Raw genomic sequence first — 71,625 nt, forward strand, 5'->3', positions numbered from 1 at the left:
TGTTAAGTTCCGCAGGCGATCCAAGTTTAATTTAAAAGAACACATGGTAGCTAGGAAAAGGTTCAAACCTTTGTACAAAATTTTTGTACAGTGGAACCATTAGGTTTTCCGAGTAGCAACCAACAATTGGTATCAGAGCTAGGGTTTTGCCTCTGTGTATTTGGTATTTTTTTAATTATGCACATGTCATACATAATTTAGGCAGGTTAATAGTAGGATGTGCTAACTTTGTAGATGCAGGATCCAACTATTATGGCTTATAGATATTGTGTGTGTGATTGGACCCTTGGACATGTCAAGGGCATTTTATTGTGTGTGCATGATTGTATTATAAAATACAGCAGGAGTTGTATTTAGTTTTATTAGGATTTTATTTTTTTATCTAGTTACATGTACATTCCTTTTATGGAATATACGATCGATGGATGTAAATTTTATTTTATGTTCGATCTAGTTTACATGTACATCCCTTCGAGAAATATAGGATCGAAAAATGTAAAATTTTATTTATGTCGCAGACGAATCTTGCAAGGCGTGGAACCTTTGAGGATCAGAGGCGCAGCGGAATAAGGAGCAAGATGGATGCGACAACTAGACCCGGTGGTGGTGGCCAAAGATGGAAGTAGCTAGGGTTGGCGACACACGGAGGACAGCAATAGATAAAAGCCATAATAGTTGAAAATTAGTTTTTCTATTTATTGCTTTTTATGTTGTGCTGTGTGTGCTTGTTAGTATGCATGTTAAGTAGGATAGCATAGTCAAAATTCCTCACTTTAAATAACTAAGTGGGAGAGGGATTTATTTTAAATAAATTCCACGGTCTCCATTACTGGTTTGTAAGTGATGCAACAAGCTTGCGCGTTGGCTCTGAGTGCCTTCCTCCATATCGGATGAGCTTGTTTACGGATCACTAGATTAAACTTCCATTTTGGATGACTATAGGAAGTTAATTAAGAGCGTGTGATCTTCCCCATCGGAAGGGGCACAATCTTATTAAGGGACTTAGTGTCAAGTAATGGTATACACTTAGGCACGTCTAATAGTATCCTCCCCATCGGAGTCACTGCTATTATTTGTGTGACTGAAGAAAACCAACTATTAATTTGTCAAATAAATAGGTTGACAAGATAATAAAATTAAAAACTCCTCTTACAAATGTTTGATTTTGTATACGTCCACACTATCGTGGTATACAAAACTCACGGTGTTTGAGGTAATTTTATTTTGTCATAAAGATTTATTGATAAGATAATTAATGGGTAAAACCCTCCTCTTACAAATGTTTAAATTTTGTATACGTCCACACTATCGTGGCATGCAAAATTCACGGTGTTTGAGGTGTTGGTGAATTTAAATAATATTGTTTGAGGAATCAATGTTATTTTTAAATTCAAAAGTTTTGACCAAATATTTGATCAAAGACAGATCAACTATTAATTTTATTCATCATAAAGTAAAGTTGATAAGATAATAAAATTAATGGATAAAATCTCCTCTTTGATTTTGTATACGTCCACACTATCGTGGCATACAAAATTCATGGGAATTTTAAGGAGTTGATCTTGACCAAATACTTTTGTGACTCTTAGGATTTAAAATGTTTGTCAATCCCCTAGTTGTTATACTATAGAAAAGACTTAGTAGTCCCAATTGTAATGATTGGAAATAGGACTTGGACATTAAGGTAGACTGTCTTCTTAGAATTAAGAACAAGATAGGTGTATTTTATTCATACATGTTTAGTGGTATTATCTACCGGTACCTGGTGTGTAGATACAGGAGCCACTAAGCATGTCTGCAATTCATTGCAAGGATTCCAGGAAACCCGATAACTATATGAAAGGTAAATCACCATCTACATGGGCACTACTGCAAAAAGTGGTAGCTATTGCAGTGGGAGATGCTTATCCTGTGATAGGAATAAAATATGGATTTTAGAAATTATCTTTACGTACTAAGTTTAGAAAGAACTTATTTTTTAGTTTCTAAACTTTTAAAGAATAGATATTGTGTCTATTTTGATAACAAAGTTGTTGTCAAGAAAAATAGGGAAGTCATATGTTCTGGTACGTTGGTTGGCAATTTATAAATCCAATAACTCCCACGATGCAACAAATGGAAATTAGTAACACATCTTCTAAAGAGAAAGCAACCTTCGGAAATGAACCAATTATATATTTGACATCTAAGGGTAAGTTATATTAACTTGAGTAGGATTCATTGGTAGCTGATGAACTTTTGAGTTCATTAGTAGTGGAAATCTTTCCAACCTGCGAGTCTTACTTGGAAGGAAAAATAACCGAGAAAGCTTTTAAGTATAAGGGGTATGGAGCCAAAGATACATTGGAATAGGTTCATTCTGATTTGTGTGATCCTATGACAAGAGTTAGTATCGAATATTTCGTCTATTTTATAGACAACTATTCAAGATACAAATACATTTACTTGATGTGCCGCAAGACTAAGTGTTTTGATTAGTTCAAAGAGTACAAGGCTGATGCGGAGAAATGTTAAAGTAAAAGTATTAAGTCACTATGGTAAGATCGTAGTGGCAAGTACCTCTTGGGATAATTTAGGAGTCACTTATCAGAAGTCGGGACTCAATCCCAACTAGCTGCACCTAGTACACCCCAACAGAATGGTGTAGTAGAAAGAAGGTATAGGACTCTTATGGAAATAAGTAGATTGATGATGAATTAATTACCAAATTCGTTTTAAGGATATACACTAGAAACAGAAGTGAACATAATACCTTCTAAAGTCAGAACTCTCTACTTCCATAGAATTGCATAATGGGCGTAAGCCTAGTCTGAAGCAAATTCGGATTTGGGTGGTCTAGCACATGAGAGACACTGATAAGTTGGGTAGGAGTTCACTTGTTTGTGAGTTATCCTAAAGAAACGAAAGTAGGTTTATAGTCTTAAAAATCAGAATGTCATTGTTAGAATCAATGACCAATTTTTAGAAAAGGACTATGTAATAAACCACAAGCCCATAAGTAAATTTGTTCTTAAAGAAATTATAAAGGACATGTCTAATCTAGTACCAACTATACAAGATGAAATATCACAAGAAACTACAACACGTATCATAAATGATACACAATTATAGACAGTGCCTAATCGTAGTGGAGGGTTGTAAAACAACCTAAAAGATTCATGTTTTGGGAGAGTTTTTTGAACTTGATCCCAAATGAACATGAGCCTGATCCCGGACATATGATAAAGCACTCCAAGATAAAGATGCAGCATCTTGGCAAAGAGCAATGAATATAGAATTAGAATTCTAATAAAATCTGGAAGCTTGTAGAACCACCAGATGGTGTAAAAACCATTGGGTAGAAATAGGTCTACAATAGGAAAAGATGGATAGACAGGAAACTTTCAAAGCAAGGCTTGATGAAAAAGGAAACTTTTTCACTGGTAGCCATGCTTAAGTCTATCCGGATTCTTTTATCTATTTGGCAAGTGGATGTCAAGACAGCATTCCTTAATGGAAGTCTTGAAGAAAGCATCCATATAAAGCAACCATAAGGGTTCATTGCAAAGGGCAAAGAGCATCTTGTGTGCAAGCTCAATCAGTCTATGGACTGAGGCAAAGCTTCAAGGTCTTGGAATATCTGATTTATCAAAGTAATCCATACCTATGGATTTATTTAGTAACCGGATAAAGTCTTGTGTATACAAAAGGTGTGATGAAAACGTGGTGGTATTTCTTGTACTATACGTAGATAACATTTTTGGTAGTTGGAAACAATATCAAAATGTTGTCAGAAGTAAGGGTATGGTTGTCCAAACAATTCGATATGAAGGACTTGGGAGAATGTATATATTCTTGGGATCAAAGTAATAAGGGATCGCAAGAAAAGAATATTTTACTTATCCCAAGCTTCATATATCGGAAAAATCCTTGCTCGTATTAAGCATGCAAAACTCCAAGAAAGGTTTCTTACCTTTTTTAGCATGGAGTAACTTTATCTAAAGAGATATCTCCGTAGACATCAAAGAAGATAGAGGAAATGAAGGCAGTTCTTTATGCTTCGGCTATCGGAAGCCTAATGTATGCTATGCACGAGATCAGAAATCTGTTTTGCCAAGTGCATAGTTAGCAAATATCAAAGTAACCCTGGACAACGACAGTGGACTGTAGTAAAGCATATATTGAAGTACCTTAGAGGCACTAGAGATTATATGCTAGCTTACAAGGCAGTTAATTTGGTCCCTGTGGGTTGCACGGATTTTGACTTCCAATCGGATAGGGACAATAGTAAGTCAACCTCAGGGTTTTGTGTTTACTTTAGGAGGTAAAGTCATAACTATGGAAGAGTGATAAGCATAGGTGCTTTTCGGACTCTACCATAGAAGCTGAGTATATGACAGCCTCTGAGGTAGCCATAGAAGCTGTATGGATCAGATACTTCAAGATAGACTTAGACATGATTTCTGGTTTGTCCAAAAATTATTATAATAATAGTGGTGCAGTAGCAAACTCGAAGAAACTATGAGTCTATAAGGCAAGTAAACACAATAGAGCGCAAGTACCACCCAATACGAGAAATCGTATAAACGAGGAGAAGTTGTTGCTGCCTAGATTGCATCAGATGATGACCTATAGATCTTTTCACTAAGGCCCTTAAGGCAAGAGCTTTTGATGGGAATGTTGAAAGGTTGGGAATCAAATGTATGGCAGCAGATATAGCAGCTTAGTCTTTTAGTATAAGTGGGAGATTGTTAGGATGTATACTAAAAGCTTAGCTTTTGGTATAAATATTTATCTAGAAATAAGAATCACATTGGTCAAATGTCTACATTTATGATAAATGTAGTTGTTCAATTAATTTATATTGTAGATAACATGGTGTGTGGTGTCACACACAAAGGATCATGTTATCAATACCTTATAAATTATAAACAGTAACTCACGACCAAGATGGAAAGAAACAAACCATTGGAAGGTCGTAGTGTAATTAGGTATTAGTTTATCTTAACTATATAATTACACTAGTACACTTAGAGTGTATTGAGTAGGACCATTAGAGGTCGTTCCTTTTATACTGACTTTATAAAGGAACAAAGATCTCAGTTATTATGGAAGTGTGTGCTCTTAATCCTAATATAATAATAAGCACATATGTTTGATATTTATTTCTTTAATTTATGAATGGGTGAGATTTAGTTCGATAAATCAATAAGCCCGATAAGTTGGGAAATGATATCACTTATAGTGTGTGTTGTTGATTATACAAGGAAACTGTGTCCTAGTGATCTAGGTTGATAATGTCCCCAAGAGGAGCTCATAAGGATTGTCATGTTAAACCCTGCAGGTGGACTTAGTCCGACATGACGATAAGGTTGAGTGGTACTACTCTTGGACTAAGATATTAATTAAATGAGTTGTCAGTAACTCACTTAATTAGTGGGCATTCGACATCTTAAACACAGGGAGACTAACACACTCATAATAAGGAGCCCAAAATGTAATTTGGGATTGGTGCGGTAGTTCAATAATAGTTCTTTAGTGGAATGAATTATTATTAATGAAATTAAGTTGTGTGTTCGGGGCGAACACGAGATGCTTAATTTCATCGGGAGACCAAAACCAATTCCTCCTCTCGGTCCCTATCGTAGCCTCTTATGTATAGAGATTTATACCCACCACATACCCACCTTCTTACCCATCCAATGGGGCCGGCCAAGCTAGCTTGGAACCCAAGCTAGGGTTGGCCAAGACCAAGTGGATGAGCCAAGTTGGTGGCCGGCCAAAGCTTGGGTCCCAAGCTTAGGTGGCCGGCCACTAGAATATTAAAAAGGATTTTTTATTAAAATTATTTCTTATGTGGATATCATGTTTTAAAAGAGAGTTTAAAAATTAAAAATTTCCTTTTATAGCTTTCTACAAAAGATTAAGAGAAGAGATTAATCTCTTTCCTTATTTGTAGATTAAAAGGATGGTTTTAATTTTTGGTAAAAACTTTCCTTATTTATAAATCATCTACATGTTTAAAAGAGAGTTTAAAATTTGAAATCTTTCCTTATTTGTTGATTAAAAGATGGATTTAAATTTTTAGAAAACTTTCCTTTTTAACCATGTTCATGATTTAAAAGAGAGTTTAAAAATTAAATATTCTCTTTTATAAGTTTCTACAAGAGATTAAGAAAAGATTTGATATCTTTCCTTATTTGTAGATTAAAAGAGATTTTAATTTTTAGAGATAACTTTCTTTTTATCCACATGTTTAAAAGAAAGATTTTAATTTATTAAATTTCCTTTTTATAAACCAATCATGAAGGGATAAAAATTATTGGAGAAAGTTTTATAAATTTTCGGAAACAAATTAGGAAGTTTTAATTCTTGTTTAATTAAAACTCTCCTTGATTTGGGGAAATAAGTGGTCGGCCATGTTATAATGAAAAGAAAATTTATTTTTAATTAAATAAATTTTTCCTTTTCATGGCAAAAGAATTAAGGAAGTTTTTATTTAAATTTCCTTATTTGTCAAGATCAAATATTATAAAAGAGGGGGTAGATGAGGCTTTATGGCGAACGACTCTATTATTCTTTTCCTCCCTCTCTTCCTTGGTAACCGGCCTCTTCCTCTTCTCTCTTCTCCTTCTTGTGGCCGAACCATCTTGTTCTCTTGGAGTCCTTGTGGTGGCCGGATCTAGCTTGGAGAAAAGGAGAGAAAGGAGCCTTCGCTCTTGCATCCCTTGGAGCTTGGTGGTGGTGGTTGAACCTCATCCTTCCTTGGAGTCATGTGGTGGCCGAACCTTGCAAAGAAGAAGAAGGTGCCTTGGTGGTTCTCGTCTCGGAAGATTGTTACCCACACAACGTCCGGGATTAGAAGAGGAATAAGGTAGAAGATCAAGAGGTCATTATCTACTAAGTAAGGTATAACTAATATAGTTTTCCGCATCATGTTAGTTTTATCTTCATGTAAAATACCAAATACAAGAGGCATGCGATTCTAGTATTTCGAATTAGTTTTCGATGTTGTGTTCTTTTATTTTTCTTTTCCTTGTGATTTGATTGTTGCTTTTGGTTGACCTAAAGTTATTTAAGGAAATTAAATATTAGCTTTCCTTAAAAAGCTTTGTCTAGGCGGTGGTGCTTGTTCCCATATCCAAGAAAGTCATGTGCCTCGCCATGCAGTCCTGGAAGCTCATTTTGGAAATTAATATTTAATGGAATTAATAACCTAGGTGATTTGGATCAAACGTGTTAAGTTCCGCAGGAGATCCAAGTCTAAACCTAAAAGAACAAATAAATTAAACTTAGGATCAAATGTGTTAAGTTCCGCAGGCGATCTGAGTTTAATTTAAAAGAACACATGGTAGCTAGGAAAAGGTTCAGACCTTTGTACAAAATTTTTGTACAGTGGAACCATTAGGTTTTCCGAGTAGCAACCAACACTTCCAAGGAAGTTGAAGCTCACTATCAAAGTCTCCTTCAGGCGGAGAAGTCTCTTACAGCGTTGATGGCTCACAAATAAGTAGTAGATCGGAGCTTTGCTATTTGTCACGAAGTCGGCTTGCTCCTTCTTCATCCATTGGTATTCTTCTTTGCCCTCTGATGCTACAAAACCAAATTTCATGATTAATAGTAAATCAAAATATATCTTAAAGAATACCTCCATCTTTTTTTTTCCAACTCATGAATTTTCCCTCGAATTTCAATGGGTATATGCCCGATCCGGGCATCTCTTGTGCTTCATTCGGCGGTTAGTTCTCCTAAAGTTGTTGGGCTTTGATACCAATTGTTGGTCCCTTGGTGACCGGCCTGCACAATAAAAATAAACAAAATCTCCTTTCTGATCTTATAGCTTGATTAGAATAGACACTTGCATAAAATGAATAAGAGACTGATTAAAAAGAAGAGGCACAAAAGGATTATTTGATTTGCAATCAGGGGATTGTTAATCTATGGAAGTTAAAGCTCACTATCAAAGTTTCCTTCAAGCGGAGAAGACTCTTACAGCGTTGACGGCTCACAAACAAGTAGTAGAACAAAAGAGAAGCGTTTACAAGTATTATTCTGACATACTGGGATTATGGCTATATTTATAGCCCTAGTCAAGGCACCTGGAAGGGTTCCAAGCACCTGGAGGGAGATAAAACTTTATCCCCATAGCAACGGAACACGCCACATTGTGTTTGGTTGAGATTTTAGGTTCGGACGCTGTGAGGAGTTTCGAGCGGCCGGAGTCTGGGTGCCCCGAACTAGGTCTGGGCACTCAGACCAAAAAGTCAACATTTTGTTGACTTTTGGCCTCGGTCTTTCGCTCTGGTTTCACTCGCATTGGTCCAGGTCTTCCGATCCGATTCTACTTGCTTAGGTGATTTCGGTCATCCGGAATAAAGCTCACCCGAACCCATTTTTCAACCTTCAAGCAGTCTTCCGCTCTGGCTTCTTGTCCCTCAGAAACATCACGTGCCTCCTTCTCATCCGCTAGCGTACTCTTCCACAGCGCCTCATCCCTCAGACGCACCGAGCCCATCGGCTCTCTCTCATGCCATCCTTCTCGCTAGCTACGTCTTTCGCTCGACTTCTTGTGCTCCTAAGTTTCTGCACACTTAGACACAAAGCATTAAAATAACAATAGAATCTAACTTGACTTAGTTGATCATATCAAAATTATCACGGGGTACTTACAGTATCAAATACAACTGCATCACTAAATACACTTTTGTCATCCTTGATATATAATCCTCTCAAAAACATCTATTAAATTTGTTATCTGAATCAATCCTGTAATCAAAGAAAAATCTGGTTTATCATTACACTAAATCTGGTTGATCGTGCATATTGGTAATAGAACGAAAATGTATCCTCTAGTGATGAGAATTTCATCCCAATTTTTGACTTTCTATCATATACAACTTAGAGAATGTATAACTAATTATCACTGTCATTTTCTTCCATTGCTGGAAAATATCAAATTCAAATGAAGTGAAGCTCTGCATATCATTATATAGCCACAAAAATATTCTAAATTAAATAGACATAAAAGAGTTAAATCAATCTTGTATAAACCATAAGTGATGTATATGCATCTAAGAAAATAAGCATTAAATTCTCAAGTAAAAGACCCTCAAATCCAAGTTTCACAAACCTAGGCTCAAGAAAACTAAAAGTGAACTAAAATTATATTTGAACTTTCAATTTTCATAATTATCAAGACATCGAAAAGAAAGACTATTAAATCACAACCTGTAAACAAGATCTCTTTCATCCAACACTTGAACTTTAATTAATTATAGTTCTACAACCACATTGACTAAGAGAAAGCAAAGCATGAGGTATGGAATACAGTTCAATCAGACGGACAAAAAAAATTGATCTAAAGAAGAAGATGCGCAAACATCTACTAAAAAGATGTAAACCAAAAAACATTCAGAAGAAAGCTCACCAAATCGATCTTAGACCACAATTCAATCACTAGATGGAGTTTTGTGGCAGTGCCCACAGGCTGGCAGTGAGGGACGACGTCTCGCACAAGCTAGCGGTGAGGGAAGGGTCTCATGGAAGGGACGACATCTCTCGATGAAGGATGGTGTCGAAGTGAGAAATGATGTCTGGTTGTGGTTCCTATAGGTTGACGATAAGAGACGGAGGCTAGCGGCAGTGCCCATAGGCTGGTGGTGGTATCCATATGCTAGCGGCGAGGGCTCGCCATCTCGTGGCAAGGGAGGCAGCTCCCTGGGAAGAACGGCATCGTGATGAGGAGCGACATCGACACCCGACTCCTTAGCTTCTCTGCCTTTGGGGCTTCTCGGGCCTCCCAGCTCCTTAGCCTCTCAGCCTCAACTCCTTAGTCTTTCATCTCCTTAGTCTCCCAACCTCTCAAGCCTCTCAACTCCTTAGACTCCCGGCTCCTTAGCCTCCCGGCCTCTCTAGCCTTCCGACTTGTTAGCCTCCAGCCTCTCGGATCTCCCGGCTCCTTAAGCCTCTCAACCTCTTGGGCCTTCAGGCTCCTTAGCTTCTTGGGCCTCTCGATTCCTTAATCTCCTAGCCTCTTGGGCCTCCCGACTACTTGGCAATGCAGGATGAAGGATCATTTTAAGAATAGAATAGTCATCATACAAATCTCAAATTATTTTGATAAAAAGGCAATGATGTGAATAAAATCTTATATTGTTTAAGAAACTAAATAATAACAGCACGAAGATTGGAATAGAAGCAAAATGTCTACTATCTCTTTATAAAAGGTAGTCATTTTTGGCATCCAAGGTACGCACACATTGGCACCTCTACATACATCAAAACCCTAATAATCATCTTCTTTATCATCTAACTTGAGCATCAGAGTGGTCACGCTAGGGAACCCCTGGTCATCATTCTAACCCTCGTCTTTTTTTGTTTACTGTGATTTAGGCTCCCCGCCACCTCATTATGCTCATTGTTACTTATCAATTGATAATTAAGTTGGTAACAGAGTCAACTCACTAGTGAATTACACGTCGACGTTCACGGGTAGAATCAATAATAAATGAAAAAAAATAATCAATAAAGATGTGTGATTTGATAATGTAGGTCCTAAAATTAATTATTGTGAGATTTTTTTTTATAGTGAAGAGAGTACATAGGTTTTTATACTTTTTGATGTCACTTTGATATGACATTGATATGGCATATGGGGATAAAAAAAAACTCATTTAGACCTATTGAAGATACCCTCCAATGGGAGATTTTTAAAGAGATTTGAGAAATGAAAAAATTGAAGAAAAAAGCTCTAACCATTAGAGCATCTCCAATGCAAGGTCTTTGGAGGGGGTTGTCAAACTAAAAAACTGAGCAAAAAAGCTTGAACTATTGTGAGCATGAGGTTTGAGGTTTGAAGTTTTTAGTTAAGAGTAATAGTAAAATTTTAAAGCTATTTTTTCTCTTAAAATTAGCAATATGAGTGGTAGGGAGGTTTTTTTATTATGGAGAGAGTAGCAGATTTTCATGCTTATGATGTGATATATTAAAAATTACAAAAAAAAAAACTCATTCAGAATTACAACTATTGGAGATGCCCTTATAGATACAAGGTTTGAGGCTAGTAGTTTAAAAATAGTAGTAAAATTTTAAACCTGCTCTTCCATCTCAAAATTAATAATATAGGTGGGGCAGTAATTAATTATGCACAAAAAAGTTGATAATATAAGATCAATTAAAAAGTTTTAGGGAGGTTTTTAGTTGTGGAGAGAGTGATAAGTTTTATGTTTTTTATATGACATTAAGGTGACATATTGAAGACTACAAAAAAAAAAAAAAAAAAAAAAAAAAAAAAAAAAAAAACTCATATAGAACTTTAGCCATTGAAGGTGCCCATAGCTCTAAATGAACTTTTTTTAAGTAAAAAACTCTCATCAATGTAACATCAAAAGTATAAAACCCTACTACTCTCTCCGCTACAAAAACATCTCTCAAGAATTTTTTTTGGACCCTATACTATAAAACCTATCATAAAAGAGCTCCTTCGTAGCTCTAACGACTAAAAATATCCTAAATAGTCCCACCTATTAGGGTTCAATTAAAATCTCATATTGAAAAGATTTAGTAAAAATCATGGGATTAAAAGGATGCATAATATCTCCATTGACATGAGGCCTTTTGGGGAGAGCCCAAGAGCAAAGTCATGAGGGTCTAGGCCCAAAGTGGATAATATCATGTCATTGTGGAGATATGTGGACATCCTTTGGGCATAACAAATGTTATCAGAGTTATGGTCCAGACCAGATGTCATATGGGGTGGCTTTGAACGAAGTTAAGGGTGGACCTGGAGCAGGTCAGGGTGACCGGATGTTCATGGAGAGCCCAGAGTAGGTCAAGGTGACCAGATGCTTGCGAGGAGACATGGAGCAGGTCGGGATGACCAGATGCTCGCGGGGAGACGAGTAGGTCAAGGTAACTGGATGCTCGCAGGGAGGCCCGAAGTAGGTCAAGGTGACCGAATACTCGCGGGGAGGCCCGGAGTAGGTCAAGGTGACCGGGTGTGAATGCTTACGGGGAGGCCCAGAGTAGGTCAGGATGACCAGATACTTTCAGAAAGACTCGGACCATGAGAGTAATTTTGGTTCTTCGTTTGAGAGGAGGATTGTTGGGGTTCAATCAAAATCTCACATTGGAAAGATTTAGTAAAAATCATGGGGTTAAAAGGATGCATGATATCTCCATTGACATGAGGCCTTTTAGGAAAAGCTCAAGAATAAAATTATGAGGACCTAAACTTAAACTGAATAATATCATACTATTATAAAAATATATGAATATCATGAAGCACGACAACACCACCTACATTTCCAATTTTAAAGGAAAAATAACTTTAAAATTTTGCTACTGTTTTACTTTTTGCTTTTTTGCTTTTTTGATGTTTCCTTTTTGCTCTTGAAATGAAAATTTCAAACCTCACGCCGACAATATTTCAAATTTTTTTATTCAACTTTTAAATTTTACAAACCTCTTAAAAAAAACTTACATTTGAATTGCTTTAAAGTTGGTTCATTCTTCTAATTGATAGGATTGGTTCACTTAATTTACCTTATAGTCCATTATTTTTGCCCACTTGTTTGTTTTCACATCGCTCTACACGCTTTGCTGTTTTTTTTTTAAAAAAAAATCAAAAATGAAATGCTAAGCAATGTTATATTTAATTTCATCTAAAATGGATAAGACAACCACCAAACTTTTTCATAATTTAGGCTATTAAACATCTAAAATAGAACGTGCGAGACTGGAGCCAACCCCGAAACTTTACCCAAGTTGTTGTTTGACGGTGAGAAACCAGTGGAGATCTTTTAGGGTTCTAGTCAATGAAATGGAGTTCCTCTGTCATTCTCTAGCGTTTTTAAAATCAAACTTCAACCCCTGATTGGCTTCTATGACTCCTCGTTTTTAGTAGGAGGCGTACAAAGCGTGAAAGAAAGAAAGAAATGAAGTTCCCCTGTCATTCTCTACCGTTTTTAAAATCATCCCAAACCAATAATGCGTGGTGGTACAAAACCAAAATTATTAATAGATTTGGAAAATAATCAATGCGTGGCGAGAAAATCATTACTATTTTTATATAATAGACGAATCTAATTTTCTAAAGTCGTTTAAAAAAAAAAGAAAAAAAAAGAAAGGCATGATCATCTTCTACATCCAACTCAATCCATTTCGTCGAATTGGACATCAATCAATTATTGGCTCGATGAAAATGGAAAGTTAATTTGGTGAAGTCCCGACTCGGCTCCATCCATCCGCACCAACCGAATAAACCAGAAAAGTTATCCGGTTCATGTGTTCGAGCCGCAATCATGGACGGGTTGAACCGGACATGGTCCAAAATAATAAAATCCGCCGTCGTTCGCCCAGTTCCTCCCTAATTCCAACTACCCTCTCCCCCCTCGCTGTCCAAGTTACGATGAGCTTCTCCGCCGCAACCCAAACCACCGACTCGCCGCCGATGCCATGCTGCCGACTCCGAACCGGACCTGCCTCTTCCTTCTAACCTTCCTCCTCCTCTGCTCCTCCTCCATCCTCGCCTCTCCCTTCTCCACTTTCGCCGTCTCCCAACGGGGCCCTAATTATACGCTCGTCTGCGCCCTCGTCCCCTCCGCCCTACCCCACCGCTACGATCTCAACTGCAACAGCGCTTCCACGCGTGACGTGCTCTGCTACCCCGCCGGCGAGATCCCTTATGCGGCTGTCGCCGCTGGCAATGACTTTCTCTGCGGCCTCACCATCCCGTCCGACAACTCCAACGCCACCATGCGCTGGTGGACCTTTCCCGAGCATGGCTACGAGACCTACGAGAAGCGGATCTACTGGGGTCCGCCCCTCGCGGCCCTCGCATCCGGCGATACCCACGTCTGTGGCCTGACGGACGGAGGGCCGGAATGCTGGCGGTGGGAGGAGATGGTATTCCCTCGCGGGATTAACTTCTCTGACATCGCTGTGGGGCGGAACTTCGTCTGTGGGCGGCTGAGATCCGGCACCATCCGGTGCTTCGGGAGCGACCGGGAGGTCGTCGAGAAGACGCCGGTTGGTAACTTCAGTTTGCTTGCTGCCGGGACCCGGCACGCCTGTGCGGAGTCAGTTGCTGGACAGCTGACTTGCTGGGGCGCCGGGGCGCCGGCGGTGGAGCCGGATCTATCCGGCATCGTGTCCATGGCATTGGGTGAGAACAAGACCTGCGCGCTGTGTTCCAATGGAACGGTTCTGTGCTGGGGGGAGGGCTCACGGCCGCCAGATAGCCTCGCTAGGGAGCGGTTTGTTGGGATCCAGGCGAGGGGCGACGCCATCTGCGGCATTTTGTTGCTCAATTTCTCCGTGGTTTGTTGGGGGAACGAGCTGTTCCTGCAGAACCACACGATCTATACAAGTGTCTTGCCGGGGACGTGTTCTCCGATCTCGAGCTGCGGCAGCTGCGGGGTGCTGCCAGGCTCCGGTAACATGTGTTCATCGGACGAGGGCATCTGCCAATCGTGCCGGCTCCAGCTCAGTTCCAATTCTACGCCGCCATCTCAGCAAAGCGGTGGTGGTCGCACAAGGAAGACACTTTTTGCGGTTCTTGGATCCGGATTCAGTTTGGGATTGTTAGCCTTGATGTGCTTTCTGGCCTCTCGTGCTCTCAGGCTGCGGAACAATGGCGGAGTACTGGGTTCGGTGTGGTTGTACCGGCGGAGCCAGCCATTGGGGTTGCCGGATTTGTCTCTTGACGGTCGGCTTGGTGGCGGGACTGTCGAGGAGTTCTCTCTAGAGTTCCTGTTCATGATCACTGACAATTTTTCGGAGACGCACGAGATCGGCTCTGGAAGCTTCGGCGCGGTCTACCGTGCGACGCTGCCGGACGGACGTGAAGTCGCGATTAAGCGGGCAGACGTTCCGCCGTCCGCGCCGCCGTCCACATCCCGACGACACGAGCAACTCCGAAAATTCGACCGGGAGCAACGGGAGCAAGCATTCTGCTCTGAGCTGGCTGTGCTCTCGCGCATCAACCACAAGAATCTGGTCCGCCTTCTGGGCTTCTGCCGGGAGCGCGGTGAGCGTGTGCTAGTGTACGAGTACATGACCCACGGCACCCTGCACGACAACCTTCACAGGTGTCCCATGGTCCCGTCGTCGCCGCTGAGTTCGTGGACTACGCGGCTTCGCCTGGCGCTCGACGCGGCCCGAGGAATCGAATATCTGCATGCCTACGCGGTGCCGCCCATCATCCACCGGGACATCAAGTCCTCCAACATTCTGCTCGACGAGGAGTGGACGGCCAAGGTCGCGGACTTCGGGTTGTCTCTGACAAGCCCCGAGGACGAAGGAAGCATCGCCGCCGGCACGGTTGGTTACATGGATCCCGAATATTATCGTCTGCGGCGACTGACGGAAAAAAGCGACATTTACAGCTTCGGGGTGGTGCTACTTGAACTGGTCACAGGGTGCAAGGCCATCCACCGGAGCATGGAGGTGGAGGGGGAGGACCAGGAGACGGAGGGCAGCTCCACTCCGCGGAACGTGGTAGAGATGGCCGTGCCGTACATTGAGGCAGACGAAGTGGCGCGAGTTATGGATCGCAGGGTCGCGCCGGCATCACCGGAGGAAGTAGAGGCGGTGGCGTACGTGGGGTACGTGGCATCGGAGTGCGTGCGGCCAGAGGGGCAGGACCGGCCAACCATGGGGGAGGTGGTCGGGGCGCTGGAGAGAGCCTATGCGGCCTGCGCAGGCGCCGCCGCCGCTCGTACGGAAACCACCGCCGGACGCAGGGTCTTGTCGCGCGCGCCAAGTTTCATGTGAGTGATCTGAAGCCCAATTCATATCCATCCAATTCTTTTCTTCATCGTATTTTCTCTCCGTTTCTTAGTTCATATTCTTTTTTCCATGCTTTTTTTTTTGTTTAATTTTTTTTTTTTCCAATGTCTCCTCATTCCACAACTATTTATTTTTGTGTAATGCCCCGAAGGTATTCATTAAAGTTTGCTAATTTCAAAGAACATGAATATCTTCTCTCAAATTGCAATAGCTGTAGGATTGCTATGGTAGCAGTAGGCTCTGAAATAGTTTATGGTCTGGTGTAGTTGTCAATGTGCTGAACGATTAGGTGAGTGACGATGACAGGGTTGGCAAAATGGCTCAATCCTAAATTAGAAGAATTCAACAAATTGTGATAGGAAATTAGGTATGTGAAGACTCAAAATCATCTTTAAATCATAGTTGGTGTATAGTTAATAATGCAAAAGAAGAGGTTGCACACGCCACAACTGACTTGAATTGTTCATCAAGGCATTAGGGAGATTTGCATGTGTGGATGTTTCAAAAGCAACCCTAATAGAGGAAGTCAAACAAGGACACCCAAAGGATCATGGCTGCTTGATCTTGCAGTTTGAATGTCAATGTTATGCTCCTATTAGGTCAACTGAATCATCCTTGTTGATACTCCTCCTCTCATTGTCCCATTCACCATCAATGTGATGTGTCTTCTGCTCTCTACCTGCCTCGACATCTATAATTTAGACCGAGTTGTGTGCCACTGCAACTTCTGTTTTCGGTGGACTGGCCATGATTTGTGGAAATTTTGTTCTCAAGCACTTTTTCTGGAGCAGTTAGTTTTGAGGACTGAGTTTCTGAAATCTCATTCATTTTGGGACGATCAAATTAGTCTATTTTGGAAAAAGCTGATAGAGACACATTTGACTTCCACCATTCAAACACTCATAGAGTCACCAAACTGAAAGAGGATTTGAAAACAAACAGATCTAGTACTAGTGCCCAAACTTCATTAATTGAATCAATAGGAAGGTAACTTGAGTGATGTCAATGTTACTAAGATGGCGGTAAAGATGGTTTGAAGAACAAGCTTAGAGCCGCTTGACTTCATGGAAAGGCATCAGAAATGTGTGCACACAGCGGAACTAAGCTGATTCAGGCCATTTCTTAGCTAGACAGCTTTTAATGCTCGACATAGATGGGGTGCCTGAAATTTTAAGGCAAGGGGTTGATTGCTCTACTTATACCTAATATTGCATCGACACGGTTTCCTTATGTTCAGAGTGATCATAAAACAAGGTTAGCTATGTCGATGAGCCTGAAGGGTTCTTCCACAAATTCAATACAAGGTAGCTCTGTCCGTTGTCTGTTTCTCAGGAAGTGGAGATTTCCAATATTGAAATTTGGGACCGATATGGTCTTGTAATATAGTATCACATATTGCATAACACCCAAAAGAAGAGCACCTCTATGTCCCCAACATATATTTGAGGAGTTGTTTCTTAAAGCGATGTTTTTTTTTAGAGAATTTAACCATTTAGCAAGATTGAGAAGGCAAAATTCTATATGACGAGTCACTTTTCTTTACATATTCCCAAGCCATTTAATAGTTCATCTCATCTGAATTCTTCTCCAACACTTCCATGTGGGAAATAATTCTAAAGGGATTTGATTGCTCTGTTTTTTATTTCCAGTGTCTTTTTATTCTACGTTTTTGTTGTTGTTTAGATAAAAAGACAGAATTTCCGTTGGCTTTTTATTTCACGTTTTTTTTATTGGTGTTGTTTTTATTAAAAAAAAAGACAGAATTTCCACTTTGGCACTGTCTTTTTATTCGACATTTTTTTATTGTTTGCTTAAAAAAATAGAAAAAAAAAATATATGATACCGTACGTGAACGATGCCTCAGGCCGTCCACTGTCATCGGAAGAAAGCTACGTTGGAGAAATTCTTGGCTGAGTATTGATCCCGAGGATTACAATCTTATCTCATCCCGAGGGCAACTTAAAACAAAAAAACAACGAACGAGGAAAGGAGTTGAGATCCTCACAAACCTTTGTCCTTATGTTCTTCCGTGGATTAGACAAGTTAAATTATATTTCAAGAATATAGTGTATATCATGAAGATGTCATAACCGACGAGGAATTATAGGAACACGTTATTTTTAGGACAAAGGATCTCTATTACGAGGAAAGGGGATTAGAAAGAAAATTATCGGGCATAGGTTGATGGAATGAAAGGGATAATACTATAGTAATTATAGTTATTGGTAGGGAACATAATAAATGGAGATTCGATCTCTTGATCCATAAATCAAAAAATAAATTATTTATAATTATGGTTGGATTGTGGTCGTAATTTGATCATAATTAGTTGTGATCTCTTTTTGTATTCATCGTCCCCTAAGTTATAGTTTGGATCTGAATGGGTAGCTGGAGGTCGTCGACAGTGGATAAGTGATTAGGTTGTCAAGTGTCGGTCACATGTTCCGATCCAAATTATAATTTGAGAGGATGATTAATCTAAAGAGAATCATAATTAATTACGATTAAATTATAATTACGATCGTAATTATAAATAATTTATCCATCCGTTTATTTTTTTTTACTAGTGGTTCTGGTCCCTAATAAAGGGGGACTAAATAAAGAATAGCTATTCTTATATTTTACTAATAAATTTTATAATAAATATATGTGAAATAATTTTCATAATTTATTTAAACTAATTTTACTTTTTACTTGCATGTTCCATTTCAATTTGGTCTGTTAATCTGTTTGGCACAATGAATTTAACTAGATTGGCTTATTCGGCTCGACCAACTTAATCAATCCATCCAACTCGAACAGTGTGATTGACTCATTTGGGTCGACCAACCCATTTAGCCAGATTAGCTCACTTAATCCGATCAATTTGTCTAGCTCAATCATGCAATTGATTTATTTAATTGACTAATTCAACAATTAGCATGTCCAACCTTTCTAGACCCACTAGACTACTTTACTCATTTGACCTATCAAAACAAACTGGCCTATTGATTAGTTGATTGATTGACCGATAGGGAATGATCAACTTGTTTAACCTATCTTGCTCAATTGATTGTGGCTCAATGTTCATCGGTTAGATGACTAGCAAAATAGACTTAGGTCATCCAAGCTTGAGAGACCTTACCTTCATATTACATAATCGAGTATGCCTCATTGCGAGGATACACGATATTTTATTCTCACTTGATGATATTTCCTCATTAAATTCTATAAATCTATCACATGGTCACCGACTTGACTACACTATAGGAATATTTTGTAAAAGGTGATTACGTCCTCACAATTCATTCCCAAATTATATAAATGGAGATATATTATAAGATCAATTTATAACTAATTATCAAATTGACTAGTGATGAGAAATATTTCCTGGATAAAAACTTGGTAGAAGGTGATTTTCTGCCCAAATTCATCTCAAAGAAAGATTGAAATGATCTCGTCGTCACTATCCAAACTCATCTGTCTCGAAATGCTCACCTCTCACAGATGACCACCATGACCCTGTGCGCTAAACAAAATGATGAAATAAACTACTAGCCAATAACTTTAAAAAGGTCGATCCAATGATTAGGCTCATTTTCCGCTCATTCTCTGCTAGATAGGACTTGAATTCCCATCAATAAAGTTTGGGAAACAACGGTGGATTCTATATTACCAGCAATCTACCAACATAAAATCTTGAGGGAAAGAAAAAAAACGAAATTGATATCTTCATTTTTCAAAACGTTGATGTGTTAGGTAGATACATTTGCTTGGGTACAGGGATCTAACTCTTTGAGAAAAAAACAAAGAGAGGAGATAAGTTCCTAAACCCTGGGAGTTAATCCGAACTCAACAAACTAAAAGACAACATGCATTTCTAAGGCATGGCTGTGAATTGGCTTCCTCTAACAAGCTCTGACCTCATATTGAGAGTTAATTATGCAGCTCCAGCCAGGTGGAACCAGAAAGAATCTATATAGTTTGTGAAATAGAAAAGTTCGCTATCCTTCCATGTCATCTACCTAATTTTTTCCGCCCTGCACAACAAAGAAAAAAAAGGATAATTAACACAAAAATTTAGTTAGGATGGGTGAAATGTGATTGATTATTTTATGTTGTCTAATGGAATTTCAAGTACCAGGGATTCATTCAAGAGATTACTTGATAGATGATAATGACACACAAGATATACTGAAATCAAACTGGATAATCTGCTTCCATCACAAGGTTTTGGTGAAAACTTACTATTTGCTAGCAGATGAAAGAAGACAAGTTCATTCCAAGCATCAGGGACTCCAGGAAGGCACCAGTGGCTGCAATCAAGAATAGAAGAAGGGTGGCTCCAAGTGCCGATATGTGCATCACTCCTGAAGGCACCCATCAATGTTACGTTGAGGACAGTAACAGGAACTGTCATGTTTCCAACTACCTTAGCTATTATATCAGCAAACTCACTCCTGTCGTCAGATTTAGCCACGGAAAGAGGCTGCTGCGTCACCTCACAGGCCTTTTGGTTTAAACCACTGAAAAAGAAAACCATATCAGTAAATTCGCAAGGGCAATCTACAAGAAGCTTATCATAACCTGACTGAACTAGTCAAAGTACAAGGAAGAAGGCACTTAAAACTCCAGTTTCCTTTAGGCTCAAAATCAGTAGCTAAACCTTAGCATTAATTCGTCATACCAAAAAGGTGGCTATATTTCTAGCTGTGAAAAAATATTACATAACACTTTTAAATTATTTCTAAATAAATGAAATTTATAAAAATTAACTACATGTGCAGATCGGGCGATAGATAGGTAATAAATGCGTGGTGAAACACATTTAACTTAATTGTTTGGCAATTATCCCATTCAAATGACAAGTAAAACCTATATATTAAGGACTTTTTGATTTGTTCATTTGGCATACCCTTGCCAATATGCACAAAGCCAATAGGGTAGGCACGATGAAGACTACTCATTGAATGATTTTCATTGAAACAAGAAAGAAATAAGAAGTTTTTACCCATGTTTTGTTATTCGGGTGTAGAAATAGTTGAAATACAATTGAGAAACTGATCGCCACAGGTAAAAGCACATAATAAAAACTCATCGCAGACAACTCGGCTTTTAGCTTACTTGGGTGTGAAAATTTCCAGCTCAAATCAGTGTGCTAAGATATGGAAGATTGTTGGATAGAAATAAGATGGATGGCTAAACAAAACTACGATGTCCAATACATAATATGAAAGACATCCAGAAAGTATTTTGGTAGCCAAGTTTTAACTAGATCATGGATAAATTTATCCATGAGTTTAGTGAGGAAAAGGAAGACTAATTAAAAAATAGAAGAAAATGGTCACATAAGCAGGGGCAGTATGTGAGATAGGATAGCCTTATTTTCTGCCAACAAGAAGTTCAGTCTGAATCAACTCTCTTAGAAGGGAAACGGCTATCAACACAAATGGATAATGAAGAAATTCATAATAATAATAAAAAAATAAGATTTAACCGACAACCATGACCCTATGTGACTTATGTTCCTTTTTATTTTATTCTTAATGGTGATTATGATAAAAACCAACGAATAAGAAATAGAAATGGGATAGACGGAGACGAAATTTTCCTGTCCATCCCCACTCCAAACAAGATATGGGGGCAACGAGAACAGGTTTTCAGGTCAAATCTCTTCCCATCCTTGCCCCGCCTTGAACCAGAACTGAGTCAGAGTTAAAAAAAGGGAACATAAAATCAAAATATTAACTTTCACATCATTATATGTGGTGCAAGTGGGGCAGAAATGAAGTGAGTTATAAAAAAGCATTACCCCTTCTCTGCTTCATCCACATTTATAGGGCAGTGCAGGTCAATTGTCATTTCTATTATAAAAAGCACTGTAGCAAATACGTCTTAGCCAATGATTTAAAATCATACCGATGTTTTTCTTATCTTTAGCAGGCCCTATAACTCCTTACAACTTTACTCTTCCTTTCTCCTCTCAAGATTGAACTATGATAACAATCAGGAATCATTAATTCCTTTCTTGAAATCACCAAATAAGATGTAATTGGTCAAAATCGCACAACACAAATCCAGTTTAATTTCTTCTATTATTTCTGATAATAGCTTAATCAGCCAACGGGGCTGACAAAAATTGACTGGAATCGAACTAGGTGTGACCCAGAATACTATAGTCAATAAACCTAGGGTGGACCAAGTCATTAACAGAAACTAATAATGTTGGCATTAAGATGTGAGGGCTAAGACGGATTAAGTAGTAATTTTTCAAATGAACATAAACAGAAACCAGATTGAGCAAGTAATTTACATGGTATAAATAACCAAGACACTTGAATTTCATGCCTAATTAGCTTGATTTGGAAATGCATTTGAGAATTGTAATGTACAGCTACCTAGAAATTCAGAATTATTCATGAGGGCATCCCTCCGGTTTGAAATGTATTGAGTTGGAATGAGTACCTCCAATGGGACGGCTCAAAAGTTCGGAAGAAGACATGAGTTCTGTTTGTGTTAACCATTGTCTCAATCCATGTTGCCCAAGTATCTAAGGCTGTTCTGAAAGCAGAATTGATAGACATGCCAAGCTTCAATACTCCTCCATTCTGGAAATAGCAACCCCTGAAAAGTAGACTGTTAGACTTTGTTTGAAGTACAATTTCTAACATAAACTAGGATCCTTTGATGGTGTGCTGCAAATCAGAGCTAACACATGAAATTTTGATCTTTAAATCACTTTAGATAACCAATATTTCAGCATCATGTTTGTTTTGGTGGGAAATACAGGTAGCTTACATTCATGAAACCACATCTAACCACAGCTTCTGGACCAATTACTGAACAATTATAGTTTACAGTTGAAGCATGAAGTGCACAGATCCATCGTATAGTATCCAAAGCCATAAAGTAACGGACTCAAGCAATTTGGACGTGCTGAAGTTAACCAAAAGGTAGATTTTGGAAAGTACAAGTTTATCGTATTACTTTTAGGGAAATTCCTAATTTCCAAGTTCCTGCATTCAGGCCGAATTCATTTAACCATGGAATATACTAATAATGCTATTGAAGTAAAAAGTTCAGGAAATCCATAATACTATGGAAAAAAACAGATGCATAGATGTGCTTTATGGACCAAGAGAAGTAGTTTACAATAAATGAAATTTGTGATTATATTATCTTCATTTTACATCTTTCCATAAACACTATTCAGGTTAAATTTGATGATAAGAGGACCCAACATAATTTAAAGGAGTTATCCGTACAAATGCATTCATCTAAAGTCCACAGCAGTATGTAAAAAAGTAGATACATATGAACATAAAGCTTGTCTTTTGAACATCTATTCTGCAATAAGTCAACATCATAAAAATCTCTAATATAAGATAATGATCAGCGAAATAAAGTAAGGACAAGGAAACAAGTGAAAGATAAGAAGTCAGGACTAGAATTAGAAAGTAGTGCATATTATTCTCTATATAATACTTCCTCTTTCTACAGAGATTCCAGAAAATGGTCACAATAACTAGAGTAGACAGCAAAAAGACTCAAGGACATAATAAAGGTGAATATGGGCAAAATCTGAGAGCCAAATTTATTAATAACTTACACATCAAAGAGTTTAGTTGGTGTCCACCAATGGCCAGAATTGAAGATCAAAACATCTGAATCAATCCACCTATGATTAATATCATCCATCTTGTCTAGCTTGAGTGTCAAGCGAACCCTCCTTGGTCCATGCTTTGGTGCCAAACCCTGCTGTACTAGAAACACCGATCGATAGAATTCCACAGTTAAGTTAAATGTTTGGAACTTAACCCCCAAGAATCGAATTGTTTTTGAGATCTTATTTCCATTTACTTCATAAACAGTGTTGGGATCCTGCACCCCAGTCATAAGTATGCAGACGAGAGACTCCCACTGAGTACGACTCATTGAGTCTCCTACAAAGACGACTCGCTTCCCTCTGAGTCTTTCCAAGATTTCACGTGCATCAAATTTAGGGATGTCGCAATGTCGAGGTTGCCATCTCCATTTAAGATAGTTCATATCCTTTCTCCCATTTGCAAAGCAATTAAACCCCCTTTCAGCAAATGGACATTCTGTGCTATTATAAAGCGGATAATAAGAACCATCAGGAACCCAGCTACCATCAAATACATTACAGACATCAGATTCATCAAAGAAGCCCGAGATCAATCTTCCACGACCGAAGTATCGAAAAGCATAGAGATACAACATACATCCAGCAACCAGTATCACCGAGACCAAACAGAAGATCACAGCCAGATTGCCAAAGGATGGTCCTTGCGCTGCCCACCATTTCCGTTGAGCCAAAACCCTAGGGCTGCTGACACTCCTAGGCGTCAGCCGAGCCGAAACGCTCCTGCTAAAACTCTTGCTCATCGTCGCACTACAGCGGCAACAAAATAAAAAGTACACACCTACCAAAGAATCAACTAGTATTCCAAGAGGATCAAATCGACTTCAAAATAAAGAGATCGACCAGTTGCATCCAGGATCGACCAATCTAATCCCGCCAAGAACACGAAACAATTTTTCACCGTCGCCAAGCTTCCAACCCGATGCCACAAGAACAAAGATTCGATTTTGAGCACAGAAGGACCGATGTCTTCAATATTCCACAAGATTTACGGAGGGAAAAAAAGGATTGAGGCGTGAGAGGAACAGAAATCAGACCCGGTAATCCTCCGGGAGCGCCGCCTCTAGCACTCCATCGCAGTCCTTAGTTCTCGTAAAACGCCCTCTCTAGCGCGAGATCTCTCTTCGGATACGCCGAAAGGGGAGGAATACGGCGAAACGGAGAGGCCGCGCCCTGTGGGAGGTGCTGAAGCCTGAAGGTGGCTGGGGGTGGATTTTAAATAGCTGCCGATCAAGGGTGTTTTAGTTAATTTAAAAACTCTAAAGGGTAAATTGATATATGAGAGCTTTTTTCCTTATTTTTTTGTGTTCATATTTTTCTCTCTCATATTTGATAACGATGATTTAAAAATAATAATAAAAATATCCATATTCGAAATTTTTTCCCCTTTTGTTTTATATATTTATTTTTTTATTTATTTATCTATCCATCTTTCCTTTTCTTATATTCACCGGAGTCTAAATTATACCTAAATAAGAAGAGTGTATTAATTTTTTATATCTTTCTATAATTGTGTACTTTCCACAAGTGCCTTGTCTATGGTTAGATAAATATAATTTATTTTATTTTATTTTATTTCTTTCCCCTATAATTCTTCTTTTCCTTAATTATACGATTCTAATTGTTTATAATTAATATATTTCCCCTAAATATTATTATTCATCGCCATAATTCTATATTCAATATAGGAAGATAGTAGATGGTAAGATATCTTTCATAAATAGATGTTAAGATATTTTTTTTAAAAAAAATCATGTCGAGAGTTTTAATTTAGAATTTTATTAAAATTTGATTCTCCATCAATTTACTGACAAAAATAAATAAATCAGTAGTTTTTTTTAAACAGAGTCGTGACAAAATATAATTCATCCAAAAATAATAATTAATTTAGTCAGATTATATTTAGCATGCTTGATTGAGCCCGATCTTATTTTAGGAGTAGAGTTTTTAATTAAAATATTTTATTTATTTATTTTTTGTCTTTTCCGAATTCAAATATCAGAGTAAATGATGATATATATTTGAATATCTTGATTATTATGATTTAGTTTGATTTAACAAAATGATGGAACTCGATTCCTAACTTCAGAATGTTTCGTTAGTGACTGGATGGATATTCCTTCACAGTGAAATTCATAAAGAATAAAGTTAAAAAATTATTCTATAATATAAATTATTTAAATAATTATTTGGGTAAACTTACTCCGGTACTCAAATTGAGCTGTTTAATAGTATTTGATTCGATCAATTATCCTAAATTACACGACTCAGTGAATATATTATTATATTTAATAATTTAATTTACTTAGAATTTTTTTATATGTATATTTTACCAATTAAATTGAATTTATGGCCCATGTATAAATAACTAGCTATATATTTGAACTCCTATATCGAGTCTCCTAGTCCATCTCATCTATTTAATTCATGCGTCTATATATATCTATACATAGGGTTTTATTATCTTATGAACTTTATATCGTATACTGTGTATACCTGAATATTTTTTAGATTTTAAATTTTTTTTTATACTTAATATTCTAATCCAACTCTTAAATTCTAAAAATAAAATCTTATCAATATAATTGAAAACTTTTAAAAAATAAAAAAAATAAAATAAAATACTGGGTGGCATGGTAGAGTCCGTAGGAACTCATCCATAGGATAATTTTCCTATATATGAATGTTAACCTACATCCATTGATGCATAGCTTATGAGCATTATTCTAATCCAATTTCTAAATTTTAAATCCTAAATATTAAACCCTAAATTCTAAACTCTAAGCTTTAAAAAAAAATTTCACATGGTACTCATCATGGATATATAGTGTCCAACTCCTCTTAGTGACTCTCACATAAATTCACGTGCTTGTACACTCAATCGGGCATAAAATTCAAGTACAATATCAAAATCATATATATATATATATATATATATAAAATGTTTGACTCCTCTCAATGACTCTCACATAGATCAAGATACCAATGCACTCAATTAGGTATAAAAAATTGAGTATCATATCAAAATCATGCCTATATATATACTCATAATTTTTGAGTTAGTGTAAATTATATTTTAGGTTTACTCACACAAAAATATATTAGAAAAACAAATTACTTTTATATATATATATATAAGGGGTGTGATTTAAAGTTATCTCTACTGACTGACTATAATTAATACAACAAATTAATTAATTTAAAAATAAAATAAATAAGTATATGAATTTAAAATATAGAATAAAATTATTTAATATTCAATACATTCTATTCAATGGCAGAGTAAAAATATTATTAAAATTGTATTTTTTTTTTTATTCCTCTTAAAATCAAACTCATTAATCATTATATTATTAATAATTTTTTCAACCAACTCTCATTCAATATAGAGAACTATATAATATACTAAAAGCTCTTCTTCCATAAAGAATTATTATAACAAATTTCATAGTTGGAAATACTTGTTCCATTGTTACTTTAGAAACGGAAAAGTTAAAATATCTAGAGATTTCTCTTATAATGTTTGATAAAGTAGATTTATTATCCTCATTATCTTTTGCATCAAATGTAATATGCATATGAAATCAAAAAACTTTATTGTAATAAAAAAAACACTAACTCCACCATGTATTGAGTTATAAGACTCTTCATCTACTATGTTTTCTAACACAATAATCACATAGTTACATATCAATCATGTAACATATTAAGTCAAAATTAGAACTTCAATTAGTCTTTCTAAGCCATAGTAAATTTCTAATTTGATTATCTTTTCTACCCGTATCACGTTCACCAATAGTTTGTCATATGAACAATTTAAATTCTTTAAACAATATAATGTTGGAGCAATCTAGGTGCCCTAGGTTTTGATGTTTGAGCAAAAGTTTAAGTTAGGTTTATTATTATATTTGATATGCATTGTGAGTGTGCAGGATACAGGTACAATAAAGAAAGTCCAAGTGTAATCTTGGCAGAGGTGAAAAGTCCAAGGATGAGTCTTGGCGATATAAGTCCAAGTATGTAGTCTTGGCAACGTAAGTCCAAGTGTGACTTGGCAATGAATGAAGTCCCGGAGGTGAGGAGCCTCTTGGCAAAGGAAGACCCGACAATAAGGACAAGGCCGAAGGAAGCTCCAGAAAGCAAGACATGAAGGATGGGGAGATATCCGAGGGATGCGAGGCTGATGGAAGAGGCTAGAAGGCTAGGTCTAGGTTGGTCGGGCGAGGACGAGTGCTGAGTGATTGTACTTGGGGTGAAATCTTATACCGTTGGGTAATGGTCAGCTTCACTTAAAGGACCAGTCGACTGGTGCATACGCCAGTTGACTGGTAGCGGAAAAATAGCTTAGTGTTTTCCTCTCGAGCTCTATTTAATAGAGCTCGAGGTGCTTGGGCATGGTTGACAAAATTAGACTTGATTAAAACTTAATTAGTAGTCACCAAAGTGCTCAAGGATCTCTTGTGTCCAAGTGTTCTTGGTTGAAGTTGTGGTGAGGTTTCTCCACCCACAAGGAGCGACTTGAGATAGCCGGAGTTTACTGGGGACTAATGCACCGACGGATTGAGGGATCGTCCAACTTAGGGACAGCCGTGGAGTAGGAGCAAGTTATCTCCGAACCACGTTACATCGACATATATTGGTTTGCATTTCCTTTCTTTGTCTTTAGCTTTCGTATTCGTACGTATTTAGTTTCGTATTATTCCACTGTGCAACTAAAGAATACGTAGGAAGTCATCGATTTGGGTGAGACGCTATTCACCCCCCCCCCCCTTCCCCCTCTAGCGGGCACATCGGTCCCAACATGTAACTTAATATGGGATTTAGGAAATGCGTTAATGAGGTTACAAATGGAATTCAATTTTAAAAAGAATAATCAAATGAATACTTTTTTTTCAAGATTCAAATCGAAATTAATTTATATTTAATTTGATCAAATTATAGTTGAATCAAGTAATAAATTACTCGATCCATTTAAAATAAGAAAAATGATATGCTCAAAGAAAAAATTTCAATAAAAAGTTCAAGGATAGACACATAAATTCATGGGGTCCACAAAAAATGAAATGATGGATCATGAAATTATATATATATTCTTAATCTTTTCTTTGAAATTTTTTCCTTGAGTATATCATTGCTCTTAAAATAAATTAAAATATTTTTTTAAAAATATATATTTTCTTTTCTATTCATCTCTTTCACATAAGTGCAACATGCCACTGTCAATCCTCTTTCACATGTCAGCAACTCAATAGGACACGCCTCTCTCAATTTTTTTTTTTCATTTTTATTTTTTCACTATTTTTTCACCGCATACAAAGGTGCAGCCCTTTCTTTCCCCTCTCCTTCCTAACTCTTATGCTCTGTTTGCTCGGAGGCGTGGATTGAGGGAGGAAAAAATCCTTATGGGGAAGGAAGAGAAAAGAAAAAGAACGGAAGAGAAGAGAAAAGCATCTTTCGGAAGAAAGAGAGAAAGAGAAGGAAACGGTAGGAAGGAGGGCACAATGAACAAATGCTGCAGCTCGCTGCCTCCCAAATGCAGCAAACCTCGAACTCAAAAAATAAAAAAAAAATAGAACAAAGAGATAAGGAAGACCTTGATGGAGTAGAATCGGGTGCACACCATGAGAGTCTCGTCTGGTGGAGCGCGGAGGCTTCGGAGTCTCGTCTGGTGGAGCACGACGACTCCACAAATATCGGCATAATAAAGCATAGTGAGTCGAGAATCCACAAAAAGAGCACTCGCTTTCTGTGTGCAATTTTTGATCTGTGATCTTATTCTTTTAGCAAGATTTGGAGTGAATCAGTCTAACCTTTCTTGTCTCCAAAAAACACAAAGCGGTGGAAGAAGTTGAAGAAATCTCCTAGAGCCACCTCGCAATCTGCCAAGCTCGTGCTACTCGTGCTTGCGAGGTTGAAGAAAGGGAAGAAACGGGGATGGTGGTCTGTTAGCAGACAGAGGTAGCTAATGGAGCTGAGGCAGAGTTGCAGCAAAGGACGGATGGTTTCTTTCCGTCCGATTTTGAGGGGATGAAAAAATGTCTCAAAATGGATCCACGGATGATTTTGTCAACCGTCTGCCCATTATTTTAGAAGAGGTAAACAAGAGAAAGGATGAATAATCCATCTTCTTCTGTGAAGTAAACAGTAAAAAACTTTTCTTATAGAAAACTTTCCTTTCACTCACTCATCCATCCTTCCGAGTAAACAGAGCATTAGTAAAATAAAAAATTTGGTGAAGCAGAAGTCCACTCTAGCCCGAGGACTCCGCAGCCCTTTCTGTTCAGCCTCTCCTCTCCTTTCTAACTCTTAGTAAAATCAAAAAAATTTAGTGGACCTGAAGTCCACCCTAGCCGAAGGACTCCGCGTAATCTAAGAAAGTGTGTAATGAGCTCATGTGCATGCATGTTAGATCGGATGCAATAAACACCTCGCCAGGTTAATTAGCCATTCAGATGATTAGATTTTTAATTACTTAAACTTATCCACTCACACACAAAATGTGGTTTAGTTTTTCCAGTTGTTGACTGGAGTCATCATCTGACAGCTGGCCTATTCCGACAAACCCACAAAGTCGCTGTAAAGATGCTGCGCGATGAATAAGTCAATGGCGGTGGGTAGATTCTGTCGGTTTTCCCGTGATCTATCTCTGTCCTTAAAATGGTGTTTGAAAACACACCCTCTCTAGTTTTGGTTTCGCTCATTAAAAATTATGACAATTAATTTGTAAGTTTGACGGATTGACAACTAAATTGTTTCGTTAGAACTTAGAATGGTAAATTAAATAAGTCAAAAAGTAAAAAGATAATTTATTCATTCTCAAAGGCTAGCCAAGATCTCACGTTTTATTTTATTAATTTAGATATTCAAACTCTCAGATAATAATCTTGAAAATAAATGATCTTTCTATGATTTGCTCATCGAATAAATCCGGAAGTATTATGGTAATTCACTCAATAGCTGCCCTCCACGTCCAAAGATAAATTATTTTGTTTATGAATTAGATTCTTGAGAAAAATAAATATGCATTAAAATTGATCTAACTGTGCTAGCGATCTAATTTATTCCAAATTAATTAATTATTATTATCTTAACTTTAATTAAAGTTATTTCATCTATAATAGTTTTGACTAAATCTAATCTATGTGTAATAATTTTAACTAAAATTATTTCGATAACAATACTAGAATAAAGTTACTTTAAAAAATAAAATAAAATATTTTTTCATTTTTTTAAAAAAATAAGGCATCATTTTGATGATAACTAAAAATAAGCTATCCTTTTAATTTCTATTCAATATAAAAATATAAAATAGAAGAAAAAAAATCTTTCAACTTTAATATTTTTTCCTTTTCTAAAAGAGCTGAAATTTAATTTTAAAAAATTTAAAATTTATTTTAGCTTAGGATTTTCAATAAATAAGTTTAGAAACAATATTTTTAGTTATATACATTTATTCTCTTCCTTTCTTAAATAAGGAAAAAATGATATTAGAAAAAAAAACAGGATATCCCTAATTATTAGAATCATAAAAAACACTTTAAAAAATAAAAAATGTATTTACAATATTTTCATACATTATCCTAACACTCATGGAATAGCTTCACCCATGGGACTCCTCCAACATGACTCGATATATTTTTAAAAGGAATAAATAATGAATACTTTACTCGGAGCCCAATAATATTTTATAAGGAGAAGGTCACACATATAATAAAATATTTTAATATCAGTTGACAAATGATCCCAACTTACTACAATAAACAATGTTTAAAGATGACAACAAATCTAGTTTTGGATCGAAATTTTATATTTTCTATCTTCATTCTTATTTATTATATTTATTCTCATCCCAATTTGTATCTCCATTAAATTTTTATCTTTTATCCCCATCTTTATATTCATCCTTATTTATTATATTTATTCTCATCCCAGTCTCCATCTCCATTAAATTTTTATCTTTTATCCCCATCTTTATATTCATCCTTATTTATTATATTTATTCTCATCCCAGTCTCCATCTCCATTAAACTTTTATCTTTTATCCCCATCTTTTTATTCATCCTCATATTCATACCAATCAGAAGATTGAATATCTTTCATACGAATAATTTACTTCGATCCATCCAACTATCCTCATTAAAAAAATATATATTAGAATTAATATCATATCAAAATATATATTATTTAATCAAATATTCAAATCAGATATGAATATGATTTTACTAGACTCACCTTCATATCCAATTATCTGAATACTTATATCCTATTATCCAATTATTTAATCGAATCTAAAAAAATCTTTCTATATCCTCTTCCATTCGAATCAAATATTAAATCTTCTATGAAATTCGAAGGAAATTATCATTTCTAACACCTAAATAGTCCGGACTAATACAATATTTAGTTACATATCTTGATTTTTTAAAAAATTTAACTTATCAAAACTATTATATATAGAATATTTTTATACATAAAAAGAGTTAGTTATAATTTGTTAAATATTACTTAATTTTTTTTTAAAAAAATAAAATTATTAAGTAGTGATTTAGTAGTCTATATAATAATTATGTAATAATTATTATAATATTATAGTAGTTATTAAATGAATTTATAAATTTAATAGCCACTAAATTGTTGCTGTTATAGGTGTCCGAGTCATTGGTATAATAATTTTAATAACTGTTATAATAGTTTAGTTGTAATTGTTTATTCGGTAAATTACCTAAAAGTTCTCACGTACTAAGTTTAAACAAGACAAAATGACGTATTGAATTTTATTTTGCTTTTGGAATCAATTAATACAGTCAAATCATATTTATTAACAGAGTAATATTACGGATTGTTATAATGCAATAATCGATTTAAAAATTTAATCGATGTTTAAAAAATTACTGTTCTAAAAATAATATTTAAAAATATAAATATAATTAAAAGAATTAAATGAATATATAATATTTAATTTTATATTCTTCTAAATTTGGCAGTCGATTTCAATTACGAATTCTCTAAATTAATCAGTGGATTTAGGTTAAAATGGACTTATGAATTTAAAGAGTTTAAAATGAGATGATGTTTTTATATATTCTAGTTCAAGTTAAATTCCATAATCGATTGTTAAACTATATGAATCGGAAAATGCTGTTTTGACAATTCCTAATTCGAGAAGCCCTTTCATTTTGGCGTTTTCTTATTTAATCATTAGCAAAGAAATCCCGTGTTCTTTCTAGTTTCTGGTTTTCTGGTTTTCTGAGGCGGTTTCTTCGGTGGCCTTTCGCCCACAGACCTTTATCCTTCCGCCATGAGCAAACCATGTTTCGGCTTCAGCGGCGAGGGAGACCTCGACACAGCGTCTGGTTTCATGCATCAGCCGTTGATTTGGGGCCTTAAAAAAAGGATTAGGCCAGAGTGATGTTCTCTTACTTTTCCACTATAAATGCTTGCGAGCATCTCCATCTTCATCTCATCCCAGGAGTGGAAAAAGAAGAAAAGCACTTTATAGTGTTCTTCAAAGGAATAGTGTGAGTTTTCAAGTGTCTGAGAAATGTCGAGCACCGCTGGTCAAGTCATCAAATGCAGAGGTTGGTTTTCTCCCCCTTTCCCCCAACTCCACACAAAATGATGATTTATAGTCAAGATGAATTCCTTTTTTTTAGAATCGAGGAATTGAAATGTGCTTTACTGAGCAAAGATGTTTTTTTTTTTGTTTTTTATTCTTGGCTAGCTGCTGTATCATGGGAGGCAGGGAAACCATTGACGATAGAAGAGGTGGAGGTAGCACCTCCTCAGGCAATGGAAGTCAGAATTAAGATCCTCTTCACTTCACTCTGCCACACTGATGTTTACTTTTGGGAAGCTAAAGTAAGTTTTTTTAATGTTCTATATAGATGTTATTCTGGCATATGAACTATCAATAAAATCTAGTTCTTGGAGATTGTATGTTTAATACTTTTGGTGTTCGTTTTTTATAGGGGCAAAAACCGATGTTTCCTCGGATCTTTGGCCATGAAGCTGCAGGGTACTAAATCTCGGTCCCTTCCTTCCTTGTAGCTACTTTGCTCCTTAGATTTCAGTAATTCATTTTCACAGTCAAAAAACCAAAAAGAAAGAAGAAAAAGTTTTGCTAATCCTCAACTTCTTAATTCCATTTCAACAAGTTTTATGCATGTTAAGTTATTGGAATTGTTTACTTGATCTCTTGATTGCATCATTTTGCTTCCAGCAAGGTAAATTTAGCTTATGTATTCCTAGATCGTAGGGTATTTATGTGCTTGCAACTGTTTCTGCTTTATCGTCACCATAAGCCATGCCATGTGTGTCCCAACTGTTTAGGGGCTTCATGAACTTTCGACTTCACTGTTTCTGCTTTATCATCTTGATCAAATCATGTCATGTTTGTCCCAACTATCTGGGCCTTCATGAACTTCTCGAGTTCACCGTTTCTTTTGTACCAAGCCTATGCCATGTTTGTCCTGACAATTTGGGGCTTCATGAACCTTTCGACTTCCTTCACTGATTCTGCTTTGTCATTATCATCATGCCATGCCATGCTCGTCCCGACTACTCTGGGCTTCATGAACTTTTCGACTTCACTATTTCTGCTTCTTCTTCTTCATCATCATCAAGTCATGCTTTATCCCAACTATCTAGGGTTTTATGAACTTTTCTACTTATTAAAATATGTTGCAAACTTTGAATTACATTAGCATCAAGCATAGGTGTTGCAAACTTTGAATTACATTAGTATCAAGCATAGGTCACTGCGAAAAAATATATGAAGTTCTTAATTGCATTAGCTATGTTTATCTCTTGCTAACGAGAAAGCCTTGAGACTTTAGGGTAGGGTATATCTTCTCATTTGAATTCATAATTTTGTTGATTAGGATTGTAGAGAGTGTTGGAGAAGGTGTGACTGATTTGGCACCAGGAGACCATGTCCTCCCTGTCTTCACTGGAGAATGCAAGGAGTGTGCCCATTGCTTATCCTCAGACAGCAATATGTGCAGTCTCCTAAGGATAAATACCGACAGGGGAGTGATGCTTGCTGATGGTCAATCGCGATTCTCAATCAATGGCCAACCCATTTATCATTTCCTCGGAACATCAACGTTCAGTGAATACACCGTAGTTCACTCAGGTTGCGTTGCAAAGATCAATCCTTTGGCTCCTCTGGACAAAGTTTGTATTCTTAGCTGTGGCTTCTGCACAGGTGAGGTCAATTTCATGTCTAGTTTTCAAAATTCAATGAGTTAAGATAAACCATATGACAAATGTGATTGCTCTTGATGAGTTTTCATCGATTTTTTCAGGTTTCGGCGCAACTGTTAACGTTGCCAAACCACCCAAGGGATCAGCCGTGGCTATTTTCGGGTTGGGTGCTGTGGGCCTCTCAGTGAGTTTCTGTTTATGCAGCTCGAGTTTGATAACATTTAAATTGCTTATACTAAAAATTGACAAATGCCTCTATGCCTTGCTAATGTTAGGCTGCTGAAGGTGCTAGAGTTTCAGGGGCTTCGAGGATAATTGGGGTCGATATCAACCCCAATAGATTTGAAGAAGGTAAAATAGCAAAATTTAGGCTGTTGGAACTTGTTCATCTACATCTTACAAATTTATCATGTAGTTGCTTCTAGAATGTGAATGATCAGGCTATGCTCTTCAACTGCAAAAAAAATGATGTTATTTGACACACTAATGGATTCTTTCCTTGATCAGCCAAGAACTTTGGAGTCAATGAATTTGTGAACCCAAAAGATTATGACAGGCCTGTTCAAGAGGTTTGTATCAAGATCTATTTACTACTACTATTCATACAAATCTAAATAACTCACCTCACATTCTATTCTTTTAGGTGATTGCTGAAATGACCAATGGTGGAGTGGATCGAAGTGTTGAATGCACTGGAAACATTGATGCGATGATATCTGCTTTCGAATGCGTTCACGATGTAATGCTCTGCTTCGAGCCTCGGGTCCCTAAAACTGATACTTGAGACTACCTTAACATTGTTGCTGTTGACATCACAGGGATGGGGTGTTGCTGTGCTGGTTGGGGTGCCTCATAAGGATGCTGTTTTCAAGACTCATCCTGTTAATTTCTTGAACGAGAGAACCCTCAAGGGAACTTTCTATGGCCACTATAAACCAAGAACTGATCTCCCCGGTGTAGTCGAAAAGTACTTGAACAAGGTAGACATACATACTTCAGCTTATTTGTTCACATCCTAATAGTCAATTTATAATATGAATAATTCACAAATATATATAATTCTTAATCCTTCAGGAGATTGAGTTGGAGAAATTTATCACACATGAAGTTAGCTTTTCTGACATCAACAAGGCATTTGACTACATGCTGCAAGGGGCCAGCCTGAGGTGCATCATCCGCATGGTTGATTAAGAGAGGCCTCCTCTCAAGAAACATAACGCATAGATCAGTTGGAATGATCTTTAGAGTTCTCTGAATAAATATGTGATTATTGTTCTATAAAGCTTTTGATTTCTCGTTCTCTTCTTGTGTGGTCGTTGTCATTGTAAAAACTAAAAACCTTTCCTGAATGCAAATTTTACTTTATAATAATTATTTGTCCACTTATTCTGCACTGCAATGGTGATTGTTCTAGCAAGTTTTATGGCAAGTCATTATGAGCATTTGAATACTGCTTACTCTCACAATGGATTGAGATCGGAAGAATGATTTGGATTCGTATATGATCCCATCTAGAAGTGGTTAACCGTGGACCACTAGTGAGCTGGTTGGAAGTTTGACGGGAAGAAAACTTCGAGAAGAGAGCACCGTGGAATGTCAGCAAGTATCAACAAAAGGAAGGAGGGGAAAATTGTCAATAAGCAAGCTAGGGTCCTTGACGATCAAGTCAGGATCAGAGAGAAGAAGAGGAATAGTGGCGTAATAAGAGAAAAATGGTAGAGTCACGTACTTGCGCTAACAGAGAAGAATCCTTTTTATAATGTCTCTTGTAATATCCGCATTAATAAGGTATCATATCATTGTTTTACAACTTGTCTAATCACCATGTTTCAACAGTTTCTTGCAGGCCCATCATAAATATGAGTTGAGTATTATGTATCTGTGAAAGGATATAACCTTCTGATTCTCAGACAAGTTCATTTGTTATATTAATGTCATATTGTATTAATGATGAAATAAGCTTATGGACTAGAAGGTCTATTGGGCCGCCCTTAAGGAAATGGGCCATAGATAGGAGGTCTAGTCCTTCAAGAGGTGTGAATGAGCTATCATAGTATCCAGAAGGGGGGTTGAGCTCCGTGTACAACTACAGGTTGGGAAACTGGGCCTTGAGGGCATGTTTGATCAGCCTTATTCAATTGGGAGATGGAGGGTAGTAGGGTTCTATAGATGTCCGACCGAGCCGGGAAGTTGTGCCCCTAAGGGCCTATCCAATCGACCTTAGTCGATCGAGAGATGGAGGGGAGCAACGCCTCCATAGACATTTGGATGAGCCAAGGAGTTGGGCCCCTAAGGACTTGTCCGATCGGTCTTAACCGATCGGGAGATGGAGGAGAACAGGGCCCTATAGATGTCTGGTCTAGCTGGCCCCTAAGGGTCTGTTCGATCAGCCTTAACCGATCGGGAGATAAAGGGGAGCAAGACCCCGTAGACCTTCGGCCAAGCCGGGGAGCTAGACCCTTAAGGGCCTGTCCGATTAGCCTTAGTCGATCGGGAGATGGAGGGGAGCAGGGCCCCGTAGACGTCCGATCGAGCCGGGGAGCTGGGCCCCTTAGGGCCTATTCCATTGACCTTAGCTGTCAGGAGATGGAGGTCTTTCTAGGCCAACTACTAAGCTCTTGACTTACTTTAGACTTTGACTGCTTCCTACACCGGCTCATTGACCCATGGACCTCACTTTGGGGGCCTTTCCTATTTACTACATCACAAGCCTCCCTTTCAAGTCTAGTCGAAGGAGACCCATGACTGACTGACTAAACCTCTTCAATCTTTAGTTTCCCGATCAACCTTTTAGTCCCGGCTGATGTCATTCTGCTATGCATACTATTTGAAGCTTATCCTTTTCGAAAAGGGGCATGTCAAATGCCATAAATACATAGTAATATGTGGTCATACGCGTGATGACACATCATAGTAATGATTCGTTTATCACATTCATCATAAATATCCTTTCCTATGGTGTCGCCACGTGATCTAACTTTACTTGGTTTTTTAATTCTCAAAGAGACGTTTGGTGTATGTCGAATAGGCTACTAATTAACCATTTCGATTCTTTGATCGAACGACTATGGTAATTAACCCGCCCTTTTTCCCTTGAGATCGAATGGTAATTAACCATTTCGATTCTTTGATCGATTTTTATAACCCTTCAAGTTTATAAGTGATCTTGTCCGAGAGTCGAGTCGACGAACGCTGGGGAGATGACGCTCACGTTGACTGGATGTGGACTGAAGATGACGTGGACCTCCAACGAGCTAAGCCTGTAATCACAAGTCATTAGTGCCGAGCTAGGGAGGGGTTCCCTAGCGATGACCCTCCGACGCTCAAGTCAGTCACCGGCGGCAAGCGAATGAAGTAGAGAAGAGAAAAGAGCAGCAACGCAACTGTAGCTACAGTAGTGAACATACTTCCGATGAAGCTTTGGGACTCCTTATATAGGGCCTCCGGGAGCGCGTGCGCACGCTTGTCGAGGTACGTACGCTTCTCAAAGCTTACCATGAAAGAATATGTCAGTAAAGCATCCCTGACACCATACCTTATCAGCCCAGCATATCTCTGACAAGACAATGGAAACTTCTATAGTACGATCCTCCACTTGACCATGCCGCTGACCACACCGTCTGCCAGTAGCGTGAGTTCCTAGAAGGATATCACCAGCTGCTCCTTTTGTCCGTTACTAGGCCGAGCGGGAGAGCCACTCGGCCAATCTGTCGTCAAGTTGATATCGCGACCGGGCTGAACGGGATGTCCGCTCGGCCAATGGTTTGCTATCTTGGCTCCGTCCTGTTAAGCGAGGGAACCATGCCTACTTGGTCGGGGATGTGCCCGCTGTTTAGCTGAGCGGGGCGGCCGCTCGGCCTCCGTTCCTCCATACTGGAGCCTTTTGAGTGTCGGAAGCTCGGTATCTGGCCGAGCTGTCGTAGTGTTGGGTCGGGTATCCCCCGTGCCGATTTGGTAGATGGGTCACCCAATCGGACGAACTCCCGGGGCGCTGACCACCTTGACCTTCTGTTGGGCGAGCCCCACCTTACCATCGGATCACGTGCCTCCCCCTCAAGTCTAATCGAAGGAGGATGCAAGTCCGACTGACTGGATAAGTAGTCTGGTGACCGATTGACCGATCGGCCAATGGGCTGGTTGCTTCCCGATCGGCCTGCTTGAGACTGATCTTCATGCGCCAATCGACGCCTTAAGCATTTGTACTTGGGAGATTTCTCCCTTAGCATTCCCGGAGGGGCGCGAACCGCATGGACAAGGCTGACGTCACTCAAATCTCCTCGGCTTTCGTGCGAATCAGCTCCATTAAGGTCAAGCGCGCGCCCAAGCCCAATAATGGCCTTCATTAAATGTCATCCTGTAGATGATCGCCATGTGGCGTTACCGCCATCACTGCACGATCGAAGCGACAGGGTTGATGCGACATTCGCTGATTCGAATTCAACGGCAGGATCTGTGCATTGAACTCTGCGACCTGGATCCGACGACCCTGGACGGACGAGCTCGCCTTTATAAAGCATAGGCGCCGCCTTGCCCCCTCCTTGCGTCCTCTTCTCCGATAGCTGTTGGCGTTCTCTTGAGACCAGAGCTCCGACGACTCAATGCTTCTTGGCGGTGATCCCTTTCCCTCGTAAGATTTCCTTTTCCCTTCCGTTCCTCAATCCTTCTCGATTTCCCTTGCTGTCCAGTGGGTTTTCGACACTTCGTTGCTTTTCTGTTCCACGCTGTTTTGCTTGTTGTAACTTTTTCCCCGTCGATCCGGTTCACTAGTTTTTTCGGTGATGGCTGGCTCATCGCAGCCATCCGACCCCGCTCCCGATCTATGGTACAATACCATGGAGACTCGGTTTGACATGGGCGACGCTACGAGCCTCATTAATGCCTTTGACATTCCTTCTGATCATGAAGTTGTAACGCCCGAAAATTCTCAAACTTGCATTAGAATTATTCTACGATTTTTCTGGAATTTCTAGATATTTTTCCGGAATTTTCCGAGTAGCTGAAGTAGCAAAAATAATTAGAACCATAGGATAGCTTAGGCGGGAATCGAACCCGGGACCTATGGTGTAAAGGATCATGTTAGTAACCGGTTGAACCCAGCAGGGCCGTGCTGAAAGAAAAGAGAATTAGTTAAATTTATATTCGAGTTGGTTAAATAAACCACTTAATATAAATAGAGGAACTTAAGTTGGGTTGGTTTATTTTAGAATTGGTTTGGCACCTCTCCTCCCCCTCCAAACCCTCAACGCCGACGCCACCCTCCTCTTCCTCTTTCTCTCCCGGCGCCCAAGCCCAAGGGCTCTCGGATCACCTTCCGGCGACGACTCCAACACGAAAAAGGTTCATCTCCGCGACGGGAACGCGAAGACGCGAGCGAATCGTCGAGAAGTCGTCTCCACCGGAATTCCTAGCGATAAGAATCGTAAGAAATTACGAATAGAAGGTAAGAAACCCCTCACCTGCAGTATAATAGCTCCGTTTGGATTTTCTATGTATTATATTAGTAATATGCAGATTTGGTTGACTTGTAGGGTGTTTTAACCCTCCTCTCAGATTTAGGGATTTAGTTGAGCACCTTTAGATGGGCCGGACACGCCTACCCTCTTTAGTTGGGGTTGTAGACCTTGTCGGGTGCCTAAAGGTGATCTTCCTAATAAAGAGGAGAGTTGGGGCACACTAAGTGTTCGACAAAATAACTAGATCAGTAAAAATGCAACTTAGGCATTTTAATAGTACAGTTAAATGCATTAGAAGCGTTTAAAACAGTAAATCAGTTTATCTTAGCTATATGGGACTACGGTCCAATGGGTGGGCTCCCACAGTCGCCTCTAGGTTCAGACAACCTAGCTCTAGGTTCAGATAACCTAGAAACAGCATGTTATATCAGTTAGCTATAGATATTAGTATTTTATTTTCAGTGGCACTGTACTGGATTAGATATTCATTGGGTTGGACTCCCACAGTCGTCCCTAGGTTCAGATAACCTAGTAAACCTACTAAATTCAGGTCTAGTAGGGATGCGCGCACAACAAGTACAGTTGCCGAGCCCAAACAAGTATGTATTATTATTTTCACTTATTATGTATTAGTTTTCAAAACTCAAAACAGTTATGCTAGTTGAGTTTGATTTCAGCTCCAGTTTAGTTTAGTCTGGCTCAACATTATGCTTCAGTCCAGTTCTCTATGTTAACAAAAAAATTAGTTTGTATGCTATGCCATGATTAGTTCAGTATGCCATGTTTATATGATTGTATGCCATGCCATGCTAGCCTATTCAGTATGTTTTCGAATAGCATGTTTTCAAATCATATGTGCATCGTTGCATGTTTTTGTGAGGTAGATGGTTTCTTACTAAGCTTTTAGCTTATAGATACTACTTTTCTTATACTGCAGATAAAGGTAAAGGAAAAGTGGACCAGTAGCGGAGGCTGGAGGTCAATGCAGATGAGGATGTGTGTGGCAGGAACTGGAATAAAAGACCCTCTGGGATCTAACAAGTTTTAGTTATGCATTAGAACTCGTTAGCATTTACTTTCAGCTTATTAGTTTTGATACTTTCACTTTCATGCAATTTAGATTTGGGACGCAGTGAACTATGAAAGAATGTTTTAAAATGTCAGTAATCATGTTAGAATGTTATTACATGTTGTTAGAATAGTTTCTGATGCATTAGTTAGAGGTTATGTGGGGTTTTGGCACGCCAAAGTGCTGAAGTCTGATTTTCCGGGTGAAATCAGACTCTGATCGGTCTCCAGACCGATCAGAGTCTGATTGTGCCACTGGATCGGTCCGCCGACCGATCCATGCAGATACAGTATGCTACTATATCCTCCTGGATCGGTCAGCCGACCGATCCAGTACAACACAGTAGCGAGTCCCAAGTCTCCAGGTACCTGGATCGGTCTGCAGACCGATCCGGACACACTTGGATCGGTCAGCTGACCGATCCAGCCTCTGTCGGATCGGTCCGCAGACCGGTCCAGCAGGGCACAACATCGCAGCGAATTTGATCGATCCGTGGATCGATCGGCAGCTAGTTGGGAAGTTTAGTTCCTAGTCCCTAGCTCAGTTGGGATGTCCAGTTCCCTTTTCCGCATGTGTACACCAGAAAAGAAGGTCTTTAGACCTTTCTTATCAGCTGTCTTAGTCATAGTAGAGTAAAATTTCAATTTAGACCAGTTTTCCGCACAGTATAGCTTAGCAGTAATGTAGCGATTCGCCTCTCAGCCTAGTAGTTAGAAGCTGGGTCGTTACAGAGTGGTATCAGAGCAGTGTTCCATACTTCCTACACACACATCAGCATTGTACCTGCAGCTTCCAAGTAAGAATACCTCTACTCTCTTTATTGTTCTTGTTTATAGTTACCGTTCATGTTATATGCTTCTTGCTTATAGTTACAGTTCATGTTATATGCTTATTGCCGGTTAGTACATGATAGTTTAAACATGATATCAGAAATTATATAACTGTAATAGTATTAGTTATACATATGTTCTCTATGTCATTAGAAATGGCACGAGGACGCCCAACCTAGAAGGGCACTAGCCACCGAGCCCCAGAAGCAAGAGGCGCTCAAGTGCCTCCTCCGGACCTTACAAGATTAGTGGCTCGATTCTAAAGAATAAATGTAACAAAGAACAGAAATAGCCACCTTAAAGGCTAACCGAGAATACCCCACCGTCACCCCGAACCGAATCGCGACTCCGGAGTCTTAGAGGTTCCACCCCGACCCTACAAAGACAAAGACAGCAATTCCAGTGAGCTAAGGAAGGAAGCCTATCCGATCCAGTGGCAGAGTCAAGCCGGAGAACTTCTCGGGCACTAGTGAACCATGGGATGCTCAAGCCCGGTTCAAAACACCGAGAGCACGATGGAGCTTCGGACCGCCGTAACACGAAGGTGAAGTGTGCCTCCTTGCTGACAGAGATGCACGCATGTGGTGGGAAAGGATCGAACAGGCGCCCGATGAATCGGATGTCATGGGGGACTTGAGAAGGAATTCTTCGAGGAGTTCTTTCACATGCGGTTACAAACGCCACTACGACGAGTTCACGGAGTTTCGTCGGGCAACCTTTCGGTGGAGGAAGCCGTGAAGAAATTCAACAAGTTGGCTCGTCTATGTCCAGAGTTAGTCAACACAGAGAAGGAACGAGTCCGGTTGATGCTCAAGATGCCGAGGCCAGAGATAGCATGTGGCTGGTGGCATTCATAGGCCACAAACCACGGAGGAGCTAGTGGGCATGGCTTGACCACGAGCATTACCGAGCAGATGAAGCAATGAAGCAAGTCTCCTCGAGTCCAAAGGCCAAGGAAGCTCTCACACTCGAAACAGCAAGGCCAGCTCCAACTGGAAAGGGAACTCCAACAAGAAGCGCAAATCGTGGAGTGACTCAAAAGGAGGACCATCTAGCAAGCGACCCTTATCCAAAGTGTGCTACTTGTGGGAAATTCCACCGGGGTTTGTCGCAAGGGCACACGAGGATGCTTGAATGTGGACAAGAAGGGCACATGGCAAAGTGCCCGAACAAGACCGGTCTTCCTCACCACACAGATTCAAGATGCAGCCACCACCGCTCGATTACATCGATGCGAGTCTAAAGGTCCACTTATCACCCGTAGGCATTAGAAGCCCCTCCTTTTAGCGAACGCGAGGATCTACGACTCACCGGAGAGGACGAGCCAATGCCTCGCAGGGTCACAGTCGATTAGCATTTTCAAATATAGTGCTACCGTTTCTATTTGATCTTGGGCAACCCATTCATATATAGCCGGATGTTCTCCGAAAATTAGAGGTACCTCCGGAGATACTCGGTGTCGGGTTTTGACGACACTACCTTGGGAGAGATCATGGCGCCCACGCATCGCTCAGAGCAAAGGCCTTGGTCATTATAGCGCATGAGAGCCTTTTGTGATCCGATAGTGCTAGAAATGACCGACTATGACCTCATCTTCGAATGGACTTTTGATCAAATACGTGCCTCTATCGAGTGCAGTAAATGAAAGTCACGCCCAACTGAAGCGGAAGCACGCTTCAATTGGTCGTCGGGAACCAAAGAGAAGGGCCAAGAGGTTTCTCTCAGCTATGAAGGCACATTATTGGATTCTGGATGTACGGGATTCTTAGCACACGAGTCGACTGATCGGGGCAGGGACCACAGCAGAGGTCCGAGTCGCTTGTGACTACCAGCCTTCCCCAAGAGCTACCAGCTTAGCACCGCGGGTGAGATTGAATTTGAGATAGAGCTCATCCACGGCACCAATCCTATCTCCAAGGCACCATACCGCATGGCTCCAACAGAACTCAAGGAACTTCTGGAGCAATTACAGGAGCTTCTTGACAAGGGTTTCATACGCCCGAGTCACTCACCATGGGAGCGCTTGTGTTGTTCGTGAAGAAGAAGGATGGAAGCATGCGACGGTGCATAGACTACGGATCACCGAACCAGTCACAATCAAGAACAGGTATCCTCTTCCCTGAATAGATGACCTGTTCGATCACCAAGGAGCAGAAGGTGTTCTCTAAGGTAGATCTCGGATCAGGTTATCATCTGTAAAGGTCAAAGAAGGATATACCCAAGACAAGATTCGTAACCTGATACTGGACACTACGAGTTCGTGGTCATGCCCTTTGGCGTGACCAATGCTCCAGCTACCTTCATGGATCTCATGAACAGAGTATTCAGGGAGTATTTAGATAAGTTTGTTATTGTGTTTATCGATGACATTCTTATCTACTCAGGAACTCAGGAAGAACATGCAGAGCACCTGAAACTAGTATTGCAGACACTTCAGCAGAACCAGCTTTACGCCAAGTTCACGAAATGTGAATTTTGGCTAGATCAGGTGTCCTTTCTGGGTCACGTCATCTCCAAGGATGGTATTATGGTAGATCCCAGCAAGATAGAAGCAGTAAGTAACTGGAAGCAGCCGAAGAACGCCAGTGAGATCAGGAGCTTTCTGGGATTAGCAGGATATTACAGGAAGTTTGTAGAGGATTTCTCCAGGATAGCCTCCCCACTGACAACTCTTACCAGAAAGAACAGGAAATTTCAGTGGACAGAGGACTGTGAGAACAGCTTCAGCGAGCTAAAAAGGAGATTGACCAGTGCTCCCATTTTGGCTCTACCAGACGACACCAGCAGCTTTGACATCTACAGTGATGCCTCTAAGTTGGGACTAGGAGCAGTACTGATGCAAAATGGCAAGGTGATGGCCTATGCCTCCAGACAACTCAAGGATTATGAGAAGAATTACCCTACTCATGACCTTGAGCTTGCAGCAGTAGTGTTCGCTCTCAAAATTTGGAGACATTACTTATATGGAGCTCATGCGAGTGTATACGGATCATCGAGTCAAGTACTTCTTCACTCGAAGGATCTGAATATGCGACAGGCAGATGGCTCGAACTGGTCAGTCAAGCTAATAGACATCCTCTCCATTAGTGACAATGCAAGCTCAGAAGGAGGCTCCACCTGATTTGCAGAGCAAAGACAAGTTCCTAATCCAAAGTGTTGCAGCAGATGAAGGAACCTCAACCAAGGACATAACCACTGAAATGGTACCTTGCTTGGTGATATTACTTAGTTTCTTTTGGAGTCTTATTTCTTAATCCCTCGTATGTCTTGAGAATTGATGAACTCATTCAAATTTTAGTTCAATAAAGTACCTGGTAAAGTTGTCGAGGAGTTTAAGCTACGCGTCATTTATACTACGCGATGCATCCAGGCTCCACCAAAATGTATCAAGACCTGAAGAAACGCTTTTGGTGGCCCGGGATGAAGCGAGACATCGCCAGATATGTTAGCATCTCCTCACCGCGAGGGTCAAGGCGTAACATCAACCGAGGAGGAGTTTTTATCTGATTCGAGAATGGAAGTGGAGGATATCTCCATGGACTTCATAGTGGGATTACCCGGAACCACGAATGGTTTTGACGCCATCTGGGTAATAGTCGGCAGTTGACTAAATCAGCCCACTTTTAGCTATCAAGATATCCTACTCTATGGAGAAGCTAGCTCAGTTGTATCTCCGAGAGATTGTCGATTGCATGGAGTCCCACGAACCATTATATCGACAGAGACAATGAGGTTTACATCACACTTCCGAAGTGTGTACACTATGGGCACCCAGTTAAAATTCAAGATTGACCTTCCATCCCAGCATGATGGTCGATGAGCGAGTAATCAGTACTCGAAGATATGCTCGAGCTGTGCCCTAGATTTCAAGGAAGTTGGTGCAAATATCCGAGTCTAGCAGAATTTGACAACAACAATTATCGAGCCACTATCGGCATGGCACCTTATGAGGCACTCTATGGGCGGAGGTGAGATCACCAATCTGCTGGTATGAGAGCGGTGAATGAAGGAACTAGAGCTTCATGATCTAGTGGCGATACCACAAAGCCATACAGATTCAGAGGATAGAGCAAGACAGAGCAGGCCGTCGGAAGAGCTATGCCGATACAGCCAGACCACTTAGAGTTTTCATTGGGGATACAGGTTTTCCTCGAGTAGCTCCCATGAAGGGAGTCATGCGTTTTGGGAAGAAGGCAAGCTAGCTCCCAGATATGTGGGACCATACCTTATCACGAAGAGAGTGGGCAAGGTAGCATATGAGCTAGAGCTACCTCAGGAGATGTCAGCTGTCCACAATGTATTTCATGTCTCCATGCTGAAGAAGCATATTCCAGACGCCACCCAGGTGATTGAGCCCCAGTTGGTACAGGTCCGTGATGATCTCAGCTATGACAGTCGGCCTATTCAGATAATAGACCGAGCAGTAAAGAAATTGCGGAACAAGGAAGTACCATTAGTCAAAGTTATTTGGCACAATCACACAGCAGATGAGGCAACTTGGGAGACGAAGCCAGCATGAGACGAAGTACCCAGATTGTTCTAAGTTCGAGGACGAACTTTTTATAAGGTATGGGGATTGTAGCCCGAAAATTCTCAAACTTGCATTAGAATTATTCTACGATTTTTCTGGAATTTCTAGATATTTTTCCGGAATTTTCCGAGTAGCTGAAGTAGCAAAAATAATTAGAACCATAGGATAGCTTAGGCGGGAATCGAACCCGGGACCTATGGTGTAAAGGATCATGTTAGTAACCGGTTGAACCCAGCAGGGCCGTGCTGAAAGAAAAGAGAATTAGTTAAATTTATATTCGAGTTGGTTAAATAAACCACTTAATATAAATAGAGGAACTTAAGTTGGGTTGGTTTATTTTAGAATTGGTTTGGCACCTCTCCTCCCCCTCCAAACCCTCAACGCCGACGCCACCCTCCTCTTCCTCTTTCTCTCCCGGCGCCCAAGCCCAAGGGCTCTCAGATCACCTTCCGGCGACGACTCCAACACGAAAAAGGTTCATCTCCGCCAGGGGAACGCGAAGACGCGAGCGAATCGTCGAGAAGTCGTCTCCACCGGAATTCCTAGCGATAAGAATCGTAAGAAATTACGAATAGAAGGTAAGAAACCCCTCACCTGCAGTATAATAGCTCCGTTTGGATTTTCTATGTATTATATTAGTAATATGCAGATTTGGTTGACTTGTAGGGTGTTTTAACCCTCCTCTCAGATTTAGGGATTTAGTTGAGCACCTTTAGATGGGCCGGACACGCCTACCCTCTTTAGTTGGGGTTGTAGACCTTGTCGGGTGCCTAAAGGTGATCTTCCTAATAAAGAGGAGAGTTGGGGCACACTAAGTGTTCGACAAAATAACTAGATCAGTAAAAATGCAACTTAGGCATTTTAATAGTACAGTTAAATGCATTAGAAGCGTTTAAAACAGTAAATCAGTTTATCTTAGCTATATGGGACTACGGTCCAATGGGTGGGCTCCCACAGTCGCCTCTAGGTTCAGACAACCTAGCTCTAGGTTCAGATAACCTAGAAACAGCATGTTATATCAGTTAGCTATAGATATTAGTATTTTATTTTCAGTGGCACTGTACTGGATTAGATATCCATTGGGTTGGACTCCCACAGTCGTCCCTAGGTTCAGACAACCTAGTAAACCCTGCTAAATTCGGGACTTGCAACCCCGGGTCTAGTAGGGATGCGCGCACAACAAGTACAGTTGCCGGGCCCAACAGCATGTATTATTATTTTCACTTATTATGTATTAGTTTTCAAAACTCAAAAACAGTTATGCTAGTTGAGTTTGATTGCAGCTTCAGTTTAGTTAGTTTAGCTCAGTATTATATTTCAGTTCAGTTCTCTATGTTAGCTTTATAATTGGTTGTATGCTATGCCATGACTAGTTCAGTATGCCATGTTTATATGATTGTATGCCATGCCATGCTAGCCTGTCCAGTATGTTTTCGAATAGCATGTTTTCAAATCATAACTGCATCGTATGCATGATTTTGTGAGGTAGATGGTTTCTTACTAAGCGTTAGCTTACAGATACTACTTTTCTTATACTGCAGATACAGGTAAAAGAAAAGTGGATTAGCAGTGGAGGCTGGAGGTCAATGCAGATGAGGGTGTGTGTGTGTGGAACTGGAATGAAAGATCTCAGGGATCTAACAAGTTTTAGTTATGCATTAGAACTCGTTAGCATTTACTTTCAGCTTATTAGTTTTGATACTTTCACTTTCATGCAATTTAGATTTGGGACGCAGTGAACTATGAAAGAATGTTTTAAAATGTCAGTAATCATGTTAGAATGTTATTACATGTTGTTAGAATAGTTTCTGATGCATTAGTTAGAGGTTATGTGGGGTTTTGGCACGCCAAAGTGCTGAAGTCTGATTTTCCGGGTGAAATCAGACTCTGATCGGTCTCCAGACCGATCAGAGTCTGATTGTGCCACTGGATCGGTCCGCCGATCGATCCATGCAGATACAGTATGCTACTGTATCCTCCTGGATCGGTCAGCCGACCGATCCAGTACAACACAGTAGCGAGTCCCAAGTCTCCAGGTACCTGGATCGGTCTGCAGACCGATCCGGACACACTTGGATCGGTCAGCTGACCGATCCAGCCTCTGTCGGATCGGTCCGCAGACCGGTCCAGCAGGGCACAGCATCGCAGCGAATTTGATCGATCCGTGGATCGATCGGCAGCTAGTTGGGAAGTTTAGTTCCTAGTCCCTAGCTCAGTTGGGATGTCCAGTTCCCTTTTCCGCATGTGTACACCAGAAAAGAAGGTCTTTAGACCTTTCTTATCAGCTGTCTTAGTCATAGTAGAGTAAAATTTCAATTTAGACCAGTTTTCCGCACAGTATTGCTTAGCAGTAATGTAGCGATTCGCCTTACAGCCTAGTAGTTAGAAGGCGGGTCGTTACAGAAGTAGTCTTAGCCTCCCCGTCCGATCGGCCCATGACCGTCGATCGACACTGTCTATTTTTTCTGCGACCAATTCATGGTCGGTCTGCGCTTCCCAATCCATCCCTTCATAATCGAAATCTGTAATTATTTCCATGTCCCTTTGGCACAGCTCGTCCCTAACTCTTTTCACCTCCTGTGTGGTGTGGTCGTACTGTTCAAAGTACATAGTATTCCCCTCACACCTCAGGTATTCCATTACTTCTATTACCCCAAGTAGTCCGAGCTGGGCACCTATCTATTTCAGTCTCGAGTCGGCTTGGTCTTCTTCGATAAAAATGTCATCTTCCAATAAATATTGAAAAGATTATTTTTTTCTATATGCGTCTCCCCGAGCGGCCGAGCTTCCGTACCAAGTGGCAGGTTGGGCTCCTGCCTCAACTGGAGCTGCCGAAGTATAAGAGACGTCTGTACTATCTCCATGCGGCTAACCTGCTGGCTGGCCAGAAATTCAACATCAATAAGCTGTTGCCGAAGGAAGTGATGTATACGTTCGGGCTGAGGTCGATCCGGACGAAGCTCCTCATTTTCTCTTCTTTATTCTTTTGAATCTAACTGATTCTTTCTCTCTTTTGCAGCCGATATCATGATGCTCTCCTTAGCCGCCGGGATCATGAAGGCCAAGCAGGCTGAGATCGAGGCAGCAGCAGCAAAAGAAATGGCGAGCCTCGGTCAGACTCCGGTCGGCTCTCACGAAGGTGAGAGCGAGGCAGCGCCAACTGAAGGAGAGGGAGCCGTCAGTCAGATGCCCCACACAGAACCATCCGGGGGTCCGCTTCCCTCTAAGTCCTAGCCTGCCGCCCAAGTCGAGGGCTCGGGGTCTTCTGGAGAAGTTCCCCTACTCCAGCGCAAGAGACGTCGCATGATCACCCCATCCCGCTCAGCTACTTCGGTGGTGCGCTCTCCCGAGCGAGGTGGCACCTCTCCGGTCATTCCTGAGACAGTCGAGGTCATCTCCTCCGATAGGACACCCTCATTGTTCGATCTGCCGCCGGACCCGATTGCGCCTCAACCGCTAGCGTCTCTTCCTCCAGTTCGGTGGAGGGTCCTACGATCCGGCATCCTTCCTACCTCGGCTTCTCAAGCTTCTGTCCCCGCGGCTTCTTCCCAGTCAGCCCCGAGTGGTCGCCAATCCGTGACGGTCGTTCTCCACCTCCCGACGGAGGAGTTCCTAGCGACCGGCGATCAACTGCAAGCTCCTGAACATCAAATACACATCCGTGGGCCGCTCGCTAATGTCTAGGAGGAAGCCAGAGCACGCACCGCGACAATGCTGCCCGGGTTACGTTGCTCGCCAACAACCATCTACAAATGGCCACCAGGGTAAGTTTTTTATCTATTCATGATTTACCTTCATTCGACACTAACATTGTTCCGTTCGGATGCAGTATTGGGTGGAGAGTGTGGCGGTGTGCAACCGCCTAACACTAGTGGAGGAGGAGCTTAAGAAGCTCAAGATTTCGGGTGGAGCTTCTTCCTCCCAAGGGCCTTCGACTGCCGAGCTGCAGGCCGATCTGGCCAAGACCAAGAAGCTCCTGGAGGCCAAGCAGAAGATCTCTTTTGATCGGGCGATCATAATGGGTCGGCTCTAGACCCAAGTAAAATCCTATGACCAGAAGATCGAGCTGGCCACCACCAGAAAGAATCGAGCTATAGCTGACCTGGATCTGAAGAACCAGGAAGCTCGGAGCTTAGCCGAGAAGCTCAAGAAGGCGGAGAACTCTCTGATTGCCGAGTGGGAGAGTTGTTCAGCTCGGGAGACCGATCTTCAAGGGCAAGTGAAGGCCCTAGAGGATTCTTTGGAGGTCTCCCGTGCGGCCCTAAAGGCTTACCAGGACGCCGAGCCGAGCCGTTTTGCGGCCATGAAGCAGGGATACCTCCGCTCAGACAAGTTCCTCGCGAAGGCTACCACATGGATCGTCCAATCGTTTGAATTGGCCATCGATGCGACGATCACCTATCTGAAGGTGAACGACCATCTCCCTGAAGCCTTGCCTGCCAATGCTGTCGATCGCGTCCAGCTCCTCAACTCCATAACTGACGAAGATTTTGATTATATTGAGTGAGCGAGGAGTTTGTAGAGAATTTTTGAAGTCTGGAATGTATCCCTGCCATTCGACATTGTTTGACTTGTTATCAATGAAGTCCCTTTGTGGTTTTCTTCATATGTTTGCTTGTATTTTCGCAAGTATCTGGCTGTATAGTCCTGAACAGGTGCTACGACCGCATTCTCATTATTGATAAATTCGCTAGGGTCATACCTCCTGGGTTTAAGGTCGCCGCTCGACCTTAGGGATTATAGTCGCTGCTCGATTATGGGGTTTAATGTCGCCGCTCAACTCTGGGTTTTATAAGGCAGGGGTTTAAGGTCGTCGCTCGACCGTCGGTGGAGACCTGGGTTTAACATCGCCGTTCGACGGTCTTCTAAGGCAGGAGTTTAAAGTTATCTCTTGACCGTCGGTGGAGACCTGAGTTTAACGTCGCCACTCGACGGTCTTCTAAGGCAAGAGTTTAAGTTCACCGCTTGACCGTCGGTGAAGATCTGGATTTAATGTCGCCACTCGACGGTCTTCTAAGGCAGGAGTTTAAGGTCACCGCTCGACCGTCGATGGAAACCTGGGTTTAAGGTCGCCGCTCAACGGTCTTCTAAGGCGGGAGTTTAAGGTCACCTCTCGACCATCGGTGGAGACCTAGTTTAATGTCGTCGCTCGACGGGAATTTTGGTAACCTTTCTTTTTTTATTTCAATCTTGCACTCAAAGGAAGCAGGAAAAATGGAAAATACACCTCAATTACATTGGCGCACCTTTCACCCAACTCGGTACGACTAGAGATAGTTCACGCTCCAAGGACGTTCTAGTCGCCGCCCGTTTTCATCCTCTAGGTAGTAGACGCCCGAGCGGAGCTTTTCCACAACCTTGAAGGGTCCGGCCCAGGGAGCCTCCAGTTTGGTGACATTGCCGACTGACTTTACCTTCTTTTATACGAGGTTCCCGACCTGGAACGACCTCGGAATCACCCTCTGATTGTAGTTTTGCCGCATTCTTTGCCTGTAGGCCATCAGTCGAACAACGACCTTATCGTGCGCCTCATCCACTAGGTCTAGCTCCAATAGCCTTCACTCTACGTTGTCCTCGCTGTAATTCTATATCCGGTCGGACTCGACTCCGATCTCGACGGGGACCACCGCTTTGCCTCCATACACCAAGTGGAATAGGGTTATCCCCGTGCCTTCCTTAGGGGTCGTACGGATTGCCCATAACATGTCGGGGAGCTCATCCACCTAGCTCCCTCCGATGTGGTCGAACCAAACTTGCAAGATCCGTAATATCTCTTGATTGGTGACTTCAACCTGTCCGTTGCTCTGAGGGTATGCTACAGAGGTGAAGGCCTGCTGAATATCATACCCCTGGCACCATTCTTTGAGTTTCTGCCCGACGAACTGTCTACCATTGTCTGAGACGAGTCGACGTAGAATCTCGAACCGACAAATGATGTGCTGCCATATAAACTTCTGGACCATCTGCTTGGTTATTTTCGCCAGTGGCTCGGTTTCGACCCACTTGGAGAAATAATCTATTGCGATAAGCAAGAACTTCCGCTGACCTGTCGCCATGGGGAAGGGTCCCACAATGTCCATACTTCATTGGTCGAACGAGCACGATATTGTGGAAGCCTTCATTTCTTCAATGGGTCGGTGTGAAACGTTATGGTACTTCTGACAGGACAGGCAAGTGACCACTGTCCGAGTGGCGTCTTCCTGTAAGGTAGGCCAAAAATATCCAGCCAACAGAATCTTCCTTGCTAGCGACCGACCGCTCAGATGTCCTCCACAGGAGCCTTGATGTACTTCTCGCAAAATGTAGTCGATGTCCTCCAAGCTGACGCACTTAAGCAGAGGCCAGGAGAAAGCCTTCTTGTAGAGCTAATCCCTGATCAAGATGAAACGACCAGCTCTTTTTTTCAATAAGCGGGCTTCTTCCCGATCGGACGGCGTAGCTCCCGATTATAAAAACTCTGTTATCGCTGTCCTCCAATCGATAGGGAAGGTGAATCCCTCCATCCAATCGATGTGCGCCACCAAAGATACTTGCTCGATCGGCTGTGCGATGATAGTTGGAGAGAGTGAGCTTGCCAGTTTAGCCAACTCGTCCGCCGCTTGGTTCTCCGTTCGGGGGATCTTTTGGATGATTACCTCTTGAAAGTTGGTCTTCAGCTTTTCGAAGGCTTCGACGTATAGCTTAAGCCACGTGTTGCTGATCCCAAATTCTCCAGTCAACTGCTGAGCAGCTAATTGAGAATCAGAATGGATCATAACCTTGCTAGCACCGACATCCTGAGCGTCTTGTAGGCTGGCTATAAGCGCTTCGTACTCAGCTTCGTTATTAGTACCCTGGTATTCTAGCCGAACGGACAACTGCATCCACTCTTCTTGCCAGGAGATAAGCAGTATATCGATCTCACTCCCCTGTCGAGTGGACGACCCATCCACATATATCTTCTAAGTAGCCTCGGGTTCAGGATTCTGGACCTCGGTGACGAAATCCGCCAAGGATTGCGCTTTGATGGTCGTTCGGGGCTAATACTAGATGTCAAACTTGATGGGATCGTTCGTACTCGGCTAGAGAGGGGGGGTGTGAATAGCCGCCCCAAATTCTCGCGTTCTTCCTACAGTTAGGGTTAGTCGCAGCGAAAATACAAGGAAGAAACTGAGGAGAAGAAAAACAAACCGATGTAACGAGGTTCGGAGATGAACTCCTACTCCTCGGCGTGTCCGTAAGGTGGACGAAGCCTACCAATCCGTCGGTGGATGAGTCCCCGGAGAACCGGCAAAATATGAGCTCCTTATGGGTGGAGAAACCTCGCCACAACTACTTCTTACAACAGCAAGATAAGGAGTACAAATACAAGAGAAGCAAGAAGTAAATACACAGCAAATGTAAACAACCCTTGCCTTCTTGTCGACTGTTGAAGAAGCAACAGCTTCTCAGACGCCAACCACAGCAGCAGCTTAGTCAGAGTCCCAGCCGAAGGAAGAAGCTCACGCGAAGCTTGCGAAGAAGAGCTCAACAAAGCTCAAGCATCAGAACAGCTAGAACCCTGATCGGTCTGTGGACCGATCAGGCCCTGCGCTGATCGGTCCCCAGACCGATCAGTCAGTGCACAGAAACATTCTGTGCGTACTCTGATCGGTCTGTGGACCGATCAGGCCACAGCTGGATCGGTCCACAGACCGATCCCAACTCTTGGCTTTGAAGCTCTTCCTTCCGCGACATCGTCTCCTGATCGGTCGCCACGACCGATCAGGGAAGCTCCTGATCGGTCCACAGACCGATCAGGCGTCTTTCTCGCGGCTACTGATCACCTTCTGATCGGTCTGCAGACCGATCAGATACCGATCAGTAGCACACTGATCGGTCACCAGACTGATCAAATAACTAGTGACTTGGTTTTTGCTCGAACCAAGTCCCAAGCCTTCCAAACCAACATTCGGTCAACCTCGACCTGTTGGTACTTCATTCCTAGCATCTGGTCACTCCCTCGACCTGCTAGAATTCCCCGCCAAGTGTCCGGTCAATCCCTTTGACCTACTTGGACTTTCCTCAACACCAGATGTCCGATCATCCCCGATCCATCTGGATTTTCCTTGCCACTTCACTCACGGACTTTCACCGGCTTCACTCACCAGGATTTCCACAGCCTAACATCCCGCTAGGACTTTCACCGCCTAGCTTCACTCACCAGACTTTCCAACCGCCTAACATCCCGCTTAGGACTTTCCCCTACGGCTTCACTCACTGTGACTTTCCACACCGCCTAACATCCCAGTTAGGCTTTCCCACTGCTCGGCTTCACTCACTGGACTTTCCACCGCCTAACATCCCAGTTAGGACTTTCCTTCGTGCCAAGCTCCCTGCTTCTCCGTGCCAAGTCTCCATACTTGGACTTTTCCCGTGCCAAGTCTCCACACTTGGACTTTTCGCATGCCAAGCTCCCTGCTTGGACTTTTCCAGTGCCAAGTTCCCTGCTTGGACTTCTCCGTGCCAAGTCTCCATACTTGGACTTTTCCCGTGCCAAGTCTCCACACTTGGACTTTTCGCGTGCCAAGCTCCCTGCTTGGACTTTTCCAGTGCCAAGTTCCCTGCTTGGACTTTTTCCGTTGCTAAGTCTCCATACTTGGACTCTTTCCCGAATCAGGTCAACCTTGACCTACGTTGCACCAATAATCTCCCAAACATTTGTCCCATATCAAGAATACAACTCTTCCACAAGTGTCAAACATCAAAATACAACTCAACTAGGTCAACCTTGACCTAAGGTTGCACCAACAATCTTCCTAAGTCAAACATCAAAATACAACTTGAGTCAGGTCAACTAGAGTCAGGTCAACCAGGTCAACCTTGACCTAAGGTTGCACCAACAATCTCTCCCTTTTTGATGTTTGACAAAGCCATAATCAAGTTAGGTTAATCTGATAACCTAACTTAGGTTTCCCAATGTTCTTCAATGTTCTTCCTTGAACTTTATCTAGAACATTCTCCCATTCTCCAACACTCTCCCCCTTTTTGACACACATCAAAAAGAGAGAATCAAGGTCAAGAGTTTCCTCCTAATGAAAGTCCCATACCTTTCATTGAAATTCTTAATTTCTCCCTTGATACTAAACTCAACAATCAACTTAGTGACAATCCTATGTCACTAATCCTCAAAAGTCTTAAGGAGTAAAAACTCCCCCTAAGAGTCAACTCCCCTTGACAATTAGGTAAAAACTCCCCCTAAAGGTCAACTCCCCCTTGACCATTGCACCAACAATGTCTTGGAGAGTTTCAAACCTTTAGAAACCCGAAACTCAACTTCCAAAAGCTGAAATTTCAGACACCTGCTGAAAATCGAAAACTCGCACCGATCGGTCCTAAGACCGATCAAAACCCTCGTCCCCGACCGATCCATGCTTCATTGATCGCGATCGATCGCCACCGATCGGTCACCGCACCGATCAGCCTTCACCGATCGCACCAAGCTCTCGATCTTCGGATCGGGCGCAGACCGATCCATGCCATCGGATCGGTCCACGCATCGATCAGATTTCTCGGATCGGTCCCCGCATCGATCCAGACTGACAGAGATTTCAAATTTCCTTCCAAATTCGAAACTCCTAGAAAATTCCAGAAAATTCGAAAAATTATGAAATTTTGAGGATACATTCCTCATAACATATACTATCATGGAAAAATAGTTTTCTATGAAAATAACTTCCATTTTTCAATCTTGATACAAAGTTTAAAAACTTTGAAATAGTTCAAGTTTAACTCAACTTTGTATCACAATGTTCAATGATGAATGCAATCATTAAGATGGCTTCATCAAGGTTTTCCAAATCAATTTCAAAATGATTTTAAACCTTTTAATTTAGGACCATAATCTTAGGGCTAAATGTACATGACTTGTACACAAGATTTCCCTATGATCCTCCATTTCTTGAATTAGGCTCATCTAGGTACAAGAACTATGCACCTTGATCCTAATATCTCACACACATCTAAAGTGTATCAAAACACATCCATGGCAATTTTGATGTGAGATATGGGTTTAGGTATCTTAGACTAAGGTCTCATGCATTTTCTAAACACAAATTTGATCTCAATATCAAAATGTGTTTTTCATCCTTAAATCAATCCAATTGATTATTAATGCAAGAGATGATGACATGGCATAAAATGGTATCATAAATGAAAACATGTGCCAATGTCATGATGTCATGGCATAAAGTTTGAAACTTAAATAAACATGACATAAAAACTAGCCTAAGCATTATCATGACATTTCAAATGATAATAAAACTAAACATGATGTCATGACATGTGAGGGCAAACAATCATGGCAAGATTTAGCATAAATAAATATACCTAGATTACTTATCTAAGTATCCTTAGTCACTTAGCTAACTTCAAATTTAATCCTAGATTGCCCCAAAATGTCAAAAACCTAATTTTGACACTTCTTGAACTCTAGATTAATTCATGCCACTTAAAGATCAAATTTATCCTCAAAACTTGGCATGTTTCATTTTTTTTCGAGAGTTCTCTAGATTTTCCCAAATTGTGCCAATTGAGATTAAAAATGAAATTTCCAATCTTTAGGCACATTTAACTCTTCAAAGGAGTAAATGATAATTCCATTTCATTTTCAAAAGTTCTCAAAACCTTGAAAATGCTCCTTGAGTGTCAATTTCCTCAAAGTTGGGTTAACTACCCTTCTAATCGGAGTTGACACTCTCTAACCCATCTATGGGGTAGAGAAGATGCTCCTAGGAATCCAATACCTATTAGAGCTCATTGGGTTCACTAAATATTCACTAGGGATAACTTCCCTAGCAACCCTCCTAATGACCCTCCTAGGCTTTAAAGCCTTGATCATTTGGGACTCATCAAGATCAACTCTAGGGGTGACTCCCCTTGTGACCTTGGTGGTGGTCTCCCTAGCCCTAGTTTTTGTTCCATAATCGAATGGAACATTATGATAGGTGGGCTTGACCATTTGGGACTTAGGTTTGTGACCTAAACCTTTCTTGTCCTTGGACATTGGTTTTTGACCCTTAGACCCTAGAGTCAAATCCTTAAGAGCCTTTTCTAGAGAGTCAAGTCTTGACCTCAAGACTTGATTTTCTTTCTCTAATACCTCAAGTTTTAATTTATCATTCTTTCTTGAGGTGTTCCTAGGCATATGTTTAGTTGTCTTGGGGTTTCTACCTAGATTTTCCTTAGCCTTAGATGAGTTAATTCTAGGGTTAGCATTTCTAGAATTGTTCTTATCTAAGCCAACATGCTTGGCTCCTAAGCACATGTATCGATTTCTATTGTTAACATGCTTATCATTATTGACAATGACAATAAGACTACTAGCATGCATCCTACTAGAATTGCAAGAATGAGATTTAAATGTTACCTTAGGGTTTGCCTTAGCTCCCCCTTTACACGTGTTTGGCCTCTTGTCCTTGTGAGGTTGCCTCCCCCTTGGACATTGACTCCTATAGTGTCCCCGTTGCTTGCATTGGAAGCACACCACGTGCTTCTTGCTCTTGCATATCGGGACTCCGGCTTCCTTGACCTTTGGTGCCGGTGGAGTCTTTCTAACCCTCTTTGGACACTTACTCTTGTAGTGCCCAAACTTCCTACACTCAAAACACATTATGTGTAATTTGCTTGAAATCACAGTGTTTGAGTTACCTAGGGTTGTGGATGTAGATGAGCTTTCTTCTTCATCCCTTCCGGAGGTAGATGCCTCTTCTTTCTCCGATCTTGAACAAGAGCTCTCCTCCTCTTCTTCCTTGGATGTTGAGTAGCCCTCAACTCCCAATTCGCTTCCTCCATGATGTGAGCTACTTGGCTCACTAGGCTCCTCTTCATGGAATTTTGCCAAATTGTTCCACAATTCCTTGGCGTTGTTGTACCTATCTATCTTGCACAAAACATTATTAGGTAAAGCAAATTCAATAATTTTTGTTACCTCGTCATTGATTTCGGATTGTCGGATTTGCTCTTTCGTCCACTCCTTCTTCTTGATAGGTTTTCCTTCCTCATCCATCGGAGGGGAAAACCCTTCTTGTACACAAAACCAATTTAACATATTAGTCCTAAGAAAATACATCATCCTTACCTTCCAATATGTGAAGTTGTCGTGAGACTCGTAGAAGGGTTGAATCGTGACATCTTCTCCATAGAGATCCATCTTTAGCCCGTGCTCCCGGTGTTGATCCGTCAAAGAGCGGCCTCGCCTCGATACCACTTGATGGGACTGCTCAGACTGCCAGAGAGGGGGTGAATACCCCAAATTCTCGCTCTTCCTGCTTAGGGTTAGTCGCAATGAAATACAAGGAAGAAACCGAGGAGAAGAAAACAAACCGATGTAACGAGGTTCGAGATGAACTCCTACTCCTGCGTGTCCGTAAGGTGGACGGCCTACCAATGGATGAGTCCCGGAGAACCCTAAATATGAGCTCCTTATGGGTGGAGAAACTCACACAACTACTTCTTGCAACAACAAGATAAGGAGTACAAATACAAGAGAAGCAAGAAGTAAATACACAAGAAATGTAAACAACCTTGCCTTCTTGTCAACCGTTGAAGAAGCAACAGCTTCTCAGACGCCAACCACAGCAGCAGCTCAAGAAGCTTCAGCTAAGAAGAGCTCAACAAAGCTCAAGCATCGAACAGCAGCTCTGTAGCATGAGAAGAGGAAGAAGCAGATAGAGACATGGCCTCCTTTATACCTGCGAAGAAGAAACAACGAAGAAACTAGCCGCGTTGCGTTGCAGTAACGGTTAGAACCCCGATCGGTCTCGGACCGATCAAAGACAGCTTGATCGGTCCACGCACCGATCCCAACCTTGGCTTTGAAGCTCTTCCTTCCGCGACTCCTGATCGGTCGCCACGACCGATCAGAAGCTCCTGATCGTCCACGCACCATCAGCGCCTTTCTAGCGGCCATCGATCACCCGATCGGTCTCGCATCGACGACACCGATCAAGAGCACACCGATCGTCACCGATCGATCAAATAACTAGTGATTTGGTTTTGCCCGAACCAAGTCCCAAGCCTTCCAAACCAACATTCGTCAACTCGACTGTTGGTACTTCATTCTAGCATCCGTCACTCCTCGACTGCTAGAATCCCGCCAAGTGTCCGTCAATCCTTGACCTACTTGGACTTTTCTCAACACCATATTGATCATCCTTCATCCATCTTTCTGCCTAGCTTCACTCACCCGGACTTTCACCGGCTTCACTCACCGTGATTTCCACCGCCAACATCCCGCTTAGGACTTTCTCACCCCGGCTTCACTCACTGGGACTTTCCAACCGCCTAACATCCCGCTTAAGACTTTTCCACCGCCTCGGCTTCACTCACGGGACTTTCCACACCGCCTAACATCCCGTTAGGACTTTCCCACCGCCTGGCTTCACTCACCTGGGACTTTCCACCGCCTAACATCCAGTTAGGACTTTCCTCGTGACAAGCTCCGCTTGGACTTCTCGTCCAAGTCTCCATACTTGGACTTTTCCCGTGCCAAGTCTCCACACTTGGACTTTTCGCGTGCCAAGCTCCCTGCTTGACTTTTCCATGCCAAGTTCCCTGCTTGGACTTCTCCGTGCCAAGTCTCCATACTTGGACTTTTCCTGCCAAGTCTCCACACTTGGACTTTTCGCGTGCCCTTTTCCAGTGCCAAGTTCCCTGCTTGGACTTTTTCCGTTGCTAAGTCTCCATACTTGGACTCTTTCTCGAATCAGGTCAACCAGGTCAACCTTGACCTACGTTGCACCAATAATCTCCCAAACATTTGTCCTATATCAAGAATACAACTCTTCCACGAGTGTCAAACATCAAAATACAACTCAACTAGGTCAACCTTGACCTAAGGTTGCACCAACAATCTTCCTAAGTCAAACATCAAAATACAACTCGAGTCAGGTCAACTCGAGTCAGGTCAACCAGGTCAACCTTGACCTAAGGTTGCACTAACAAAACTCACTGAGATCCGTTATCCACTTGATCAGCCATCCGGACGCCTTGGGATTGAGAAGAACCCTTCCCAGAGGACTATTGGTCTTGACAATGATTGTATGCATGAGAAAGTATGGGCGAAGCCTTCGAGCGGCAAGTACTAAAGAAAAAGCAAGCTTCTGGAGACCAGTGTAGCGGGATTCAGCGTCCTTTAATATGTGACTTAGAAAATACACTGGTTATTCTTCCCCGTTCTATTGAACCAACACTGAGCCGACAGCATGCTCGGTCGTGGACAGATAGATTCGAAGCGGCTCACCGGCAGTTGGCTTGGCTAGTACAGGTAGCGAGTTCAGATATGCCTTGAGTTCCTCGAAGGTCTGATCACACTCCTCACCCCACTAGAACTTGGTGGCTCGGCGCAATATCTTGAAGAAGGGTAGGCTCCAGTCGGACGACTTAGAGATGAACCGAGATAATGTTGTTATCCGACTGGTGAGGCGATGAGTTTCCTTCAAGTTTCTCGATGGTGGCATATCTTGGAGTGCTTTTACCTTGCTGGGATTTGTCTCAATACCCCACTCAGTGACGATATATCCCAGGAAACGCTCATCTTTCGCACCGAACAGACACTTCTGAGGATTTAACTTGATTCCATATGCCCGGAGGGTTTGGCAGGTCTCCTTGATATCTGCATAGAGATCAGCCGCTCGGAGGGACTTGACTATTATGTCGTCAACATATATCTCCATGTTACGGTCGATCTGCTGCCGGAACATTTTGTTCATCAGCCTTTGGTAGGTGGCTCCTATGTTCTTCAAGCCGAACGACATCACATTATAACAGTATGTTCCATCGGCGATAATAAAACTGACCTTCTCCTGGTCCTCCTTCGCAAGCGACACTTGATGATACCCCTGATATGCGTCCAGCATGCATATCAGCTCGCACCCAACCGTGGAGTATACCATTTGATCAATCTGAGGCAGCGGGTAGAAGTCCTTTAGGCAGGCTTTTTTGAGGTCTCGGAAGTCAATGTAGACTCGTCACTTGTTGCCTGGCTTGGAAATCAGTACTACATTCGCGAGCCAGCTCGGGAATTGAACCTCCTGTATGTGGTCGGCCTCCAAAAGCTTCTCGACTTCCGCCCTGATGATCAAATTCTGTTCGGCGCTAAAATCCCTTTTCCTTTGCTTCACTAGTCTGGCGTCCGATCGAATATAGAGCTCATGCTGTGTGACACTCTGGGAAATGTCGGGCAGCTCATGCGTGCACCAAGCAAATACGTCATGGTTCTGCTCTAGGCATTTGATCAGTTCGACCTTCTGCTTGGCTTCTAGGTCAACCGCTATAAAGGTTGTCACCTCCGCTTAGCCCGGATGTATCTGCACTTTCTCCTTTCCTCATAAACTAGACTAAGTTTTTCAGTTATAACGCTAACCTCTAGTCGGGGTGTCTTCCGTTCAGACTTAGCTTCTGATTTGACCATTTCGATGTAGCATCGTCGAGCGACCAACTGATCACCCTTGACCTCTCCTACCCGATCTTCCACCACGAACTTGATCTTCTGACAGAAGGTTGAGATGACAGCTCAGAATTCATTGAGAGTCAGTCGACCCAGAATGATATTGTAGGCGGAGGGGGCATTTACCACGATGAAGTTCGTGGTCCTTGTCCTTCTAAGGGGTTCCTCCCCAAGTGATATGACCAACTTGATTTGGCCGACTGGCTGGAGTTCATTGCCAGTAAACTCATACAATGAGGTTGTCATCGGTAGCAGCTCACCTCGATCAATTTGGAGTTGGTCAAATGTCTTCTTGAAAATGATGTTGACCGAGCTCCCTGTGTCAATGAATATGCGATGAATAGTATAGTTGGCAATTATAGCTCGGATAATGAGGGCATTGTCGTGCGGTATTTCGACTCCTTTGAGATCCCTAGGCCCAAAGCTGATCTCGGGCCCGTTCGCCTTCTCCTTGCTGTAGCCTATGACGTGGATCTCTAGTCGTCGGGCGTATGACTTCCGAGCTCGGTTGGAGTCTCCGTCGGTCGGTCCGTCGGCGATGATGTTGATCTTGCCCCGCACGACGTTGCTTCTATTCTCGTCCTCCCGAGCGGTCGGTCAGCTCCGCTCATGCGAGGCTCGTGTAGGATCGATGCTTCTCTTGCGGTGTTGTCGCGGTGATTCCTGGGCCTCTTCACGCCGTCCGACTCTCTGATGTCCGTATCGTCGGTCGGGTGAAGGCGATCGACGTCGATAGCTACTTGGCGTTGGTTGTGCGACCGGGGCAAACCCGTGATAGTCACGGGTGTTGTGGGTGGCTGATTGATGGAAAGAGTAGAACATAGGAGTTCATACCTTTCCCTTTGGGTTTGACCGCTCGGAGGCCACATGCTGAACGACATGTGGCCTTGGTTCCTGGTGTGTCTGTGTTCCTTCAGCTCACGACCCTCTTGGTGGTTGATGGCTGATTGGCAACCTCTGTTCGATCGGCACCGATGGTTTGGACGGCGCTTCCTTCCTTCTGGCTGTCTGGGCTTCTTCCACGTTTATGTACTCATTGGCCTTCTTCAACATGTGGTTGTAGTCGCGAGGCGGTTTCCTAACGAGCGATCGAAAGAAGTCCCCATCCACGAGCCCTTGTGTGAACGCATTTATCATGGTCTCGGACGAGACCGAGGAAATATCCATCGCCACCTGATTGAAGTGTTGGATGTAGGCTCTGAGGGTCTCCCTCTAGCCCTACTTCATGGAGAACAGGCTGACGCTTGTTTTCTGATAGCGTCTGCTGCTCGCGAAGTAATGAAGGAAAGCTGTTCGGAAGTCCTTGAAACTTCGAATCGATCCGTCCGACAACCTTCGAAACAAACGTTGTGCCGAGCCGGATAATGTAGTGAGAAAGACTCGGCACTTGACTCCGTTAGTGTATTGATGGAGAGTAGTAGTAACAATATCGAACTTACTGAGATGGTCGTTCGAGTCGGTCGACCCGTTATACTCTCCGATCACCAAGGGAGCGTAGTGCCTCGACAGTGGATCTTGTAGAATTGCCTCAGAGAATTGTCGATTGATCTGCTCGGGAGACAAATCAGCTTTTGGTGCTTTGCCTTTCCTCGCATCCCGAACGGGAGCTTCGTCTGAGGAAGATCCCCTTTCCTAGTTGGCCTGAGTGATCTCTGAGGGTGTATGAAATAATGCCCGGTGAGATGGAATGGGTGCGGGTGGAGCATCTCCATGAGTGTTGGTCGACACTTTATTCTATCCCTAGATGAACAACTGTTCTGACCGGTCTTCCTGCGCTGCTCGACCTCCCGAGGCTGATGTTGCCTGTTGCGCAAGCTGATCTACCAACGCACTTTGCTATTGCTGCTCGACTATTTTTGCCGCTCGTGCTTGTATGAGCTTGTTGAGCTCCTCCTGAGTGAGCATCACGGTGTGAAGTTGTCCAGCTTCTTCCATCTTCTCGTCTCGGATGCAGGTGCGTTCCCACAGACGGCGCCAAATTTGATCCTGTCCGAGAGTCAAGTCGACGGACGTTGGGGAGATGGCGCTCATGTTGACTGGATGTAGACTGAAGATGACGTGGACATCCAACAAGCTAAGCCTGCAACCACAAGTCGTTAGTGCCAAGCCAGGGAGGGGTTCCCCGGCGATGGCCCTTCGACGCTCAAGTCAGTCATCGGCGGCAAGCGAATGAAGTAGAGAAGAGAAAAGAGCAGCAACGCAACTGTAACTACAGTAGTGAGCATACCTCCGATGAAGCTTTGGGGCTCCTTATATAAGGCCTCCGAGAGCGCTCGTGCACACTTGTCGAGGTGCACACACTTCTCAAAGCTTACCGTAAAAGAACGTGTCAGTAAAGCGTCCCTGACACCATACCTTATCAGTCCGAGCATATCTCTGACAAGACAGCGGAAGCTTCTACAATATGATCCTCCGCTTGACCATGTCGTTGACCACGCCGTCTGCCAGTAGCGTGAGTTCCCAGAAGGATATCACTAGCTGCTCCTTTTGTCCGTTACTAGGTCGAGCGGGGGCACCGCTCGGCCAATCTGTCGTCCGGCTGATATCACGACTGGGCTGAGCGGGATGTTCGCTCGGCCAATGGTCTGCTATCTTGGCTCCGTCCTGTCGAGCGAGGGAGCCATGCCTACTTGGTCAGGGATGTGTCCGCTATTCAGCTGAGTGGGACAACCGCTCGGCCTCCGTTCCTCCATACTGGAGCCTTTTGAGCGTCGGAAGCTCGATATCTGGCCGAGCTATCGTAGTGTCGGGTCGGGTATCCCTTGCACCGATTTGGCAGATGGGTCGCCCGATCGAATGAACTCCCAGGGCACTGACCACCTTGACCTTCTGCCGGGCGGGCCCCACCTTACCACTGAATCAATAAGCTTTACTGGTCCAAGGTTTTTGACCCACATGTTCTTCTCCTTCTTCAACGCTTGTTGTCTTCCATCACGATCCCTTCCTTAGGCTCTTGAGTTTCTCCTTCGCATGTAAGCTTACATGTAAGGCGCCTTCATGCAGATAAATTTCATAGATAGAGTTTCGTCCAATGGAGACTCCTTGGAGTTGTTGGAGGTGCCTCCAATGAGCTATATAAGGTAGTCTCGAACTATAGGATCGGTGGCACGTGAGAGGGGAGGTTGAATCACATGTAATTTTAGATCTAAGCTTTTTCTTCTTTTAAAACAAAGTGGGCAGCGGAATTAAATAAAATATGAGAAAAAGAAAACCAAGACACAATCAGTTACTTGATTTGGAGCGTTTGTCGACTCCTACTCCAAGATCCACGATCCATGATCCATGGGACCATATCGATTGATAATTCACTATAAACCTCTTCCGTAGATGCCGAAAGAGGAAATCGAATACAAGTAGTAAACTAAGGATAAGGGTAACAACTTACACTTTCCTTTGTACATTAATTAAAAATTTAATTGAAAATTTTGTTACCCAACACGTGAAGATTATCAAATCGAGCTTGGTGTTGAACTGCTTCTCAGTAGTAATAGGGCGTAGTAGCATTGCAGCATAGTGGGAGGATGAATTCGGAGCAGCCGGAATCTCGAAGGATCACGTATATAAGTTGTGTTATGAGATGTGGCCAAATCTGCCTTATATAGAGCATTGGAGGCACTTCCAATGCCACTCAAGGCACCTCCAATCTCAAACTTTATTCCTAAAGGTTCGACCTCTTATTATCGACGAAGCCTTCGCTATTATCCACCCATGGGTGCCTCCAAGCCTTGTCCGAGGCGCCTTCAGCTGCAAAAGTTATCCCCTCAACCTCAAACTCGATAAGCTCGGCAGCCTGTAGCCTTTATCCATGCAAGAGCGCTTGGAAGGCACTCCGACCCTCCTCCGTGCCATGCTCTAAGGCACCTCCAACCATATGGGAGAAGCCTTCATGCCTTTCTACACGGGTCTTCGGCGAAAGCAGTCGAGGCACCTCCACTCGAATAGGAGGCGCCTTAGATCACTGTTCACCCGAGGCTTGAGGTGCTTTTCACCCCTAAAAATGCATTTGTCCAAATAACAAACTATACCCTGCAAAATAGAGTTAGCATAATAATAAAATAGTATTATTAATTAGATTCTATCTTCCCAAAACCAAGATCTAGTCATGGTCTCAGTTTAAGCTTTTAAAATGGACCTAAACTAGACCAGCGCTACAATCCCTAATTGTAATTTATCCTCACCGGATTACTCTCCTTCAGTGACTTACCTCACTTACTATGCAGCATTGCTTGACTCTCCTTTGACCTACCATGTCTTCCTAGCAGTGGTCAGATCCGCAGATCCAACTGGATTTCGACTAACTGTCAAGTCTTGCAGACCTAACCGGACTTCCCGCTTGATATCGGATCACTCGTTGACCTATCTGGATTTCCCACCAACTATCAGGTCTAATGACCTAGCTGGATTTCAGCCTGGTGTCAAGTCCTCCAGACTCATGAAGTCCTACACACTTGATAAAAATGTTAGATACATCACACCTAATTTTAATCCATTTGTCATTCATCAAAACTTAGGTTTGATTATTGGTACTAACTGCACCAACAATCTCTCACTTTTTGATGCAATGACAATCTATATTAAAGTTAGAAAAATATGCAACAAGAAATAGTAATGATTTAAGAGAAATTAAATGACTTGGATTTTTGTTTTATCTTATTAATCGTTTTAAGGTTAAATTTTTTTAGATTGTTCGTATTTTTCTTATTTAAATCCTTACTCGTCTCGTTTGGCATTCATTAAAAAATATATAAATATGTACACCAAAAGTATGAAATTGATAAATCAACTAAGTAAATTTATTAAGTACTAAAGATAGTTAGGTCTATTTTAAGGAGGATTTAAAAAAATAATTCAAAATAATATTTTCTTTAAAGTAAGGAAATTGATAAAATTATTTTCTCAAGTAAATGATTTTGAAATAAGAGAATTTTCATTAACATTTTCTAAAAGAAAGTTCCTTTCTAAAAAAGCGTTCAAAAATTTATTTTGAAAACTTTCTTGAAATTTAGTTGAAATTCTCTTCTAAGAAAATTGCAAACGATATTTCACTAATTTTTAAAGAACGTTTAAAGTATTTTAAAAATATTTTTCAAGGTAATAAATTTTACAAGTATTTTTCAATACTTATTTTAAGTATAAACTTTGCAAAGAGTTGTTTAAAATAAATTTCAAAGCAATTTTGAAATTAATTTGCAAAGTTATTTTTTAAAGAATCTCAAAGTTTTACTTGAAAAATGATTTTCAAAATATTTTTTAAAATTAATTTTTAGAAAGTTTTTCAAGGTACTTGTCAAAACATAAAGAATTTTCAAAATTCTTTGCAAGTATTTTTCACAAAAATTTAAAATATAAAATATTTGTCAAAGTAATTTTTAAGAACACCAAAAGTAATTTCCAAAATATCAAAAATTTTTATAGTAATTTTAAGCCGTTTTGAAAACATATCTTCCTCTTAACATGATATTACTTTAAAAAATAATTATCTAAAAATTATTCTTAAATGTCTAACCTTTAGTTACTAATAACTACAAGAAAATAGTAGCGTTCACTTAGTTAGTCGAGTTAAGTACATTTTGTTGGTGCAATCAACCTAGGTTTGATCGGTATATATGATCATGATTTTGATGAGTGTGTCAAAGGGTTTAAGTTAGATTTTCATATTAATTTAATATATGTTTGAGTCTTGCAGGACTTGGTGAAACACACGAGCAAAAGCTCATCTAAGGGCTCGGGTCCTTGAGTCGATGAAGGATGGTGTGGAAGACATCCGAGGGATTGTCAAACGAGGAGCAATGGAGTGGAGCTGAGGGAAGCAGACTTCAAGGCAACATGAAGGATGGCACGGAGAGGAGCCGCATGCTTGGGTTCATATGAAGGATGAAGGCCGAGGAAGAGGACTTCAAGGGTGACTCTAGAAAGGATGAGTGTGAGCAAATGTAAGGTACCAGTCGACTGGTTAGACCAGTCGACTGGTCCAAATTCATGAGAGCACAAAAAGGTTTTCTACTTGTCAGCTGCGAAGACCAGTCAACTGGTAGATAGCTGTTAGTAGGACCACAGATTCTACGGAGTACCGTTGGCTGTGTCCAACGGTTACACCAGTCGACTGGTGCATGGACCAATTGACTGGTGCTGAGATGAGTTGATATTGTGATCAACTCTCTCCTCTTATTTAAGGAGAACTTGGGGCATTGAAGGAGATTACTAGTTTGATTGAAACTCTCCTAGTCCTTGCCTCCAAGCTTCCAAAGCCTACTCTCTTCCTCCTTAACCTAAACTTCATCTTGTAAAGAAGAAGAGAGCTTTGTGAGAGGTTTGCTCCACCAAGAAGAAGAAAACTCTAGCCGGAGATGTATAGACATGTATAGACAGAGCTTCCCTAACCTACTATCATCTAAAACTTCTCCAATGTCATTTATCAAGTTAAACTTTTATCCTTATTTATCCTAGTCTTAATTACCCAGTCGAGTAAATTATTATTTTGGAGGTGTTAACCCCTTGAATTATTGAACTTTGTGTTTAGATTTTAGATTTGTGTCGATTTACTTTATAGCTATAATAGACTTGGTTATAATTTGAGTTTAGATTAATTTTATTTTTATTTAATTTAGGTTTTAGTTTTATTTTTTTATTTTATTATTTAGATTTGAATTTATTTTTGAAGGTTTAATTTTGGATATTGAGGGTGAGTTATTTGATTTATTTTGATTTGGGTAGTGTATTTATTTTATGGTACATATTATTGATTAAGTCATACTTGCGTGGTTAGACACGACTTTAGAACCTAAGATTTCGTTAGTTTGTATTTTGAGTTAGAGTTAAAAATGATTTAAAAGTAAAATTAGACTTTTATCCAAGTCGGGATTTATTGTACACAGCTCTTTGGGATCCAAACATCATATTTAGATACTTGGATCCTAAGGTAAACTTTTCTAACTATTCTTTTAACTCTTTAACTTGACTTTTTCAAGATAGAATTTTCATCCTCAAGATTTATAGCTTGAGTTGAATTTCTATTTTAAATTTGGTTAGTTAAGGATGTAAAGCTCAATTGTTCCTTAAGAATATAATTTTCCTTAAGGAGGAGTTTAGCGTGTTCTTCAGTTTTTGTTAATTTCTTATTTAAGTAGGAAATAATTTTAAAGAACTTTATAGTATAATTAAGTGTTACCCCTGTTGGTTCGTCTGAACCGGATACAGATCTGTTGCTCGACTCATATTCAGACTCTTCTTCTTGATTCGTTTCACCTCCAGTTGCCATTAGCGCGAGGTAGCTAGCTTGCTTTGGTTCGTTAACTTTCGATTCGTCCGACGAATGTTGGTGCAATATCCCCTGGGTCAAGGTTGACTAGGTTGACTAAGCATGAGTTGGCTCAAGCTTGAGTCTTGATGTTTGGTTTCGATGTTTGACAATATATGGAGATTGCAGGTGCAATCGTCTGATTAGGGAGATTGTTGGTGCAATTTTCCTCTGGTCAAGGTTTGACCAGTTTGATGTGAAGAAGAGTCAAGTAGGTCAAGGTTGATCGGATACTTGACTGGGAAAGTCCTAACTGGAGGTTAGACAAGTGGAAGTTCTGGTTAGTGAAGCCAAGCAGTTGGAAATCCTAGTGAGTGAAGCTAGGTAAAAGACCTAGTGAGTGAAGCCAGACAAATAGAAAATCCTAATGAGTGAAGCTAGGTGAAAGTCCTGGTGTGTGAAGCTAGGAAGATGGAAAAATCCTAGTGAGTGAAGGTAGGTGAAAGTCCTAGTGAGTGAAGTCAGGCAGATGGAAAGTCCTAGTGAGTGAAGCTAGGCAGATGAAAAGACCTGGTGAGTGAAGCTAGGCACGTGGAAATCCAACTGGGTCAAGGTTGACCGGACACCTAGTGTTAGGAAGTCCAAGTAGGTTAAAGGAGTGACCGAATACTTGGCATAAGGAAATCCAGATGAGTCAAGGATGACCGGACATCTGGTGGAAGGAAGTCAAAGTGGGTCATAGAGGACTAGACACTTGGCATGAGACAATAAGTCCAAGTGGGTCAAGGTTGACCGGACACTTGGCATGAGGAGAAAAATCCAAATGGGTCAAAGGATTGACTGGACACTTAGTGAAGAAGTCCCAGCAGATCAAGGTTAACTGAATGCTAGGTGTGAGGAGTTCCAATAGGTCACGGTTGACCAAATGTTGGATTTGGGCACCCTTAAGCTTGAGTTAAGCAAATCAAAGGTGGTCATCGATCAGTCAATCAATTGGACCGAAGCCTAATCGATCAACCGATCGATTGAGATAGTGCTGCGATAAACAACAGTCCAATCGATCGATCGATCGATTGAGAGTTTGGATCATGAGCACAAAAGCCTCCCTAATCGATCAACCGATCGATTGGGCACCGCCAATCGATCAGGTGATCAATTGGGGGTTGGAAATCTCGCGCGGCGTGATGTGAGGAACACTGAATTGATCGGGCAATCGATTCATGTTTTTTTCCAGTAGAACGCAGAGGCGCTCTGAATCGATCGATCGATTGATTCAAGCCTTCCCAATCGATTGAGATATGACTATTGCAAAGTAAGCATCGAGTTTAAAGCCATGACGAGCCTTCTTCGTTCGCAACTCTCCACTTCCCTTTCTCACGATTCTCACAAGTTATGACCACCAGTTCTTGAAACGTCTTGGAGTCAAGTGCTGCTACACTTCCAAGATCAAGAGGCATTATAAATAAGAAGGAGAAGCAAGCTAGGGTTTCCTCATTGTAAATCTTGTAAGATTTGATATTGTATTAGCTTGTATTTTTTTCTTCTTGTATTGTCTGCGTGAGAACTTGTACGAGGCTTCTCTACCTCTGGTAGTTACCGAGAATGACTGTTTTTATAGTGGATGAGTGAGTGAGGGACTAATCCTTAGATTAGTCACCTCTTCTTGAGGTGGATACCAAGTAAATCCATATTGTTAATATTGGATCTTGCTTCGAGAGTATTCCGCTGCAAAAGATCAACAACGACGAAGCGAGCGAGCTATTCACCCTCCCCCCTTCCTCTAGCTAAATCGACCCTAACAAGGAAGATTCATCCTAAGTCACCTTTAGTGCTTTCTTTTTCTTTGTCTTCTTGATCTTGTGTTCGTTCGGACATTAATGTTTGAAGTGTCCTTTCTTGTTGTAGCCACAGCATGTGATGTTCGCCTTCGAGTTGGTGAATGAAGACTTGGACATCTTCTTCATATCACATTTGGTGAAGTGTTTATTACATCCACTGAATATCTTCCTTACCATGTTCACTAGATGCTCTTCTTTATCTGATTCTGAGTCGAACTCAGTTTCTGCCTCAAGTTTAGCTCCCTTCGAAGTATCTACAAGAAGTGCAATTCCTTTCTCGACCTTTGTGGCGTTAGTTTATTTGTGCAACTATAATTTATAAAATAATTCATCTAATTTTAATTTTGAAAGGTTTCTTGAAATCTTATAGGTATCTACGATCGATGCCCATAGCGAGGTTCAAGGGAATGAGTTTAGAGTATATCTGATAATGCCACGGTTCTCGAGTTGATGTCTGATCATGTGCAGGCCATTAAGGATATCCTTGATCGTTGTGTGTAACTAGCTTGCGGTTTCTTCATCCTACATTTAAATGTTAAATAAGGAATTTAGAAGTAGGTCTCGTTTAGTTACCTTGTCATCGTTA

General features: G+C 41.3%; 3 protein-coding genes across 6 annotated transcripts; 2 read left to right on the forward strand and 1 right to left on the reverse strand.

Moving 5' to 3' along the window:
• The first annotated feature begins 13,171 nt into the window (after positions 1-13,171).
• Positions 13,172-20,142, forward strand: LOC122028860 (serine/threonine-protein kinase-like protein CCR4). 3 transcript variants are annotated; one of them, XM_042587794.1, is made up of 2 exons: positions 13,172-15,749; positions 17,633-18,333. In XM_042587794.1, exons 1-2 carry the CDS (start codon positions 13,435-13,437, stop codon positions 17,856-17,858), a joined length of 2,541 nt encoding a protein of 846 aa, XP_042443728.1. In that variant the 5' UTR covers positions 13,172-13,434; the 3' UTR covers positions 17,859-18,333. The 3 variants fall into 3 exon arrangements, with proteins under 3 accessions (XP_042443728.1, XP_042443730.1, XP_042443729.1); XM_042587796.1 differs by lacking the exon at positions 17,633-18,333 and having other exon boundaries at positions 13,173-15,300; positions 15,366-15,534; XM_042587795.1 differs by lacking the exon at positions 17,633-18,333 and adding an exon at positions 20,009-20,142 and having other exon boundaries at positions 13,177-15,749.
• On the reverse strand, positions 19,451-26,506 carry LOC122028861 (protein trichome berefringence-like 7). 2 transcript variants are annotated; one of them, XM_042587797.1, is made up of 4 exons: positions 23,357-26,504; positions 22,213-22,371; positions 19,996-20,273; positions 19,451-19,787 (listed from the first exon to the last, which is right to left on the reverse strand). In XM_042587797.1, exons 1-4 carry the CDS (start codon positions 24,151-24,153, stop codon positions 19,765-19,767), a joined length of 1,257 nt encoding a protein of 418 aa, XP_042443731.1. In that variant the 5' UTR covers positions 24,154-26,504; the 3' UTR covers positions 19,451-19,764. The 2 variants fall into 2 exon arrangements, with proteins under 2 accessions (XP_042443731.1, XP_042443732.1); XM_042587798.1 differs by lacking the exon at positions 19,451-19,787 and having other exon boundaries at positions 20,007-20,117; positions 20,180-20,273; positions 23,357-26,506.
• Positions 26,507-32,691: 6,185 nt separating this feature from the next.
• On the forward strand, positions 32,692-35,986 carry LOC122029441 (alcohol dehydrogenase 3-like). Its single transcript, XM_042588423.1, has 10 exons — positions 32,692-32,988; positions 33,132-33,268; positions 33,379-33,425; positions 34,291-34,616; positions 34,717-34,799; positions 34,891-34,966; positions 35,123-35,184; positions 35,259-35,354; positions 35,434-35,595; positions 35,690-35,986. The coding sequence occupies exons 1-10, from the start codon at positions 32,952-32,954 to the stop codon at positions 35,804-35,806; spliced, it is 1,143 nt and encodes a 380-aa protein (XP_042444357.1). The 5' UTR covers positions 32,692-32,951; the 3' UTR covers positions 35,807-35,986.
• Positions 35,987-71,625: the final 35,639 nt, after the last annotated feature.

The sequence above is a fragment of the Zingiber officinale genome, chromosome 10B (genome assembly GCF_018446385.1).
Source record: "Zingiber officinale cultivar Zhangliang chromosome 10B, Zo_v1.1, whole genome shotgun sequence".
In the NCBI taxonomy this organism is placed as follows: Eukaryota; Viridiplantae; Streptophyta; class Magnoliopsida; order Zingiberales; family Zingiberaceae; genus Zingiber; species Zingiber officinale.

What these genes read in the sequence shown, in the direction of transcription:
- LOC122029441 (XM_042588423.1), top strand. Translation starts at nt 32,952, where the DNA reads ATGTCGAGCACCGCTGGTCAAGTCATCAAATGCAGAG. An exon ending in TGGGTGCTGTGGGCCTCTCA is followed by an intron (nt 34,800 to 34,890) that starts GTGAGTTTCTGT and finishes TGCTAATGTTAG; the next exon opens with GCTGCTGAAGGTGCTAGAGT. An exon ending in CCCCAATAGATTTGAAGAAG is followed by an intron (nt 34,967 to 35,122) that starts GTAAAATAGCAA and finishes TTCCTTGATCAG; the next exon opens with CCAAGAACTTTGGAGTCAAT.
- LOC122028861 (XM_042587797.1), bottom strand. Translation starts at nt 24,153, where the DNA reads ATGAGCAAGAGTTTTAGCAGGAGCGTTTCGGCTCGGCTGACGCCTAGG. An exon ending in TTTGAGCCGTCCCATTGGAG is followed by an intron (nt 20,274 to 22,212) that starts GTACTCATTCCA and finishes TTTCTTTTTCAG; the next exon opens with TGGTTTAAACCAAAAGGCCT. An exon ending in CTTTCATCTGCTAGCAAATA is followed by an intron (nt 19,788 to 19,995) that starts GTAAGTTTTCAC and finishes TTTGTTGTGCAG; the next exon opens with GGCGGAAAAAATTAGGTAGA.
- LOC122028860 (XM_042587794.1), top strand. Translation starts at nt 13,435, where the DNA reads ATGCTGCCGACTCCGAACCGGACCTGCCTCTTCCTTCTAACCTTCCTC. An exon ending in TCGCGCGCGCCAAGTTTCAT is followed by an intron (nt 15,750 to 17,632) that starts GTGAGTGATCTG and finishes ACGATGCCTCAG; the next exon opens with GCCGTCCACTGTCATCGGAA.